Genomic DNA, 72,089 nt, shown 5'->3' on the forward strand with positions numbered 1-72,089 from the left:
AAAATTATTAAATTAAATCTTGTTGATGATTTAACACTTTTTTGTTATCTTTGTTTGCAGAGGGGAACAGTCGCTAAATAGATAAACCAATTCCAGAACGAGGGAAACGTGGTTACTAAAGAGCGCCCACCTAGACCTAAGGCTATCAACGAAGTCGGCATGCACGAAATGAGGGAAACCTACGCGCGTAACCCGTTCACCCCTACGCGACAATTTGCAAACCAATTCGACTGCTCCCCGTGAACCGTCCAACGTGCTCTTCATAGAGCCGGAATACACCATCGCATTCCGGCCAAAAAAATCCATCTTACAGATGCTCACAAGACAGCACGTTTCAATTTTGCTACTCAATATGAAAACTTTGTTTTTCACACGTCATATTTAGCGACGAAAAAACATTTAAGTCTAGCCAACACGGCCGGCAGAGTTTATGGCGTGTGGATAATTCAAGGTATATCTGAAAACGTGCTGAAATAGAGAGTCTGGAAGAGTGACGGTCAACATGTAGATGTGGATGAGTGCCGATGGTCCTGCCGAGCTGGTATTTTTACCAGAAAGGGCCACTGGGGAAAATTAATATTAAAGTATTGAAAGACGTAATGCTGCAATCAGTAAGAGCTGTCTATGCGGCGGCAGAAATGCCGGAAATAACGTTTGTTCCGGACAACTGTCTTATCCATAAGTGTAGCCAGTGTAGGTTAGCCATGGACTGGATCTAACGGAAACCTGGGCTAACAGCATTACAGTGGCCCTCCCGCTCCCCGGACCTCAATCTCATCGAAAATTTATGGGGTATAATGGTGCAGTGGTGGGATATGAGAGCCGAAAGGACCAAGGAGGCTCTCGTCCATCATGTCGAAGAGATTTGGGAGTCGCTTAGGGGCTCTAATATCTGTGCAGACAGTAGGTTCAATGAACAGGCCGGTGTACAGTAGTGAAGAATTCCTTTGGGGCGATGACGAAATATTAGCTTAAAACATTGTGAGAAATGCATTCATCTGCGAAGAGATTTAAAGGTGTCTATAATCCGCTAGCCTTAGTTTGTATTCCTTTATCTAGTGTTATCTATTTTGTATTGTACTTTTATCTATTTTGTGTTGTTGTTAGTGGTATAACATTTTATTATTAAAATTTAGTCTTAGTTTATTATTTTGTTTTATTTTATGCTCAAAATGAAGTTTTCTAGTATATGACTCAGAAATACTCAGAATTCAATTTTCTAATTCATTTTGTTTTGATATAGCGCTTATTGGCTTAGCAGAGCAGAATTGCACTTCATTAATTTGGAGTTAAAATGCCTTATTTGGCGAAAAGTATTTGGTTATAATGGTAGTCTATGTAGATCTGGACAAAGTTTTATAAAAAATAAATTAAATTAAATTAAAATTTATCCAAGTGATCTTTTGTTAATTCGAGACAAAGGAACTGGCCGTGATGTGATGGCCCAGTGCATTTTTTATTAAATCTTGTACCTATATGATTGTGGGCATGTAGTGACAAACTCGCCATCACGGCCGGATCATTATATTATAGATTTAAGTGATAGACAATGTAATTGGTTTAATCAACAATAACATAATTATTATTACCGCGTATGACGTATTATTACGTCTACGTGATAAGACCGTTTTATCAAACTTTACAGTTTTATGCACTCGTAATACCGCCGCTGTAACATATAATTTTTTCATAGTAAGCTGTTCACCAATTTTATGTGGTTAAAGATTTTTATTGATCTCAAAATTTTTTTACATTTCACTTAATGAGATACATGCACTAATTAATTATGTTCAATGTTAATTTGGTTTACGCCCGTGAGCAATAGTTTGTTTCTATTTACAATTACAATTTTTAATTTTATAACACTAGACATATAAGTACAATATCAAAATATCAAAAGCTTAAGTCACAGTATAGTGGGTAGAAGTAACTTAAAATACATTCTTAAGGTAAATTCATACGCGCAGCGCGGCACCGCTGTACAACTGCACTAAGTAGTTGGTCAGCGGTAACACGCTAGGGCCGGATTTAGGTTTGGATTATAGGGATATTATTTACAATATAAGTTTTTAGGTTGGTTTTGAAAATGTTCATGGTGTGAGATTCCTTTATATGTTTCGGTATTTTATTATACATCCGTGCCCCTTCAAATTTTATATTTTTGGTGCCAAAATTTTTCGTGCGGGGAAATTTTTATTTGTAACAATCCCAACACCTTAGTATGCACACCAAACCCCGACTACCAAACATATTTTACTGGAACTTGATTTTGGACCATAGTTGTAAGTTGTGGCCTAGAGTTACCTGATTTTGCGGTATATGACTTTTTTTGTGAAAACGCATATCAAAACCCCGTAAGTCGCATATCAAAGACATATTTAAAATTAAATTTGTGTTATCATTTTATACTATTTTATTATTTTTCATGTTGTACCTATATAAAATACATGAACAACTGCAGATATGCGATTTATTTGAAATACTTCTATTTAAAATGCAAATACAAAATGCAAAATACCTATTTTGTATTTTATTTGAAAAATAACTTTCGAGATGTATTTTGCGTTTTTAATATTCATTTCAAAATGCAAAATACTTTGTGATTAAGTTTAGCCAACATTACCAGTCAAACAAAATGAAATGAACGAATGAAGCTTGTATTGCCGAATTTGACCGATAGAGGCGCCTGCTAGCCATGCGCGACCTTTTTTTCTTCTTTGGTCAGAGTGCGTGCCGCGCCTTATGTCTGACTAGTGTCAATGTTGAACAAAAACGACGAACATTATTTTATCTATGGCTATGAACGCAACGCCGCTGACGCCGACGATTCGATTTCACGGATTTATTGTTTGCTGGTGTGCTGGTGAGTCAGGGATGTATGAGACCTCACAGAAGAAAAATGAGTGATGATGTATTCGAACAACTGGTATTGTTAAAAAGCGTAATAAATAAAAAAATATGTTAATTTTTTTCACTTTTTAACAATACCAGTCCAGTTGTTATTAATAAAAGAAAAGTGTAATAATAATAAAATAACAACTAGATGCACAATCAACCGAAATAAATGGCCACACAATTCACAAAATGGAGCCATGGCTCTCTTTTCGTTAGTCTAGTTTTTTACATTATTTTAAGTGACTATTATTATGTTTGTCCTTTACATAATCTCGGGACCATGGGGTCCCGGACATTTGGAAGGCGTGCGTGGGGCCGAAGCCAACACGCAGAGGCCCCTTGTAAAAAGACAATTTACTCTAAAAGGTGATGTGACACCAACCGGCGATTATCCCTGTATGCACTATAGTAGTGCACCCAAGGACAAGCCCAGGTTAGTGCAGGACTATTGCAATGATAAGAAACAAAATAAACTAGGCTATTGTGTTGAGATGTTAGTGTACTGGTTACCGGGTCTATGGAAATACTATGGCACCTACCCCAATCTATGTTTAAAAACACGAAAAAAATGGACAGGTGATGACTCGCCAACTCACAATATGGGTCCCCGAAAACGGCCGCTCGCACGGAGCGACAAGGGGACAACATCGCGTGAGTGGCTCAGGGTGTGGAGAGGTGTGCACCGCTTTCTACCCAGTGGCTGTAAACACTCACAGCCACTGTGCCAACTCGCGTCTTATGCATATTTCACTTCCACCCTGCGAACTAGCTCTGACACCCCACTCTGGACGGCCGATAAAGGCAAGCCAGAGGTGAGCGTCCTGCGGCCCCTGCTCAGTGTTCACTCCAGCCGGCCAATGAAGGCAAGCCGGAGGGAGGGGCCTGACCGACTCTCGGGGGTATGGGACCCAAGGGACGTCACTTCCCATTCAGCTCGCCACAAGCTGCCCCGGGGGCCTATTATTATTATTATTAATAATAACAACAGATTTTTTTTGTTGCGGACACCCAGCAAAGGTTTCTTTTACGTTGCACAGTTGATGCCCACATATGATTTAATGTTAAAAACAATCCTGTAACAATCTTACGTACCTGAATGTAAACTGCTTGATTTTATATGTAAGATTTAAAATTTTATACTTGTACCTACTAGATAATTGTTAAGTTCAGTTTTATACAGAAATAATTAATTAGCATTGTGACTGATAATTTTGCTCAACCTTATGTCTGTGTAGTAAGGTAGAAAATGTTAGTACTGTTAGTAGTTAAAAAAAAAAAGGCTTGTGTACTTGTCCGATGTAGTTTCCAGAACCTTCTTCTAAGGCATGAAAGGGACGGGAGTTCATTAAAAATAAGGGTTGGCTAAAATTCGTCTCTAGTATATAAATTCACCTTAATTAGTGCATGCACCTTAAACATGGGTAGGTATTGGACTTTGGAGGCGAGACCCCTTCCCCTTGAGAGTTTAGAAAACTTAGTTTTGTTAATTTTCTCATTTACCCCCCAAGTGTCCCCTATGTTTAAAATTTATTTGTTGACGTTACATGGCCGTCTTTGGGTCACAGAATTAGATATGTGCCAAATTTAAACTTAATTGGTCCAGTAGTTTCGGAGCAAATAGGCGTGACAGACGGACGGACAGGCAGATGCATTAGTGATCCTATAAGGGTTCCGTTTTTTTCCTTTTGAAGTACGGAACCCTAAAAACGAGGTATACCTGTAAAATTGTCATGATGGGCGTTTAGTAATTCAACACTTGGGAATAAGTTTAAGTATAATTATCATAAAAAATATTAGGCGAAATTAGGGACTGGTAAGTAGGGATATATATATACTGGATCATTGTATTTTAAAACTATTTTTAGGCGACTCTGTTCATTGTAACATATTTCTTATATTAGTATTTTACCAGGACGACTTTGGGCACATTGGTGAAGTTGAGTTCCCTATAGATTTGCCAACCATTATTTTCAATGAAATGCAACACTGAGGGTTTGCAAATAAATAGTACCTACTTAATTATAGAAAATTACCTTTAAAAATTATACTTTAGGATGCCACGAAAACCATCAGTGCCACACCAGGCAATGACCGATGCCATAATACTGGCAAAAGAAGATCTCATAGAACCACGAAGTCCATTTTGGGGCCGACTAGCGAGATTTGGAAGCAGTTAGCCTTGAAACTGAACAACATGGTGTCCCCCAGATATGTCTACCAGTATGTCAAGCAGAACCGGCACGAAATTCAAGACGTTCTCGGGCTGAACCAAACTTGCGGGACTTCCTCACCTACTTACACTACGAGTACATCTTCATTTTCAGACACAGATATGGTAGACGTAGAGGAAGTAACCCAAATGGTGCGGCCCAAAAAGACGTTCCTAATAACCTTCTCCCCAGAAGATTGGCGCACTATCCAGCCCGTCGAAACTAAATATAAAAGAAAAGACCGTCCGGGTACACGGGTCCGAATGGTGTTACCACCTAACAGCTGGTCAAATAAAAAAGTTTAAAAACTTTGGGAAGGGCATAAATTGCCATGTCCTTATACAATTAATCGTGGAAACGTGACTTCTGGTGGTGCGCGTGCCACGGGGGTGATACTATTTAAACCTATTGAAGGTATCATTCACGTGGCGTGCACCCGACACGCGTTAAGTGCCGTCAGCCGTAGGGGAGGTCCGGGCAAAACGCATATGCTAAGGGAAAATGGAAAAATAAAATACAAGTATGTAATAAATATTACTCTTTTTACTTTTAATTTGTACGCTGTTTCATAAACTTTTGAAACAGCTATAAAAAAATTAAAACTTAAATCTACTTAACTTCTATTAAAATCACTTAAATCAAAAAGTGTCCCCGCCCGCAGGGGTCGGGCAAAACGGATATGCCACTAGGGCAAAAAGGATAACTCAAAAATAACACAGTCAGTCTTGCCATTCGTCACAAAAGTAGCTACCTACAACTGCTTATGATGTCCAATTTTCATACGCCCAATTTTGGGATTCGAGACACTTCCTGATTTAAAATGTGCCCCGGGCGCCATCCAAGGGGGGCGCCAAAATGGGCAAAAGGCAGTAGCAGGGAAACTTGTCAGTCTTCAGGGGGCGCAAATTTGGCGACTTCCCCGGGCGCCAAATCCTCTAGCTACGCCCCTGTACGAGACTCAGTGCAATCTTACCATGAGAACAGCGAACAAGCTACAATTTTAACGTCTGTATAACTACTACAGGGATGGAAATCAAACAAAACACGAACGTATTGTTATGATAACTTGTCTACACTACGAGACGGCTACATTTTATAGTTTTCAGACAAAATAACACTAACATCTAACTTCTTTCTATTCTTCTAGAATTCTAGATAAAGGATTATCAGTTAAAAATATAATATATAGTACCGATGGAGCATAGTAATTTTCAAAAAACGTTTAAACTTTATAAATCTATGTCACCATAAAGAAGATATTGACGCCGATACTGAAATACATTTTTATGCAACTGCTCATGGAAAAGGACCATGTGATGGTCTTGGTGGAAACCCAAAAATAAAAAGATTTGTAACCCAAATAAGCTTTCATTCGCCATTGAACAGGGCAATTACAACTGAAAGATTTTATGAATGGGCAAAATCCGCTATAACGGCCAGCGGCCTGGAGCCCGTTTATCAAAAGCTTGCATTAGATATTTAAATTCTTACTCGAGAATAAGTAACCAAATTTCGCCAGATCATCTAAATGATATAATGGCGCAGTTGGAAAACAGTCGCTTACTAGCAGGGAGAGGTACCCGGTTCGATACTCAGTAAATGCTACTTTTTGTATTTTTGTTGCACAAACATCGTATTACTGATTGACCATTATGGTGAATGGTTCCGTTGGCACTGTTACCGATTTGGTGTATCTACCTAATCGTGTACCACCCGTTGATCCGCGCTTTGGTAGTAATAGTCCGATTTGACAACTACAGCGGCCCTATAATGGGATCAGTGCCGGTCGCCGCCGTCACAAAAACTTGGCGTTCTAAAGAACTTACATGTTCCAGGAGTCAATTTCCACTTACGTTAGCATGGGCGGTCACCATCCATAAATCGCAGGGGTTAACATTGCCTAGGGTAGTGGTCGACCTCGGACTCGGGGAACTAGCTGTGCCTGTAGGTTGCTCGTACGTTTGCGCTTTCCCGGGCTCAAAGTCTAACTAACATTATCCTAGAGCCTTTTTTAATTTGGATCGCCTCGCTAAAATTAAAACCATGAAACTCCTTTTATCCTTTGGCAAATCCAAGGCAGGCAAGGCAAAATATGGATGTTCCAGTGCAACATTGGGATTTGCTAATTTTGACTGTCTTACAGCGAAAACTTGATCAGTACACTCTTACGGCATTCCATTTAGAAAAACAAGCCTTGGATTTGCCAAAGGATTAAGGAATTGACATTTTTCGGCACCACAATAAGTAGGGAGAACAAAAGGCAGAGAAGTAACTTTTTCACCGAATTTTTTTTAGACAGATAGACAGACCTGCGCCCAACATTGGTCCTTCGAATCATTGCTCCTTCAAGGAGAAGAAGAAAGAATAATTGGACTTATGGGCCTGATGGTTACAGTGCAGTGCATTGACGCGGTTAGCAACGCTACGTGGACACAGTGTGTTTCGCGGTCGGCAAATCGTCGACGTCCGTGGACGTTAAACCCTAGTGACTTTAATTTTGCCATTACATTATTGGCGAAAAATCGCACAGTGTGTGTGGCCGGTGCGGCTGTTCGCGCAGGCCAAGCTGTTCTTCTGCGAGTGGAAGCTGTTGCAGCATCCACGCAAGTCGCAACGTCACCGTGTGGCGGAGCATCGGTGTGCGGTGCACCCGATTCTTTGTACCCCATCGTCTAAAAAGTCAGGCGAGCCTAGTTATAATTATTTATTTTAGGCCAATGTGCAGTGCTCATTGTGGAAAGGTCAGACATTTTGCTGGTAGTTGTCTACCTACGGTGTGTGGAGCTCATATACTTTAAAGTGTGCTTTGCTGTGCAAAGCAAGTGTTTATACGCTACAGTGTGGTGTACAGAATACAGAACATTCGCCGAGCTACACATTCGACATTGATTCGGAATTTCTATAAAATTTGCTATGGGATTGGGATGGGATTTGCTAATTTTGACTGTCTTACAGCGAAAACTTGATCAGTACACTCTTAGGGCATTCCATTTAGAAAAACAAGCCTTGGATTTGCCAAAGGATTAAGGATTTGAAATTTTTCGGCACCACAATAAGTAGGGAGAACAAAAGGCAGAGAAGTAACTTTTTCACCGATTTTTTTTAGACCGATAGACAGACCTGCGCCCAACATTGGTCCTTCGAATCATTGCTCCTTCGAGGAGAAGAAGAAATAATAATTGGACTTATGGGCCTGATGGTTACAGTACAGTGCATTGACGCGGTTAGCAACGCTACGTGGACACAGTGTGTTGTGTATTGTTTTTGTATAATTATAATCAATTGTTATTTTCCACTTGACGATCATAATATAAATTCGTATAGATTAGTGTAAAAATAATTTATATTGTAATTTAATATTATGAAATAAATAAATCTAAATCTTTCGCGGTCGGCAAATCGTCGACGTCCGTGGACGTTAAACTCCAGTGACTTTAATTTTGCCATTACATTATTGGCGAAAAATCGCACAGTGTGTGTGGCCGAAGCGGCTGTTCGCGCGGGCCAAGCTGTTCTTCTGCGAGTGGAAGCTGTTGCAGCATCCACGCAAGTCGCAACGTCACCGTGTGGCGGAGCATCGGTGTGCGGTGCACCCGATTTTTTGTACCCCATCGTCTAAAAAGTCAGGTGAGCCTAGTTACAATTATTTATTTTAGGCCAATGTGCAGTGCTCATTGTTGAAAGGTCAGACTTTTTGCTGGTAGTTGTCTACCTACGGTGTGTGGAGCTCATATACTTTAAAGTGTGCTTTGCTGTGCAAAGCAAGTGTTTATACGCTACAGTGTGGTGTACAGAATACAGAACATTCGCCGAGCTAAACATTGATTCGGAATTTCTATAAAATTTGCTATGGGATTGGGATGGGATTTGCTAATTTTGACTGTCTTACAGCGAAAACTTGATCAGTACACTCTTAGGGCATTCCATTTAGAAAAACAAGCCTTGGATTTGCCAAAGGATTAAGGATTTGACATTTTTCGGCACCACAATAAGTAGGGAGAACAAAAGGCAGAGAAGTAACTTTTTCAACGAATTTTTTTAAACAGATAGACAGACCTGCGCCCAACATTGGTCCTTCGAATCATTGCTCCTTCAAGGAGAAGAAGAAAGAATAATTGGACTTATGGGCCTGATGTTTACAGTGCAGTGCATTGACGCGGTTAGCAACGCTACGTGGACACAGTGTGTTTCGCGGTCGGCAAATCGTCGACGTCCGTGGACGTTAAACTCCAGTGACTTTAATTTTGCCATTACATTATTGGCGAAAAATCGCACAGTGTGTAAGCTGTTGCAGCATCCACGCAAGTCGCAAGTCGCAACGTCACCGTGTGGCGGAGCATCGGTGTGCGGTGCACCCGATTTTTTGTACCCCATCGTCTAAAAAGTCAGGCTTCAGTCAGTTGTGCTTAAAAATAAAACATTTCAGGTGGCTTTACCGCTAAAGCAAGATGTTAAAGAGATAAAATTGGGGATTCACTCACATGCGCCTTAAAAAGGTTTAAAAATTTGGAAATTAGGCTTGCCAAAGATCCTCTTTTATATAGAGGCTATAAGGCCTTTATTGATGAGTATTTAGAGTTAGGCCATGCGATTTGCATTCCAATTTCACAATATGATTTGGACAAACAAGCCACATATTTTCTGGCCCATCACCCTGTGATTAATATTAAAAGTGCAAGTACACCTCTTAGAATTGTTTTCGACGGAGGAATGCAAAGCCTAAGCAAAGTTTCATTAAATGACGTACTTCTAAATGGCCCTGTTGTGCAAAATGATTTATTCAGCATTCTAATTCTATTTAGATTGTTCAAATATGTTTTAAACTGCGACATACGTAAAATGTTTAGACAAGTTTTAGTCGATCCATCACATCGTCCGTTACAAAATATTTTATAGAGGGACACCCCCGATAAAGAAATACAATGCTTGCAGCTTCAGACCGTGACCTATGGTCTCAAAAGTAGTAGCTTTCTAGACTGCAGATGCTTACTCGAACTGGTCTATAGATATAAGGAGCGTTTTCCCCTGGCTGCAGACGTGTTGCTTCACAACACATATGTTGATGATGCTAATATAGCTTGTAACGACAAGGAACTTGTAATGAAAACTCGTGATGAGTTAATAGAATTGTTAAAATTAGGCGGCTTTAGCCTACATAAATGGAGTGCAAATGATAGTTCGCTCTTGTACGGCCTTCCATCAAATTGTAAAATGAAGAGTAAAGAGGTCAATTTTTCTGAAAATAAGGAAACTGATTTTGTACGCACATTAGGTCTTAAGTGCAACCTATCTGAAGATACACTTATAATAAGTTCTCCCAAGCAGGGGATGCTTGAACATTATACAAAGCGAAAGGCATTGAGCTTTATAAGCAAAATGTTTGATCCGCTGGGCTTGGCCGGACCCATTGTGTTAAAGGCAAAGCTCTTGATGCAGCAAATTTGGCTTGACGTCCCAACTTGGGACTCCACATTACCAACCAGGCTCAACGAAGAGTTTAGAGCTTTCGCTAACAACTTAATACAAATGCCAGATATTGTAATAAATCGAAATATGGATACACAAAATGCAAAATCTATCGACATTTTTGGATTTGCCGATGGTTCTAATCTTGCTTATGGATGTTGCATTTATTTGAGAGTTATTGAACTTATTGATAATAACCACAAGGTTACAGTGAACTTGCTTTGCTCAAGGTCACGCGTGAACCCAATTAAGAAACTAACCACGCCACGCGCAGAGCTAAATAGCGCTTTGCTATTAGCAATACTAGCGCACAAGGTGTATGATATTATAAAATTAAAATTTAATGCAAGTGTGTATCTATATTTGGATTCTCAAATAGTGCTTTCTTGGCTAAAAATCGATCCAGTAAAACTTAACGTGTATGTAGCTAATAGGATCAAAACTATTAATGACCATACCAAGGATTTTTCATGGCATTACATAAATACTTCTGTCAACCCGGCAGATTGCCTGTCAAGAGGATTGGAGCCTCACCTTATTATATATTGAAATAAGAGTCTAAATTAATTAACTAGCTTTTATTCAGTATATATACTTTTACAGTTCGGTAGCCATGACAGTCGGCGCTAGAGATGTGTCAGAGAGGAAGAACGTTCCGTTTCTCACACTCTCCTCCACTTATTTTTTGTGTTGTCTTATATTATATCCTTAATTAAAGAAACTTAAAACTAACATAACTCTTCGAGTTCATCAGCACAACTTAACATCTGATTTATGTGGCGCTTCCACTTAAACCCTTCTACATCTACCACGTAGGTAGTTCCTGGTATTGACTCCTCTATAACTACACGCACTCAAACCACACACATCAAGACCAAAAAGAGCGTAGTCTTTGACTATGTGATTCCCAGTCTTGAATTTCAATATCCATCCGCTTGGTTCGAGAACAATAAAGGGAAGAAACCCACTGCAGCAATAAAGAAGAGCCTTGTAACAGGGGGTGAACTAAGGAAAGTAATATGGCAAGGACTAAAAGATATGACTTTGTCATTAGATGCGGCTCTCTCTTTTCTGTATGAAGTGGGGTTAAATACCTATATAAAGGCGAAGCCGTCGGCTGAGTGGGCGTCCTTTGGTATTGTCTTGGGTACTCCTGACCGGGAAATATGCCCCTGGGATCTTATAACTATAGATCTTGGGGCAGATTACACCCCTGCCGATAAGTCAGCAACAGGGGACATGAGTAAAGTCACCGATATAGCACTAGCTATTTGTATCGTCTCTGTATATAGACTATCCAAGACAATGACTAATGAGTATCGCTTAATCGTAGAAGGTAGGATTGACATGCAAGTTGTTGCAGCAGGCTTAAAGGAGTTGCCATGCTCTGGATGGGGGGGTTCTTTTTCGTCCTGGACTAAAGATCCTAATTATCTAAAGCTAATTGCAGCTTTAGACATGTACTTTTATTACTTTAAATCCCACCCAGCTGGAGTCCTCAAAATTGGTACTATGGGTAGCCGCCACAAAGACTGTGTCGCGCTAACCACTTTTGGCTTTGCAATGAAGATATTATCCTCTAATCCATATGACTTTATGGACTGGGTGTTTTATGAACCGATAGCTGACGAAGTCCTTCGCATAACTCATCCTGGGCAAGAATCTGTGGAAGTTAACTCTTATTTTCCTTACCAATCAGATCTGGGTCTCGTAGAAAGAACAGCGTACTCCTCTGTGGTGAACCCAAACTTCTTCCACTGGGTTCATATCTTTGGGTCCCTACTGGGTCATAAACGATCTCAAAATGCCCGATTCACCCTGGAGAGTAGTCTCAGTGATGTCGGGTTAAATGCTGTGATGGTCGCTTGGGTCTTCGGAACAGGCAACACACTAACACCCCAATTCTCCATCAGTGGGGACGATTATGCCAAGGATGTCGAGGCCACACCTGTAGAAGACGAGCAATCTGGCTCAGAAGATGAAGAAAGAGCTAAAGAGACCCTAAAATGGACTGAAGTGAGCGGGAGAAAGGCGGAGACCTGGTTTTGCCTCTTGAAGTCATCTAATTACAAGCTCCCTGATATAGTCAAAAGAAGAGTAAAAGAACAAGTTGGGAAAGTGACCAATGTGAGAGAAGGAACAGTTGGACAATTTGTAAAGCACAACTTAACATCTGATTTATGTGGCGCTTCCACTTAAACCCTTCTACACACTACACTTTACAGCATAATGCATTATGGTTTCACGGGCCCTCAGTTTTAATAGACCGCGGGCCAGGAACAGATTCCCATGACCAATCGCCTCCCTGGCGAAAACTCGTATAGTGGTTAACGGCTATGTATGATGAACCCTCGTGAACGTCAGCTACCGCTCCGTTGGTGGGTTGAGGAATGGCAGCAAATAGTCTATAAAAAAAATTTAGTCATCGCCTCCCGCTTGATACTTTGTCAGATGATAGTTTAGATGCTATTGTGAATAAAGAAAATCGTCAGCCGATTGTATCGCTGTGGAAAGACCGTCAGCTGGTCACATGAACATGTAAAAAAGAAAATTATTTTTAGGCATCGGCGTCATCTCCTCCCGTTTGATACTTTGTCAGATGATAGTTTAGATGCTATTGTTAATAAAACAAATCGTCAGCCGGTTGTATCGCGGTGGAAAGACCGTGTTACGCGTTTCGGAAGCTGCCATTTCTCAACCCACCAACGGAGCGGCAGCTGACGTTCACGAGGGTTCATCATACATAGCCGTTAACCGCTATACGAGTTTTCGCCCGGGAGGCGATGACTAACGAAATTTGCGCCTGGCTCGCGGTCCATAATAAACGCAGATTATAAGCCTGCTGTTGACGAAAAAATAATGCCAGGAGAAATACCAGAATTAAAGGTTAGTCTAGTGACTGTTTCTCAGGATGACGATATAACGTTGTTCAAAACTTGTTCTAACATAACAAAAATGAAAAGAATTATAGCATGGTGCTATAGATTCATAGATAATTGTAAAGCTTGCTTTACAAAAAAATATTCAGACAAGAAAACGGATTGTCTAACGCCTCGTGAATTGAAAAAGTCTTTATTGGCAATCATTAGGTATGAGCAGCATAAGCATTTTAATGAAAAGATAAATGCCTTAAAGGCTAATAAGCCTTTTAAATCAAAACTCGATGCGTTGCATCCATTCCTGTGTTCAATGAACCTTCTCCGCGTTGGTGGAAGGCTCCAGCGTGCAAATTTGCCTTACTCACAAAGGCACCCAATTATATTGGCAAAAGGCTCAAATATTACCCATTACATTATTGAGAATGAGCATAGGGTATTGTTGCATTCTGGAGCAAAGCTTGTGCTAAATAGCTTAAGCTTGACATATCATATAATAAGCGGAATAAGAGAAGTAACACATGTACTTTACAAATGTATAACTTGTTTCAAACTAAAAGCGAAGCAAGCCCAACAACTGATGGGTTCTCTTCCTTATGATAGGGTAAACCCTTGTAGAGCATTCAAGAAAGTGGGTATAGATTATGGTGGCCCATTCACTATAAAAATGTATCGTGTAAGAAAACCTATATTGTATAAGGCGTACATTGCATTGTTTGTATGTTTTACAACAAAGGCTATCCATATTAAATTGGTATCGGATTTGACTACAGAGGCGTTTTTAAACGCATTTAAAAGATTTATTTTGCGTAGAAATAAGCCTTCAGTTGTGTATTGTGACAATGCAAGCACGTTCAAAGGCGCCAGCAACCAGTTGGTTGAATTGTATAAATTGCAGTCTACTGTAGACCACCAGCAAGCAGTTTTAAACTATACAGCGGAACTGGGAATATAATTTAAGTTTATACCGAGTTACAGCCCTGTTTTCGGTGGACTCTGGGAGGCTGGAATCAAAAGCGTCAAGCATCACTTGAAGCGAGTTGTTGGCACAACCGTTTTGACATATGAATGTTTGAATACTGTGGTCATTCAAATTGAAGGACTTCTAAATTCAAGACCCTTAACGGCTTCGCCTACAACTGACCCAACTGAAATGCCTTATTTAAGCCCGGGCCATTTTTTGACTGGTGACTCATTGCTTTCATACTCAGAGTGATTGCACTCATGTACCAACTAATCGTTTGAAATTCTGGCAACAATGCACTCAAATGGTGCAAAACTTCTGGAAACAATGGCACAAGCAATACCTTGTACAGTTACAGAATCGTCCGAAATGGCGTACTGAAAGTAATAATATAAAAATAGGTGCGCTAGTGCTGTTCAGGGATGATAATATTGCGCTCTTGAAATGGCCGATGGCCAGGGTAGTTGAAACTTTCCCTGGTCCGGATGGGAAAGTAAGAGCGCTTTCCATCAGAACCAGTAAAGGTTCTATAATCAGAACTAGCATTCATAAGATATCTGTACTCCCAATTGAGACTGATTAAATCTATACAATATTAAAAATTAAAATTTCAACATGTAGTTAACAAAGGGTATTAATCAGAGCTCTATTGTCAGTCCATAATATAGCTTAGTTTTAATATAAAAATAAAAATGTTTGCATAAGTATAAATAAAGACATTGTATAATTGCTTAGCTCCTGATGCATGTAATGGACGTTAAGCACTTAGAAAGTTGTCAATAAGAGCAACAATTTATTAGTATGTTTTTTTTATTCTTTTTCATGTAACCTTTTGCGCTGGCAGTATGTACGATACAAAGCGTACATTTAGATTTTTGAACATGTAGGTAGATTAAGAAAAGTCAGTTTAACGGTAACCTTTGGCACATAATCAAGGAAGTGGAAATATAGTAATTAAAATTTATGTTTGGCGTTTCCTTTTAAAGACCTGCGCCCAACAGCGACTCGACTCGAGGAGGATAAAAGATTGAAAAAAAACTGGCAAACCCAGCACACTGAGAATATAGAGCGCCCAATGCTACTCGGTTGCAGCTTACAGGCTAATTCGAAGGTACACTGACATCAGAATGATATTTTAACCATGTTATTTAATAGGCATCGTGCGTCTCGCTTGCGCCAATACATGTACGGACAATAACGAGCGAAATTCACGATAACTAAATGACATCAGTTAGATGTTATTCTGATATCAGTGTACGTTTGAATTGGCCTGTTAGCGAAAAATTGTATCGTATGTTCTATTCTACAGGTCGCATTTCTAAACCGATTCCCGAATTTTATAAGCAGGTTCGATAGTTGTTTTTTTGTCAAATTTGATTCTCTAAATTCTTCTAAACGACGGAGCCATACATTTATTCAGTTTTTAGCTCTTGCTCGCGAGGTCTACAGCTCACAGAGCCACTAGTATTAATATTATGAGGTAAACAGAGGACGACAAATTTGCAGCGAAATTAGTGGTTTATACAGTTGTAGTGTGTAGATGCTTATGTAAGTGTTTCCAATGATATATAATCGATGGCCTTATGAAGAGTAGTCTTATTTAGAATCTGGTTGTATCAATACGTCTCCCGACTTCCATCCTCATATGGCGATCCTGCCATCGCAGCGCTTTGCGCGCTGCCTACCGCGACCGTGACTACCGCGCGCGAAAGTGTAAATTAATATTATCAAGGAATAAATCTTTCGCGGTGACAAACAAATTATATACTGTGCTTATAATGGGACTCATTAAAAATATGAAATTATAAGTGCGGAACGAAAATGGGGTCAACGCAAACAAAAGAAGAGGTCGTCTTAGCCCAGAATGCTGCCGGGGGCTCCAGCAACAGCGCCGAGGTGGTTAAGAGTATAAATACCACAAACACTCTGCTCGTCGTGGTGGTATGCATCTTAGGTGTCATATGCTTGGGTGCTGCATACTACTTTTATAGAAAAGGCCACAAAAGGTGGATACGCGAGGAGATACGCGGGCACGCATTGAGGAGCTCAATTTTTCGCCGGACGCCGAAATCGGAAAACGAGGTTTAACTACGTAATACGTGTTTGAACTTTAGCGGAATACGAACTATATACAGTTCAATGAACAATAGCGTCGTAAAAGAAAGTGCAATGAAGTGTTGTGCGCGTTTTAACCGTCTGTGCCATGTGTAGCCGTCTGTACCTACTCACCGGACAATGAGTAAGATAAGAACTTAATTGGTTTATAATTAGCATATCACGTAGCATAGCTTAAGGCGAATATATCTTTTAATTTTAATTATGAATTAGTATGGCAGATAAATTATTAGATTTAATTGAGCAGTTAACTGTTATAAGAAAATATTTAATTAAAATCGGTCCTAAGAGAAGGGTAGGACAAATTGTTAAAAATAAGTTGATTGAAGCACAAGCTGTGCATGCTGATTATTCTAGTATTTTGGATAGTTTAGAAGAAAGTAAAGAGAGTATAAAAGAAGAAGATCTTATATCTATAAATAATTTTTGTAGTCAGTTTGACGCATTGTAAGCAGAAATTTTAGAATTGTGTAGTGAAACAAATATGTCCGAAATGGAGAAATTTAACCTAAAAACGGCTTTGAGTTTATTGCCAGTAATGACAGATGATATCAACGACATAAAGAGTTTAATTGACGGTATTGAATATTATCAATCACTTTTCGATAATGATTCAAAAATTAAACTAATAACATTCGTCATAAAAAGTAGCCCAAACCGGCCAGCGTGTATGAGGAATGTTATGAAATATAAAAAGTAGGCTTTCTCAGTCAGCTAAACTAAAGTTGCTGCCGCAATATGCTACCGTTGAGGCTTTAATCACAGACATGAAAAGTTAGTTTTTACCAAAAAAGTCTGTGCCAAGTTTACAGAAACAACTTTTAAGTTTAAGACAAAACGAAATGTCTATCGATGACTATGGTACACAACTAGCAGAAATGTTTGTCGATCTTACTTTGTCGCAGGCGGGCGATAATGTCGATAATTATAAGGTAAATGAACGCCAGGCTATACAGAGTTTTGCTGATGGGCTGCGAAATCGCAGACTCAGCACCATAATTGCTGCGCGGAATTTTACCACCCTAAAAGATGCAGTTCAAGCTGCCATCGATTACGACCGGCCCGCTCCAAGTACGTCTGAAGGAGTTTTGACAATGGAACGTCATCATAATTATAATTCGAGATATTTCAGGGGTCCATCATCCTCATACTCTAGGGGACACCGTGGCAGATCGGCCAGCAACCGGCAAGGTACGGGTCCAGCAGCCGACAGCGAGGCACGGGACGTGGCTTCCAACCTGCGTCTGCCCGAGGAGCAACGAGGCCTTACCAGCAGAATAGAGGTAGGTCCCAATTCTATTCTAACGGAGCTAGAAACAATGGGATACGCAATCAACAGCAAGTACATGTCATGACAGATAGTAACGTGTCGAATAATAACGGGAATCAGTTTTTTCGTGACTGAAGAATATATTTTAATTAACAGCAATAAGAAACATAGTTATGTAGAATTATCTTTTGGTAACGGTATTACGACTCAATATTTAATTGACACGGGTTCTACCATAAGTGCTATAAAATATAAGTATATACATAATCATAACATTCCAATCCATAACGATAATGTAGTAGTCAGCGCATTGGGCGGCAAAGGGAGTACCTATTTAAAGCACCCAGTAAAATTTCACGAGTAGGTACACAAGAATGATACGTGAAAGTGCATATACCAAAAGCAACTCTCGACTCATTAAAGGTTGTCCAATCCTGAAAAGCTGTTTCTTACGTTAAGGTACCTAAGCAAAATAAAGATTAGAGACAGAACCAGTATAATTTGCGGATATCTAACCTATATTGATTATCATACGTATAGTCCGACATCACTCCGACAAGATAGCATAGTTTTATATTATTATATGTAATATAACTTACTAATGGTTTATTTTTATTTTCAGATAAGCTTCAAACTGGTTCAGACTCAAATGACACCATGGAAGCTACAGCTGAAACTATCGAATTTTTCGACACCCTATTCGACAGTGTCATCGGCTCCCCTGGCGGCACCACAAAAGGGAAGCTGAGAAAAGCAGTTAAAAAAAACTCAGCACATCATTGTTTCTGGTTAGAAGCAATAGACAAATTAAAAAAGTTACAATATGAAGATACAAGTAGCAAATTGGCTGTAAGGCAAAGAAATCCACGATTGGTTCGAGGACCTTCACTGGAAGGATTGATTGTAACATTAGCAAGCTTCAGTAGGTTATCGAAGATATTGCTTGACGAATATGCCTTGCCGCGTATAGCTCCGATGAAAGGATTGTGGACTCTGGGTGTTCGAACTCAATGTGTAAGCATGAACATGTGGCGAATCGCCACGCATCCAAACACACCTCTTGTCGAGGGAAAAGTAAATTACGTGTTGTTGGCAACACTGAGGGACAGAATCTAGACAGATACTAACTTGTGGATTGTAAGACTATCTTAAGTTAGATTATACTATAATGTAGTTCTCCTTATGGAAATTTGGGAGTCGCTTAGGGGCTCTAATATCTGTGTAGACAGTAGGTTCAATGAACAGGCCGGTGTACAGTAGTGAAGAATTCCTTTGGGGCGATGACGAAATATTAGCTTAAAACATTGTGAGAAATGCATTCATTTTAAAGGTGTCTATTATCCGCTAGCCTTAGTTTGTATTCCTTTATCTAGTGTTATCTATTTTGTGTTGTACTTTTATCTATTTTGTGTTGTGTTTAGTTTACTGGTATAACATTTTATTATTAAAATTTAGTCTTAGTTTATTATTTTGTTTTATTTTATGCTCAAAATGAAGTTTTCTAGTATATGACTCAGAAATACTCAGAATTCAATTTTCTAATTCATTTTGTTTTGATATAGCGCTTATTGGCTTAGCAGAGCAGAATTGCACTTCATTAATTTGGAGTTAAAATGCCTTATTTGGCCCAAACGCCAAAGCCCACCCATACTCCCAAAAACTCTTGTAAAACGCGCTAATTCGTAGCCTATTAGATTTCGGCACTTTTATTTTCGAACCGTGTAATAAGACAGCGCTTACCGCATTAGAACGCATTCAAATGAGGGCTCTTAGAATTGTTACAGGCGCTATGAGACCATCCCCAAACAGAGCCGTTCAGGTTGAATGTGTGGACCCCCCACTAGATTTAAGACGACAACTCCTAGCAGACCGCTTTTTATTTGGGATCTCTGCCCTCTCTTCTCATCCTCTCCTCCCAAAACTCCGACTTCTTCAATTATACGGATCCACCAAAGCATACTGGCGCAATAAAGAAAAACCTAAATTAGTCAGCAGCCTGGAGAGACTAGCTGCCCTCAGACGCCTGCCCTATTATGAAATCTTCTTCTTTACCGATTTACTCCGTTCCTTACGAGGCTCTCACTCATTCTCCCAAGGTGATAACTAATATTGGTATCGAAAAAGGATCCCCGTTGGCTAACTCAATTTTTTCTAAATTCGTAATCAATCACTTCCCCGCTTACCGGCTCTTTTTTACTGATGCGTCCAAATTAACGGATCAAGGATGCGTGGGAGCGGCCTTTCTCCTTGCTAACTCTCATATCATGGCTAAATTTAAGCTTCCTCCCGAAGCGTCTGTATTCTCTGGAGAATGCTTGGCCCTCTTAAAAACCTTAGAATACATCTAGTACACTCACAAAATCTCCAATTCTGTCATTTTCTCAGACTGTCTCAGTGCACTCCAGTCCATTTCTTTACGCCCTTTTAAAAATTTTGCATGATGCAACTACCTTACCTGCCAACTAAAGAACATGACGTATAAATGCCATTCAGCAGGGTTAGGGCTTTTGTTTGGATCCCTAGCCACTCTGGCATAGTAGGTAATGAGAAGGTGGACAAAGCAGCCAAAGGCTGTCCTTGATGGCGATGACTCTTTCTATAAAATATATCCACCAGATGTCCTGAGCCTTCCTTCCAATTTTATGAGAAAAAAGTGGTCTGTCCGATGGTCCCGTGCGAAGAAATGTTTCTTTTCAGAAATCCAGCCATCTATTCCTATTCGTCCATGGTTTTTCAAAAACAGATCCCTCTCCAAAATACACACTAGTATTATCATTAGACTTAGATTAGGCCGTGTCTGTACGCCCGAGCAATTACATGAATTTAAAAAGAAAGATTCTCCCATCTGCGATTGTGGGAACGAAGTGGGTAATATTGACCATATTTTCTTTAATTGTCCATTAAATAATAAACCCCCTGACCTATATTCTTCCCTGCCAAGACTTAACATACCGTTACCCACTAATATGGCCTCACTTTTATATCTAACTGATAATGTGACACTGCATATTGTATAGATATTCAGTTTAACAGTTTTGCTTGCGTCTCAAATAGTACGTAGTATTTTTTCATGTGGCAAGTAAGTCTTCAGTGTAGCAACATTTGTATGTGTTGCCACTACAAATTAAATTCACATTTATGGAATAATAAAGAATATACATTTAATTATAACAACTTAATTAGTATTGCAAAAAAAAAGAGTTTAAATATGTTTAGAAAATTAAATATGACTTATTTAACTATTAAGAATTTATATACAAAATTATTCCATAAACTCCTGATCTGTTGGGATTTTTAGAGAGGTTATCACAGGATCTAGCTTGGAAGCCATTTCCTGGTTTGTGCTCGCCCTGATCGGGCAGGTTTCTTGAGACAAAGAGAAGCTGCTTACATCATGCTATAGTAGTGTATAACAAATAGCGGTATATGCAACAACCGTTGCGCTCAGAAGCTAGACGCTCCTGCAACATTTATTTTGGCACCAATAATAGTAAGTAGAATATAGTAGTGTCTCCAGGTTTGATTCCTTTGTCTCTGCATATATTGACCAGGCGTTTGTTTCCAGTCTGCTGGTGGAATCATGTGGTGGGAAGGGGTGTCACAGCTGTGAAATAAGTCTAACACAAGGATTTCAAGCTGGTAAGAAACTCATAAGATATATTTAAGGGATCTAGAAAGGTTAGGATTGCACATGGTCCTAGTTGTTAACAAAATCATATTTCTTTCAGCTGACTGGGTGTTTTATCGTGCTTCATGGTATTTTCATCGTGTTCCATCGGTTTCTACAGTGAACTATTCTAGTTCGTTCCTGAACTAGCCGACTAGGATGGAGATCTGTCCATGAGGCTCGCGGAAGATCGCCGCCGAGTTGAAGCTTAGTCCGTCTGCATCTGATCCGTGGCCTGGGGCAAATTCCGTGCTACTGCATTGGCTCCGGCGCGGCCGAGGATAGTGCAACGGGCATGATCGGGTGGTAATCCCTGGCAGGAGGTTGGTGGACAAATTTCTTTCTCATTCTGAAGAATAGGATATTAAAGAGTAAAATTTAAAGTGGTAAATTTCACATGTACTGGACATATGTGGTCGCAATCGATAGAATAGGTACTAACAAATTTGGATAGGGCTGTTTGCGAATCATCATGGAACCATTTGTAACACGACCCAGGCTCTACCGATTGTAAAATTTCGTAAGATAAAGTGTAAAATGACAACCGAATGATTTGCTAGCAGTTAACTTCACGTTTATTAAATAGCAAATAAAAAAATTGTGTGTCGCAAATACCAACTCGTTTTACTACTTATCCCATTTTTTTGCCCTGAAAGGTTGATGGAAGCGGAGTAATTTAGTTTGTTGAGTTTAATTTTCGATAGAGTGTGTTAACTCTATTGTCCGGAGTTTCCTCAGGTGAAAGCCCCAGCCGGGCAAGGAAAACTCACGTGACAATAATCAAAAAATGTTGTGTGCCCTAAGCAAACTCATGACGAAAAACAACATAAAACTATAAATATATTATGTGCTATTAATCCTTTATGTGCTTTTAATGTCTCATGTTTGGAACAAATGGTTCAAAATTGGTGGTGGTTGACGTTATATTGTGTCCGTCTTATTTCTACACACACACATTTTAATGTCATCTCTCGATCGGATTATTTATGATATTCCCGTATATCAGCAGTGTGAAGCTCGATACTAGTTTTTGGCAGAATTGCGCTTAACTGCGCGGTAGCCACAAAGAATAGAGTGAAGTGAAGTGAACGCAACGCCGCTGATGACGCCGACGATTCGATTTCACGGATTTATTGTTTGCTGGTGTGCTGGTGAAGTCAGGGATGATTATAAGACCTCACAGAAGAAAAATGAGTGATGATGTATTCGAACAACTTGTATTGTTAAAACACGTAATAAATAAAAAAATATGTTAATTTTTTTCACTTTCTAACAATACCAGTCCAGCTGTTATTAAATAAAAGCTTTTGTAAATAAAAGAAAAGTGTAATAATAATAAAATAAGAACTAGATGCACAATCAACCGAAATAAATGGCCACACAATTCACAAAATGGAGCCATGGCTCTCTTTTCGTTAGTCTAGTTTTTTACATTATTTTAAGTTACTATTATTATTATTAATAATAACAACAGATTTTTTTGTTGCGGACACCCAGCAAAGGTTTCTTTTACGTTGCACAGTTGATGCCCACATATTTTATTTATTATTTTATTTTATTTATTCTATATTAAAGTCTTACATTACATCAGACAAAAAAGTGCCGTGAAACCCTATCGGGTTTGTATCGACACTGCATTCGTGGATACATTTTACATTTAAACATTGTTGTAGTACATAGAAAAAACAAAAATTATATAAAGTTAAAAATGAGATTACCTAATTACAATAAGAATTATCGGCGGGTAAAACAAGATATCTCCCACTCAAGTACACAACCGGCCGTGCCGTGAATTCCTTATCGCTGGGCGATTTACGTGTCAAGAAAGTCGTAAGCGGCTCACTGATTGCTCATATGATGCTCATATGATTTACTGTTAAAAACAATCCTGTAACAATCTTACGTACCTGAATGTAAACTGCTTGATTTTATATGTAAGATTTAATACTTGTACCTACTAGAAAATTGTTAAGTTCAGTTTTATACAGAAATAATTAATTAGCATTGTGACTGATAATTTTGCTCAACCTTATGTCTGTGTAGTAAGGTAGAAAATGTTAGTACTGTTAGTAGTTAAAGAAAGGCTTGTGTACTTGTCCGATGTAGTTTCCAGAACCTTCTTCTAAGGCATGAAAGGGACGGGAGTTCATTGAAAATAAGGGTTGGCAAAAATTCGTACCCTTAATTCGCCTCTAGTATATAAATTCACCTTAATTAGTGCATGCACCTTAAATATGGGTAGGTATTGGACTTTGGAGGCGAGACCCCTTCCCCTTGAGAGTTTAGAAAACTTAGTTTTGTTAATTCTCTCATTTACCCCCCAAGTGTCCATGTTTAAAATTTATTTGTTGACGTTATATGGCCGTCTTTGGGTCACAGAATTAGATATATGTGCCAAATTTAAACTTAATTAGTCCAGTAGTTTCGGAGCAAATAGGCTGTGACAGACGGACGGACAGGCAGATGCATTAGTGATCCTATAAGGGTTCCGTTTTTTTCCTTTTGAAGTACGGAACCCTAAAAACGAGGTATACCTGTAAAATTGTCATGATGGGCGTTTAGTAATTCAACACTTGGGAATAAGTTTAAGTATAATTATCATAAAAAATATTAGGCGAAATTAGGGACTGGTACCTATGGCAAAGTTAAGATATTTTAGAATTAGATCATTGTATTTTAAAACTATTTTTAGGCGACTCTGTTCATTGTAACTTATATTTCTTGATTAATTTATTATATTAGTATTTTACCAGGACGACTTTGGGCACATTGGTAAAGTCAATGAGTTCCCTATAGATTTGCCAACCATTATTTTCAATGAAATGCAACACAAATAAATAGTACCTACTTAATTATAAAAAATTACCTTTAAAAATTATATTTTAGGATGCCACGAAAACCATCAGTGCCACACCAGGCAATGACCGATGCCATAATACTGGCAGAAGAAGATCTCATAGAACCACGAAGTCCATTTTGGGGCGACTAGCGAGATTTGGAAGCAGTTAGCCTTGAAACTGAACAACATGGTGTCCCCCAGATATGTCTACCAGTATGTCAAGCAGAACCGGCACGAAATTCAAGACGTTCTCGGGCTGAACCAAACTTGCGGGACTTCCTCACCTAATTACACTACGAGTACATTTTCATTTTCAGACACAGATATGGTAGACGTAGAGGAAGTAACCCAAATGGTGCAGCCCAAAAAGACGTTCCTAATAACCTTCTCCCCAGAAGATTGGCGCACTATCCAGCCCGTAGAAACTAAATATAAAAGAAAAGAACGTCCGGGTACACGGGTCCGAATGGTGTTACCACCTAACAGCTGGTCAGATAAAATTGTTGAAAAACTTTGGGAAGGGCATAAATTGCCATGTCCTTATACAATTAATCGTGGAAACGTGACGTCTGGTGGTGCGCGTGCCACGGGGGTGATACTATTTAAACCTATTGAAGGTATCATTCACGTGGTGTGCACCCGACACGCGTAAAGTGCCGTCAGCCGTAGGGGAGGTCCGGGCAAAACGCATATGTTAAGGGAAAATGACAAAATAAAATACAAGTATGTATTAAATATTACTCTTTTCCCCTCACTAGCTCGGAAAGCCGTCTTTTATCCTTTAAAACAAGCGGGGAAAAATGCATTTTATCCACTAGTGGGGAAAGTAATTTGACCTTGGATGGAGCGTGTTTAAGTAGCTTGACAGATAACAATACGTAAAACGCTCATAATAATGGTTCGTTCCATATTAATTATCATTGAAAAAATGGTTTGAGAATCTAATAAAAAAGACCAAATTTAGCTTTATTTAATAATTTTAAGTCATAAACCTTAAATTTCCATAAGAAACGTTAGATTTTTTATTTATATAAATATAATCCTGAACGCACAAGTTGAGTCGATGCAATTTCAAAACGCATCGTTGACATTTCATACGTCAGAACAGAAATGTCAACATTGTCAACAAATTTTTTACTTAAAAACACTTCTCACCAACTCACGTAAAAATCAGAATTTCCAGTGTTTTCTGTTATAATATCGTAAAAAAATAAGTGATTCCCTCGCTTCGCTCGTGGTTCAACTATAGAATCCTTTCGCTAACTCGTGTTTCAATTCCACACTCGCGGGTAAAATACAACTTTGCACCCTTGTATAACAAATAACTATTTTACTTCTAATTTGTACGCTGTTTCATAAACTTTTGAAACAGCTATAAAAAAATTAAAACTTAAACAATATCTTCTATTAAAATCACCTTAATCAAAAAGTGTCTATTATCCTTTTTGCCCGCAGGGGTCGGGCACTACGAGTACATCTTCATTTTCAGACACAGATATGGTAGACGTAGAGGAAGTAACCCAAATGGTGCAGCCCAAAAGGACGTTCCTAATAACCTTCTCCCCAGAAGATTGGCGCACTATCCAGCCCGTCGAAACTAAATATAAAAGAAAAGACCATCCGGGTACACGGGTCCGAATGGTGTTACCACCTAACAGCTGGTCAAATAAAATTGTTGAAAAACTTTGGGAAGAGCATAAATTGCCATGTCCTTATACAATTAATCGTGGAAACGTGACTTCTGGTGGTGCGCGTGCCACGTGGGTGATACTATTTAAACCTATTGAAGGTATCATTCACGTGGCGTGCACCCGACACGCGTAAAGTGCCGTCAGCCGTAGGGGAGGTCCGGGCAAAACGCATATTTTACGGGAAAATGGCAAAATAAAATACAAGTATGTATTAAACATTACTCTTTTTACTTTTAATTTGTACGCTGTTTCATAAACTTTTGAAACAGCTATAAAAAAATTAAAACTTAAACAATATCTTCTATTAAAATCACTTAAATCGTCGTCGTTTTTATAAGAATAATTTTTTAAAGAATAAGAGTTTTTATAAGAATCTTATGGTGTAACAAACCCAAGAAGATGAGTCGTGAATTCCAAACACGTGGCAGAGGCCAAGCCAGTTCCGGCGGTAGCCGCCGAGAGGCTAGGACCAGATGCGAGGTTACCAAAACCAGCAGCGTCGCGAGATGAGGGAACATGATCAGCGGCAGCAAGCCGACTGGGCGCTACCCGACTACCAACAGCGGGAGTACGAAGTCCGCCCCCCTCAAGCTCAGAAACCCCGGAATCCCAATCGTTCCGCGGGCTTCAAGGGCCGTCGTCCCCAGGCGCAGCGCGCCGACGGTCCAGTCCCTGTACTGACAAAATCCAGTACTGAAACTCCACCGACAGACGCCCCTTTATATGATGTGGGACCTGCTTCTAGCATGATCCCCATCCAAGGGAAATATTGTCAAAATTTTGACTACGGTGGATTCATTCCGGTCGTGGAAGCCACGTACCGTGACTTGTGGGCTATTGACCCACGTTTACATGAACGCCTGCCGCAGAGCGCGTTCACACACGTAATGTGTAACCACTTGAATGTGGAAGTACTACAACAAGCACGCGAAGCGGGACAGGACGTGCTGCCTCAGTATTCAGATTTTCATGAGGCTCTTCCAGATTACCAGTGCATACCCAAAAGTGTCAATGATTACCTTACACATATAGGCACTATCTTAACCGCAAGTGGTGAGGTGGTAAAGGTAAACCTACCCCCCGCAGCCGTACCACAAGGACCAATGGAGGTCGATGGAGTTCACATCCCATCTGGTACTTACGGCGTATTGAATGCCGGGAACCACAATGCGTATGAGTGCTACATCAGTCCGCTGACTACATCACGAAGACTGGAAGCGTCGCTAGCACAAGAGGCCGGATACCAACCGGTTCCGCCGCAATTAATACCCCCAGGGTTAGTACCGAACGCCAATTGGCTGGGGTATCTGCCAATCGATGGCATGAACTTTAATGCGCAACAGAGGCTGCTCAATGCCCCATTCCCTGATGATGACACAGTTAAGGGAAGACTCAGAATAAGTCATACATTGTGTGACCGAGTTTATATCGTGCTCGCCGAGCTTAAATCAAAAAGTGTCTATTATCCTTTTTGCCCGCAGGGGTCGGGCACTACGAGTACATCTTCATTTTCAGACACAGATATGGTAGACGTAGAGGAAGTAACCCAAATGGTGCAGCCCAAAAAGACGTTCCTACTAACCTTCTCCCCAGAAGATTGGCGCACTATCCAGCCCGGCGAAACTTAATATAAAAGAAAAGACCGTCCGGGTACACGGGTCCGAATGGTGTTACCACCTAACATCTGGTCAAATAAAATTGTTGAAAAACTTTGGGAAGGGCATAAATTGCCATGTCCTTATACAATTAATCGTGGAAACGTGACTTCTGGTGGTGCGCGTGCCACGGGGCTGATACTATTTAAACCTATTGAAGGTATCATTCACGTGGCGTGCACCAGACACGCGTAAAGTGCCGTCAGCCGTAGGGGAGGTCCGGGCATAACGCATATGTTAAGGGAAAATGGCAAAATATAATAAAAGTATGTATTAAATATTACTCTTTTTACTTTTAATTTGTACGCTGTTTCATAAACTTTTGAAATAGCTATAAAAAATTTAAAACAAACAATATTTTCTATTAAAATCACTTAAATCAAAAAGTGTCTATTATCCTTTTTGCCCGCATGGGTCAGGCACTACGAGTACATCTCCATTTTCAGACACAGATATGGTAGACGTAGAGGAAGTAACCCAAATGGTGCAGCCCAAAAAGACGATCCTAATAACCTTCTCCCCAGAAGATTGGCGCACTATCCAGCCCGGCGAAACTAAATATAAAAGAAAAGACCGTCCGGGTACACGGGTCCGAATGGTGTTACCACCTAACATCTGGTCAAATAAAATTGTTGAAAAACTTTGGGAAGGGCATAAATTGCCATGTCCGTATACAATTAATCGTGGAAACGTGACTTCCGGTGGTGCGCGTGCCACGGGGGTGATACTATTTAAACCTATTGAAGGTATCATTCACGTGGCGTGCACCTGACACGCGTAAAGTGCCGTCAGCCGTCGGGGAAACCCGGGCAAAACGCATATGTTAAGGGAAAATGACAAAATAAAATACAAGTATGTAATAAATATTACTCTTTTTACTTTTAATTTGTACGCTGTTTCATAAACTTTAGAAACAGCTATAAAAAAATTAAAACAAACAATATCTTCTATTAAAATCACTTAAATCAAAAAGTGTCTATTATCCTTTTTGCCCGCAGGGGTCGGGCACTACGAGTACATCTCCATTTTCAGACACAGATATGGTAGACGTAGAGGAAGTAACCCAAATGGTGCAGCCCAAAAAGACGTTCCTAATATCCTTCTCCCCAGAAGATTGGCGCACTATCCAGCCCGTCGAAACTAAATATAAAAGAAAAGACCGTCCGGGTACACGGGTCCGAAACACAACACTTCCATTTGATATTGAAGATATTCATACGGTTGGTGATTTTTGGAGACATGTCTCCAATATAAAAACTGGAGATGGGACGAGTCTTTCCACTATTGGGTCAGTTCACCAAAAACCTCCTTTCACTGCCACATAGCGCTTGTTCTCCGCCATTACTTTAATGAAAACCAACATAAGGAATAAATTAAATACAACATCTATAAAAGGCTTATTGCATGCGAAAGCTGCAATTATAACTACCTGCTTCGAGGTGGAGGCTACGGAGGAGCATTTCAAACTATTCAATGCAGCAAACATGTACCAATGCAAAAAAGACGGAGAAGACGAAAGTGATAGTGACTAAATAAATAAATAATAAATAATTAAAAAAAAAAAATTTAAAAAAAAAATGTGCAAATTAACTATATGAGTTTTTTTTTGTGAAAACGCATATCAAAACCCCGTAATTAAGTCAATCTAGTTGAAAGTTAAGTAATGATTTCTTGCAAGTGGTCGAAAAACCGTTTTGATATGCGTTGACATCGACACATTTTATCTTCATGTATCATGTACATGTTTTACTGTATGTAGTTTTAACTTTCTCTTAAAGGGATCTCTTTCCTTCACAAGGCAAATGAAAGCCGCGAATACCTATAATGTGGCGATGTGAAGTGTAGGCATTACTCATTATGCTTCACTAAATAACATTATAATGATTATACTTTACGAATATTTGGGCAAATACGGCGAAGTTAAGTGCCACCTTATGTTTAGGTCAGTCATTAAAACTAAAAAAAAAGTGTTTTACTACGGATTTTTTAAATAACATTCTACGGATTTTCTAGCCTCAGCCTACAGATTTACAAAATTCTAATCTGGCAACACTGCTCCAACTTTCCTTGTGCGACCATAGCATCAAAACTTGATCAAATGCTATTTGCCGCGTGTTGGTTTGAGGGTGATTAGGTAAATCGCGTAAACCTCCTTATCTCATCTGTGTTAAATAAATGATCTAAGTTGTAACTGAGATCCGGAATTTCCATTTTGAGGTACACCAGACAGCAGCAGAGTTACAAGTTGCATTATGACGACTAAGGTTTTTTTGTAATAGTAACAAGAGGTTTTGGCCTGCATTTAGCGGAGTTGTGACAGATTTCAGCTTCGCCCTGATTAACGCCACATGCTCGGCGTTTAATAAAATGTCATTACTGCAATATTTAAACTATTGCTTTATGCATAAAGAAGACGGTGATCAAAACTCTTTAACTTTGAGCCGGTCCCATTGTACGTTTTTTCTACCTACGCACACTTCAAAGAATTATGACAACGTGACACCACAGAGACCAGTGAAAAAATTAAAAACGAATTCGAATGGAGTTGGCCGAAATAATATTAAGACATTTTTTGCCGAACATTCCACTGTGGAGTAATTTATTAAAATGTGACAGGATGAGTAACGCGCCGGTTAAAATTATTTTGGTCAGCTTAAACAACACACACTTAATGGGCGTACAAAGTTAAAGTGTACCCAACTTCTTCGCACGTTGCGGTCGGAAGCATTATCATTACAAAAGGAGCAAATGATAGTAAGGAAAAAGAATAGATTGTGTAAACATAAACAATCATTGCAGAGCTCCGCATTCGAGGAGGAACATGCAGTGGTGTAAAAAAAGAAAACGGCCTTTTAGCCACTTTAAAGGCCGCTTTTTTAAAGAATTTGTGTCCTCCTGCAGGTGTAATTCCAAATGATGATACAATAGTAAACTGTCTATATTGTGGGCGTGGATCATGAAGTCATGATCAACAGGCTTAACAAATTGTGACACATGTAATTTATGGGTACACCAACTATGTGCAAAAGAAGTGGACGGGTGTAGCAAGGATTTTATAAGTAAGCACTGCGCTTGTGCTGTGTGTGTTGTTGTGAAAGTGAGTGGAATCCTGTGTATGGAATCTTCAATAAAGTCGCTTACAAAAAAAATTAATATGTTCGAGAACGGTTTCGTTACGAAGGTACACCGACAGAAATGAAGGGCACTACCGTTTGATAAAAGTATCTAAGATACAGATAAGCTAGATACAAAATTGTATCTGTATCTTAGATACTTTTAAGAAAGTTATATTGTATCTTGTATTTAGATACTTTCCGTTGGTAAAAAGTATTTTGTAAATACTTTTTATAATTAATTTCGCAGTTTTATTTTCAAAACGCACGCAGCGTGTTGTAACTAAACGCAGCTTTACTTTTCTATCAACTTTGAATATTGTAAGTAATTGTAACGGTCTTTTAGGGTGGTTACAATTTTCGCGGTTCATCGCGAAAAAAGTCTCACAAGTTCGTATGTGCCCGACTCGCTCAACAGAAATCTGAGGCCTTGAACTCTAATGTAGAAGACAATGAAAAAAAGATAAAAGATGAATCCTATTACATGTTTTTTAGGATTCTGATTCTTCTGTAACAAGCATCGAACGGCGGACTTGGAAGCGTTACAGTATCTTAATAATAAAGACATATTCCTCAAATATAACACCTGCTTGCCGAGTTCCGCCCCTGTAGGTGTAGAGCGACTCTTCTCATTTGGAGGCATGATAATGCGACCTCATCGACGAAAGATGAGTGATAAAATGTTGGAAGAATTGGTGTTACTTAAGTCCCAATTTGGGCAATTTGATAGTTAGATAGTAATAGTTAAGTTACTACTAAATTAAACTAAGCCAAAATCAGTGTTTTGCAATAAATAATACAATACACTACTTTCATTTAAATAAACCTTAAAACAAAAAAAAATATTTTAAAAAGTATTTTATCTTTAAAAAAAAGTATCTTGAAAATACGTATCTTGTATTTCAAATACCATTTCCAGAAGTATCTTGTATCTGATACCTTACATACTTGACTTCCTAATATCTTGTATTTTAGATACTATTTATAGGGTATCTTGTACATCTCTGTGTGTGTTGTTGTGATAGTGAGGAGGATGTGTATGGAATCTTCAATAAAGTCGCTTACAAAGAAATGTAATATGTTCGAGAATGGTTTCGTTACGAAGGTACACCGACACGAAAAAATGAAGGGCACTACCGTTTGATATTGAAACATGGAATCGTTATTCCTCATTGCTGTTTTTATATTAGATTTTAATTACAACATTTGATTGATTGATAATTACCCTTTTGCATACCAAATGAGGTTAAACATGTAAACCTACCACTATATGTATTATTAAGACCTTGTACCTGGTAATGTTTAATGCAAATAAATGATCTTTATCTTTATGACTAATTACACTAGCTTCGCCTTGGGTCATATATTTTAAAGTTATTATCTAATTTCGAGACATAAGACATTTCACCAATATTCTCCCAAATTACACCATGGTTAAATATCATCGACATGTGGCCGGGCAGGCCCCCGAGGGCAACCCCAGGACAAAAACGACAGCTAAAGCAGTGTGCCTTCTGCGGGTACGCAACTGACGGCGGCTACTTAATGGGGCACCTGCGCAACCAGCACTAAGGACTTGGTGTCAGGGATGAGCAGATAGCTTTTGAGAACTATGGCCAGAGGTACTGCCCCCAAGCATCGATCCCGCCGCTATGTTACAGGAAATTGTATACCGTTAGAGAATATATCAATTTTAAATTGTTCTTCACTTGATCGAATTAATATGACGGTGGAACGAAAGAAAAATAATACAAAGTTTAATATCAATGATGTAGATGATGAGGATGAGTTGGCGATTGCAGTTCAAGAAGCATCGTTGTCCATGTTTGCTGAAAACATAATAGAATATATTGCAGGATTTGTGGCGCGTTCGTTATGTAAAAGAATAAAATGCAGGAAATGTGTTCAAGGTAATATCATTAAAAGCAAAAAGAAATTCCCTCATATTTGCAAGAGATGCAGGTGGATTAATATATCCATCTGAAATGGTAATAGCAATCTGTCGACGATGTGAGGTCTTAATAAAAAGTAATGATAATTATAAAACTATCAAACCCGATCGAAGAGCCCCATTCCTTGTAACGAAAACCTTGCACTCATTTGCTAATGAAGATTTGTTTCCCGATTTATCGAGCCACCAATTCGATTACGAAAGTACGAACCACGTAGTCGACTTAACTAAATTGGTTATAGAAAAATATATAAACGTGCGATTGGCTTATTTAACAAAAAAAAAGCAAACAAGTCAGAATCAAATTAAGACGAGTTTTTACCAAGCTCATACATTTGCGCAGTGTAATTATACGCAGCAGCGGCATGGGGACCAGCCGCAGACAAATTAGGAACACGAAAACTACTGAATGCGGTCCAAAGAGGCTTTGTGCAGAAAATGTGCAAAGCGTATCGGACGGTGTCACTAAACTGCACTCTTGCTCACAGGAGTGCTCCCTCTCGACCTCAGAGTTCGTGAGGCGGCCCTATTATATATGGCCAAGAAGGGGGCGCCCAGCAAGCATTGGGAAATAGGGAAGTCGAGAAGATGACCCCGAAGATACAAGCCCGACATCCCGCAAACCGGATGGGACTGGAGTAACATTCTCAATCTTAAAAGGTAAAGTCGGAGCAGCTGTGTCTGTATGGAACAGTACTGCGGAGACCAAGTGTCAGATATGCTATCTGTGGATATACACTCTAATAGATTGTATGCTAAGTATGGTCTTATTTCTAATATTTCTATTACAGGTGTCAGGCTGGTTTAGGCGCCGCCGCTTAAGGGCCCGGCTTGAGGCGGCGGCGCCGGCGGAGGCGGCAGCGCCGGCGGCGGAGACGGGGGCGGCGGCGGCGGCGGCGCCGGCGGCAGTCACAATACATAACCACAATGTTATATATTTTATATTTTAAATAAAACAGTTCTTGATAGTAAACACGTTTGTATTAATTATTAAAGATATAATTAAGTACAAGCTTAGCCGCCATGACTTAGCTGTCAAAGAGTATATATCCACAGATAGCATATCTGACACCAAGGTCCACAAACTTGCACTGTCGCCGTATTGTACTGTGTACCAAGCCGAACTCCTGGCCTTGCAACTAAATTTACCAACAACAGAAATTAGTGTAAGCAACAGAAATTGCATTGAAACACAAGGAGACCACATTCGGAATATATAGTGACTCCAGAGCGGCCCTGGAAACGATGACAAACCCAAACTCTCCCCACCCGCTAGCAGTAGACATAAGAATAAACCTCCAGAATTGTAAACTTCAGAACAAGGAAGTATCCTTGTTCTGGATCTATTAAGCACATATAGGGCTGGAAGGGAATGAGAGAGCAGATTGCCTTGCGAAGGAGGCGGCACTAAAGTCCAAAAAGAGGGCGGACTATGATCAATGCCCGGTTTCATTTATGAAACGTACCATCCGGACAGATACCCTCCAGAAATGGGACAAGAGGTATAAACAAGAGAAAACGGTCTCGGTAACCAAACTCTTCCTCCCTGACGCGATCATGGCACGTAAAGTAACGCGAAAACTGGCCATGGATAGTACACTTACACAGCTTCACTTCACTTCACGGGGCACGGGGGATTCTCCTCATATTTGAATCGTTTCAAGTGCAAGGAGAGTCCTTCATGCGCATGTTAGCCCAACTCCAATGCAACCGTAGACCATCTTATCCTAGAGTGCCCCATCTTCGACCGACAAAGATTCGATTTAGAACAGGAAATAATTTGCACTGTATAGGGTAAACATACCGGTTTCCCGGCCACTACCTCTTTTCGGCCGCTTTGCACATTTTTTTGAATAATAGCTTTATAAAACGTCGATGCGTTTCAAATTTCGCGCCATTTCAATCGATCGAACTTCACGATTCATAAGTAGCAAGTTTGACCTTGTCAACTGCGAATCAAAGCCTCAGTCGCCATTCCAAAATTTGCTGTGCGGACGCGTGCCAAAATTTACCAAAAATAAATCAAGTGGAGTGACTCAAAGGTAAGTTTTATAATGTTTTTGTTGGTTGTTTGGTGTTTATTTTTGGTTGGTGTGTATATAACATTTAAAATTTTAATATTTAATTGCTATACCCCTTCAAAATCACATAATTTACGATATTTTTGGTGGCCGGTGAACACGTTGACGATTTACATCAAAATCTAGTTTACGGCCGGGTGGCCGAAAACCAATTTTATATGTGTGCATTACTTTTGGTTATATTGCGAAAACCTTATTATCATTAGCATAGAGAGCATTATATTTGTAAATAACATGATCTTTGTGAATTTGTAACTAGATTTCGGCCGTCAGAATACCATAAATTTTTAAAAATACGAGCATTTGAAACATCTTCTTTTTAGCGGCCGAAAATTAGTTAAAATTTAACCTTTTTTCGGCCATAGGTATAAAATTACGGCCGACCACGGGTAATTATGGAACCTGTACCCGGCCGTAGGATATTTTAGACGGCCGATAACAAGTAAAAAATAATCCTGTTTACGGCCGTAGGTAATCAAATGCGGCCGATAACTAGTAAAAGTCAAACCTGTTTACAGCCACCAAATAAAAGTCTGCCGATAATTGGTAAAAATATAACCTATTTCCGGCAATAGGTGTTGATGGAGATCTATCTGGTTTAAATTAATGCTATTTTTATTATTGCTGTTTTTTCTTCATATTTACTGAAGGAGAAGGGTATTTCATTCTCATGATAAGAAAAAGGCTAACACCTTAATTAAGAAATCTAATTACCTATACTACTTTATTACCATTGGCACATTATTAAAATTATGGTTTGGATGCATGGTGTTGGAAGTTAGCTTGTATTTTTTTTCAGATGGCACCGATTACGACAGGAAAAAAAAGAAAAAAAGAAAGAACGATTTCGAAGGTTTAAATATACCGAGGAGTCTCTTACTAAGGCTCTTTCAGATATTCGTGGTGATATCAGGAGTATCAGAGAAGCATGCCGAGAATATGGGGTTCCAAGAGCCACTGTACAAGATAGGCTTGCTGGTCGTGTTGCCGAACATAATGTAAAAGTCGGTCCAGACCCTATATTTGGCTTCGAAGGCGAGAAAAAAATAGTTGACTGGATAATCAAGATGGCTAAATGTGGAATTCCAGTTAATAAATGCGACCTCCTGGACACAGTGGCTGACCTAGTCAAAGATCTCGGCATAAGCAATCGATTTCCCGGAGGTAAACCAGGCATTCGGTGGTACCTAAATTTTTTGAAACGCCATCCTAGCATAGCTATTCGAGAGCCTGAAGCAATAAATAAGGCGAGAGAAGCAATTAAAGAATGCTCTATTCAGAAATGGTTCGCTGATTTACATGATTTCTTGGCAGAAAAAAGTGCTTTAGACATTTTAAATGATCCGAAGCGTATTCTGAACGCCGATGAAACTGGGGTGGCTCTGGCTCCAAAATCGAGGAAAGTTCTTGCCCCGAAAGGCCATAAAAACGTATACGTAGTAAAGAAGGGAAACGAGAAAGAAAATCTAACTGTGCTTATGGTCATTTCTGCCTCTGGGGAAATCTGCCCACCATTAGTTGTGTTTCCTTACGTAAAACCACCACCGAAGATATCCAGAAACATGCCACCTGATTGGATCTTAGGGAAATCGGATTCTGGGTGGATGAAGGCAGATGTATTTTATGAATACATTTCAAACGGATTCAACGACTGGCTCATTAAAAAAAACATTAAAAAGCCGGTATTGTTCATCGTGGACGGTCATAAGTCACACATGTCTATGCCCCTAAGCCAGTTCTGCGAAGACAATGGAATCATCTTGTACGCTTTGCCGCCGAACACAACTCACATCTTGCAGCCAGCGGATGTAAGTGTTTTCAAGCCACTGAAACAAGAATGGAAGCGTACCGTAAGGAAATGGCAGAGTCGGTCCGAGAACGTTAACAAATGTATCACCAAAATCAACTTCTGCAGCGTTTTTAATGAGACGCTGAACATGGATATGGCTCAGTCAATCAAGAATGGGTTCCGTAAATGCGGTTTGTACCCTTTTGATGTCGAACAGGTCGACTTCTCGAAATGTGTAAGGGACGCGCAGATGCGAATTGCTGCTGCTGATAACACCAAAGCAGAAAAACGTCTTACTGAAAGGCATTTCGACATAGCAAAACAAGTTTTTTACTTATGGAACAGAACCTTACTAAGATGGGAATAAACCCAAACCTTATTTTACGAGAACTTGAGCGCACAAAGGAGACATATTTGCAGAAACGGAGATCAAAGACACCAAGAACATCCTTGTCAAATTCTTCCAGGCGGTCTAAATCTAAGACACCGAGAACATCACTGTCCAGTTCTACAGCACGACAGTCGAAGTCTTTCGAACTGAGCAAGAGTTTTAACTCCACCCTGAAGACTCCTCGAAATTCAACCTCCGCCCAACCCTGTCAAGAGTCCAAAAATGGTTGAAGTTGTGAAACCCACCGACGATACATCGTTGAACCGACCGACTCTGGAATCTGCATCAACCCCGATGCAGATTCCAGACATTGGTTCTTATGTTTCCCTAAACGACATATCGATAACACCTTTCAACGAACTGAATTTGTCTGATATACATAGAGATATTATTGATATTCCGATTGAAATCGCCTCGGACATTGACAATCAAGTTGACACTCCGGCTCCAATACCAATTGAAAATTACGATACGGATGGAATCCAAATCCAAATACCCTCAATTCATATTCCGATTGATATTCCGAATGAAATCGCCTCGGACATTGACAATCAAGTTGACACTCCGGCTCCAATACCAATTGAAAATTACGATACGGATGGAATCCAAATCCAAACATCCTCAATTCAAATATTAGAAAATATATTAATCGTCCCAGCCACGGATTCAAAAGAAACATTAACCAACAATGAAGTAGAGGATCCATTTGAAAAACACCTGAAATTCCCTGTTGTTCTTACCAAAGCCAAAGCTTGTCGTACATCGGACCATCTCCCTAGTGCCATATCGTCGAAAGCCTGGCAACAACACTATGAAAAAAAAGAAAAAGAAAAGCAAGATAAAGAGAACCAAGTTAAAAAACGAAAACTTGAACGGGAGCAAAAAAGAAAAAAACAATCACAAAAAAAAAAAGAAGAGAAATCTTACGAAAAAAAAGAAAGAAGAAACGCAATCCCATATCAAGTGTGGATCTTATGATTGTGACCTCATAAGTGAGACTGAGGAAGAGGGAGAGAAAAATATAGGCTGTGATCATTGCATTCGGTGGTATCACCTAAAATGTACAAATCTTAATCATTTATCATATAGCCAAGCATCTATTCAACCGTACCAGTGCCTACTATGCGAAACTGCTGACAGTGTCAGGAAAGAAGTCTTAGGAACTTATAATAAGTAACAAACGGAAATACTATTTAAGTAGGTATGACCATTTTTAATTAATGTTTATTGTTGATTTTATGAGAAAATTTTTTTTGTTACTTTTTTTTAAGCAAATAAACCGCTTTTAGTGAATTAATCAATTGTTTTTCTTTCAAACAACAATCAACCCTAAATCCTCAGTGATACGAGCCATTTTTCTGCCCTAAATTAGGCGGCCGATAGTTGGTGCTCAGAAGGCCGAAATCTGAACCATATGGCCGATAACCGGTGTTTTTGCTAGTTTTGGAAATTATATTTTTTTATAAATTATCAACAAGGTATTTGTCCACATACATGTCATTTTAATAAACTAGACTATCATAGGATGCTATAATAAAAAAATGAACACTGTAGGTGCACAACATTAGGATGAAATTTAAGGCGTAAGTCAGCAAGTCGGATAAATGGCCGTAAACTGGTAAGTTTACCCTAGTTGAGAATGGACACACTAGCTAGGGATGTATTCTTAAGTTACTGCCAGAAAATTGTAAAAAGCGTAAGAATTAAAAACAAAACTGAATGAGAAATGGTATATTACAAAATATATAATAGGTATATATTAAGTAAGTATACAAATATAAAAAGTAGCAATAAACATATAGTTTAAGAATTGTCAAAGTACTTAAGAATCTAAAATGTAAAAATAATATGAAACCTGGACTGTGACATTGTAAATATGAAATATTAAAAAATGTGTGGCTGAGGGACAGGGGTCCTGGTCCTGTACCTGGACCTGGTCGGCCTGGGCCAACAGATCTCGTTGGCCATTCAGCGCGGTAACGCTGCCAGCGTAATGGGGACATTTGAGCCAGGTGCGATTCGTGACGGTTATTTTATTTAAACAAAAAAAAAGTGACGAAGTATTGTACGTAGTTGGTATTTTTGGGACGAAGCATGTTGCTGATTTGTATTTGTGGCCACCTGACGAAGCCTGCGTTGCAGATTTTCTACATGTAATCCTATATTATTTTTTAAGATTTTCTCAAATTCTGTATTTTATTTTTACAGGAGTGTGCAAATTAAATAAACAAATAATTAATTTTTTTTTTTTAAATGTGTAAATTTCATTTCCCCATGTTGAAATAAAATGTAAAAATAAAATGAAACCTGGATTGTTACATTGTAAATTTGAAATATTAAAACAACAACAAGTCCTTCGCAGTGCGTTCAGTGAAGCTGTGGAATGAGCTGCCAGTTTCGCTCAGACAGGCGCAATCGCTTGCGTCGTTCAAGGAGAGGTTAAAGAAGCTGTGGTTATCTGATTGACTAATGTGCCTATATTTGTATTGTATGTTGCTTTATATTTTTCTACTTTTTTCCAATTTTTAGTGTATTTTCCCCATTCCTTTTTGTGTAATATATTATATGTTTATCCTATTAATTTTGTATGTATTTATATCCTTTATCTTTCTGGTACCTTGTTGTACATTTTGCTACATTTGTCACCCTCTTTTCACTTTCTCCTCTCATCTACTCAAAGGTTAACTGGAAGAGATCCCTCATAGGGATAAGTTCGCCTTTGTACATCTTATTATTTGTACCATGTAATTTTTAATGTGTATATTTGTACAATAAAGAGTTTACTACTACTACTACTACAAAATGTGTAAATTTCATTTCCCCGTGTTGAAATAAAAAACAAATAAAAGTAACTAAGTAGCTCATGTAAAACAAATAGGTGGTAGTCCCAACCACAAAGAGTGAAAGATGATGAATGTGAAAAAGAATAGTATGTAGCATGAGTGCGAAAAGCAAAAATGCGAGAACTGGTATGCAAGAGAAACCCGCTCACAGTAGGCTCCGATCATGTTGGAGGTAGATCGTAAAAAAAACCATTTAAGACTGCAAATTCAAGTATTTATTCATTATAAATAGGTAAATGTTAAAATCAAGAAATAAATCATTTAATTTTGTAGATAATAAACATGTTTTATTTTATTTAGCTTGAAGCAAACCTAAATAAGCTAAGAACACTCATCAAGAGAAAACAACTTTGCTAGAGCATGCTTCCGGTAATGACTTTGTATGAAAGAATCGTAATCTCTTGGTTCCGGCCATACAAAATCTGTACTGGGAGCATGCCTTAGACTTGGCCCATAATTTTCATCTTTCAATTAGAGATTTATTAAATTATTTAATGCCACAAAGCAGGCTCAAAAGCTACTACAAAATATGTCATTACAATGTCCCCCAGATCCCCATCAACCAGTATTAACAAATGGTTTGTGTAAGTATACATAGTGTATTTTACTCCCAGTTGAAAAAAAAAACAAAAACATGATCATTATTTTTATCCATTGACAATAACCCATCTCATTCTGATATTGAGAATTTGACTAAAAAAAAATTGATTTTTACCAGCAAAAAGAACATCAGTGATTCAACAGACTTTTCGAGGGATAATTAAGTAATTATCCAAAGAACACAAAAACACACACAGAAAATGATGGGACAACTTTAAAACAGGACCGATTATTTAGATGCCATTGAATGTATGCTATGGTGTGGGCTCAGGTCACTCCGAGTACCATCAAAAATATTTTCTACATGCTAGGTGCATCAAGCCATAAAATCTCAGGTTTTTGTAATGATAAGAAGCCTGCCTCAGTTTAGAAAAAAATATACAATGATGTAACTAACTACCAAGCAAATAGGTACACCACCAAAACCAAATGTCATTTAATTTTAATATTTTGTTTTCAAACAATGTAATTTATTATTATTAGGTACTTAATATTATAAGTAACCATAAGCAATCTTGTTTATACCTAAATCACTAAAGAAACATATGATGCAAAAAATAGTACAGTTGGAATTGCAATACTGCTCAATTTGCTTGAAACTAAGGAAATACCAATTTACAACACATTTTCAAAGGCTGAGAAGGATACGTTCATGTAATTCCATAAACATTATATCAGAGAAATCCTGCTAGGGCCTTTGACAGTCAGTTAGAGGTAGAGAATATCAACAAATTAATTAATTATACTTTGTTAGCGAGAAACAACAATGTTCTCCCACCAAGATGGCGGCAGGAGCCCCTAAACAATGTGTCGGTCATTCATAAAAAAACGAGAAACTATTGACACCACAACACAATTATCATTCTTTTCGGCAAGAAAAAAACTGCTGACGCAATAGCACGCTATTCCAGATTTGATACAACAAAGATGAAACTGATGAAAGACTACCAACGCCGAACCACGGCACAGCGCTCACGAGTTGAAAGAAATATCGACCCCGGTTGACCAGCGGTTTGATTGTTTTAAATTATAGTTTCTTAAGTAATGAAACAAAACCAAAACTAAACCAGAATAACACATAAACACAATAAAGAAGAATAAACAACTAAAATTAGCGAGTGAATTCCAAGAGTGGAGTGGCGAATCATTAGTGTTGCCAACTCGGAATTTGAAAAAATGCCAAACTTATGTCTAAATTATGCCAGAAATATGCTAAATAACTTTGAAATGTGCTAAAAAAGATGCTAAAATATTATAGGTAACAAAAAACCGGCCATTATGACATATAGACCTGTACCGCTGGCTATATTTTGACCCCTAGGTTATAAAAATATTAAAGTCAATTCTGTTTTCGCTTATGAATACTTTGTTAAGATGTAAATCTTACATTTTGTTTTGTGTCATATATATAATTTGCTTTTCTAGTAATTTGTTATTTTGTGGTAATTATTTTTTATTTTGAATTATTTTGGAGAAAAAAATATTCGAGAGAAAACATGTAACTGTGTTGCATTTAGGATAGTGTTTTTAGTGTGAAAACATAGTTTGTGTCAATTACGTCCACTGCAATCTGATACTATGTCATAATATTCTAAATGACACAAAAAAAAATTAGAGTTAAAAAAAATTACTTAGGTCGAATTTAATCGTTTAAATAGGTCCATTAAATGATTTTGTGTCTTATTAAGGCATAGCTTCATAAGATATTTGATGATTTTTATGTAACAGGCTGTCACCGTTACAAAAGAATATTAAAGATATTAGAGTTTACATCTTATTAATTTGAAATGCGGGATAAATAAGATGTATGAATTTGTGTCACTTGCATCCACTGCTTAAACAAATATTACAAAAATATTATTTGCGTTCGAACGAAGCTAGCGGGCGGTCTGAATGGGCAACGGAGGCCGTGCAGGGTGGGGCCGCGGCGTGACCTTGCCGTACGCAACGCATGTTTACTTCGCCTGTGCGCCAAATTAACGCAACTTATTCAAAGAAGTTACGCAAACAACACAACAACAAGCAACAAGCAAGCAAAGAATGCGTCGAATTATCTTTTACCTATTTAAAACTTATAGATATTGTACAATGTCACCATTATGCAAAAGAACTGTAAGTACATGTTTGATTTGCGAGCGAGCTGGCAACATTGCGCAGGGAAATCTTAAAAATATCGCGTTTACGTGAACGCCACATACATTTGTGACAGTGATAGGGAAAAGGTACCACTAAAGTAAAATTTGGTTATTAATACCGTGACTTTCTTTCATTCTTTGATAAAAAAAAATTGCTATTTATGCAACAAGTGCGGAAATCATCTTTACGCACGTGTATCATACAATGTTTTACTATGCATTGTGCGAGTAAATAAAAAAACATATCATGGCAAATAAGTTTAATTATTAAAAGGAGTGTTTTAAATCGACACGAGTTGCGAATTACCTATTCGCACGTGTATCGTACGTTTTACAGTACATATGGCCCTTTAAACTTTCGACATATGCACGGTAAGTGCTCTTTTCCGCACTAGTGCGAGAAAGTAGCACCATATGTACTGTAAAAAAAATTGAAAACAAAAAGCACTAGTGCGGAAAAGCAGTACTTTCCGCAAGATATGGCTCCGTAGGAAACGCACTTTTCGAGCACATGCATTGTAAAAAAAAATATAGGACTGTGTCTCCTAAACCATGCGTCGTAGCGCAAAAATAATTAAAAATTTCGCTCCCCTTTAAGAAGCCCCTAATTAAGATTTAAAAACGCAAAAAAGAAAAAAAGAGGAAAAAATCTTTATAGGGCTGTATCTCCTAAACCGTGCGTCGTAGCGCAAAAATAAACGTTTCGGTCCCGTTTATGTAACCATTAATTTATATTTAAAAACAACGCAACAAAAAAAAAACAAAAAAAAAACTTTATAGGGCTGTATCTCCTAAACCATCGTAGCGCAAAAATAATCAAATTTTCGTTCCCCTTTATGGAACCCCAAACTAATATACAAAAAACACAATGAAAAAAAAAACAAAAAAAAATCTTTATAGGGCTACATCTAAATCGTGCATCGTAGCGCAAAAATAATCAATTTTTCGTTCCCCTTTAAGAAACCCTTAATTAATACTAAAAAAAAAAACAGGAAAAAATCTTTATAGAGCTATATCTCCTAAACCGTGCGTGGTAGCGCAAAAATAACAAAACTTTCGTTCCCCTATACGGAACCCCAAAGTAATATACAAAAAACACAATGAAAAAAAAAACAACAAAAAAATCTTTATAGGGCTGCATCTCCTAAACCGTGCATCGTAGCACAAAAATAATCAAATTTTCGTTCCCCTTAAGAAACCCTTAATTGAAACTTTAAAAAAAACCAGGAAAAAAACTTTATAGAGCTATTATAGCTATATATATAGATATAATATCTCCTAAACCGTGCGTGGTGGCGCAAAAATAATACAAGTTTCGTTCCCCTTTATGCAACCCATAATTTATATTTAAAAAAAAAACGCAAAAAAAAATCATTATAGGGCTGTATCTCTTAAACCATGCGTCGTAGCGCAAAAATAATAAAAATTTCGTTCCCCTTTATGAAGCCCCAAAGTAATATACTAAAAACACAATGAAAAAAAAGAAAAAAATAAAAAAACTTTATAGGGCTGTATCTCCTACACCGTGCATCGTAGCGCAAAAATAAATAAATAAAAACCCCTTTAAGAAACCCCTAATTAAGATTGAAAAACGCAAAAAAGAAAAAGAGGGAAAAAATCATTTTAGGGCTGTATCTCCTAAACCGTGCGTCGTAGCGCAAAAATAATAAAATTTTCGTTCCCCTTTACGGAACCCCAAAGTAATATACAAAAAACACAATGAAAAAAAAAAAAAAATTTTATAGGGCTGCATCTCCTAAATCGTGCATCGTAGCGCAAAAATAATCAATTTTTCGTTCCCCTTTAAGAAACCCTTAATTAATACTTAAAAAAAAACAAAAAAAAACAGGAAAAAATCTTTATAGAGCTATATCTCCTAAACCGTGCGTGGTAGCGCAAAAATAACAAAATTTTCGTTCCCCTTTACGGAACCCCAAAATAATATACAAAAAACACAATGAAAAAAAAAAAAACAACAAAAAAAATCTTTATAGGGTTGCATCTCCTAAACCGTGCATCGTAGCGCAAAAATAATAAAAAAAAAACCCTTTAAGAAACCCGTAATTAATACTTAAAAAAAAAAAAAAAAAAACCAGGAAAAAAAACTTTATAGAGCTGTATCTCCTAAACCGTGCGTGGTACCGCAAAAACAATAAAATTTTCGTTCTCCTTTATGCAACCCATAATTTATATTTAAAAAAAAACGCAAAATTTAAAAACAAAATCTTTATAGGGCTGTATCTCCTAAACCATGCGTCGTAGCGCAAAAATAATAAAATTTTTGTTCCCCTTTATGCAACCCATAATTTATATTTAAAAAAAAAAACGCAAAATTTAAAAAAAAAAAACATTATAGGGCTGTATCTCTTAAACCCTAAATCGTGCATCGTAGCGCAAAAATAATCAATTTTTCGTTCCCCTTTAAGAAACCCTTAATTAATACTTTAAAAAAAAAACAAAAAAAAAAAACAGGAAAAAATCTTTATAGAGCTATATCTCCTAAACCGTGCGTGGTAGCGCAAAAATAACAAAATTTTCGTTCCCCTTTACGGAACCCCAAAATAATATACAAAAAACACAATGAAAAAAAAAACAACAAAAATAATCTTTATAGGGTTGCATCTCCTAAACCGTGCATCGTAGCGCAATAATAATAAAAAAAACCCTTTAAGAAACCCGTAATTATATAATATATAATAATACTTAAAAAAAACAAAAAAAAACAGGAAAAAAAACTTTATAGAGCTGTATCTCCTAAACCGTGCGTGGTACCGCAAAAACAATAAAATTTTCGTTCCCCTTTATGCAACCCATAATTTATATTTAAAAAAACGCAAAATTTAAAAAAAAAATCTTTATAGGGCTGTATCTCCTAAACCATGCGTCGTAGCGCAAAAATAATAAAATTTTCTTTCCCCTTTATGAAGCCCCAAAATAATATACAAAAACACAAGAAAAAAAAAGAAAAAAATAATAACAAAAAAACTTTATAGGGCTGTATCTCCTAAACCGTGCATCGTAGCGCAAAAATAATCAAATTTTCGTTCCCCTTAAGAAGCCCTTAATTAAGATTTAAAAACCTAAAAAAGAAAAAGAAAAAAATCTATATAGGGCTGTATCTCCTAAACCGTGCGTCGTAGCGCAAAAATAATCAACTTTTCGGTCCCCTTTATATAACCATTAATTTATACACAAAAAAACGCAAAAAAAAGAGATTTTTTTTATAGGGCTTGATCTCCTAAACCATGCGTCGTAGGGCAAAAATAATTAAATTTTCGTTCCCCTTTATAAAACCCCAAAGTAATATACAAAAAACACAATGTAAAAAAGAAAAAAAAAACAATAAAAAAAACTTTATAGGGCTGTATCTACTAAACCGTACGTCGTAGCGCAAAAATAATCAAATTTTCTTTCCTCTTTATTCAACCCTTAATTTATATTAAAAAAAAAACGCTTTCACTAAACTGCTGTAACTCGGAAACTTAGAATCCACAAAGGGGACTACTAAATTATGACACATATTAAAGCCTGACCAGTAATATATGATCATTGTCAAGAGGGCGCTGTTCATTCTCATGTATAGGGTGACAGTTCAGTATAGTATGAAAAAATATTGTATTTAATGAACATCATCATCATTGTAATTAATGTTGCTTGCCACGCTTAAACATAACAAAAATCGCAATAAATTGCGTCTTAAAATATACTTAAAAAGTCTACTAAAAATCGAAACAAAAGTATTTTTTAAGTCGCTGATTTGACATTCTCAATCAAAAGGTAGGTACCACTTTGTCGTTTACCATAAAGACGAAATTTGATTATATCTTTATACAAATAACCTGTCAGAGAAATTGGTACCTTTTGATTAGGAACGTCACAAATGTTGGTCAGTATGAGGAGTGCAGCCTACAGTTTATTTTTAATTATATTTATATACCTACTACGGTAAGATTGATAAGACAATGTAATTATGCCTCCGAATGAAATAAATACACTGTATCGCAAAACTAAGTGGCGAGACAGCTCATAATGCCATCTCTTTCACTCTTGGTTGGTCTTAACAAGGGTAAAGGAGATAGTATTAAGATCTCAGTCGCCAGCTGATATTGCGGCAAGTATAATGAGCACCCCACCCGCGTAGGTGCCCTTCCCCGCGCACGCCCTTCTTGCTCAATTGAGTTTTATTTTGCCAGATAGTAAAAAAACCGTGGATCAAAATGACCCAAATTATGAATGATGTCTCAATGTGGTATTATAATATTGTAGACGTAAACTTAATAATATGAATTTTTTTTTGTGGCAGATACAGGGTGTTAATTAGAAAAAAAATTTTTTTAAATAAAAGCGGTGGATGAATTTGACACAGATTTGTTTGAATAACATATAACAATGTTCTGTAAAGTACAACACTTCACTTATCGACTCTAATATTTTTTTAGGCGTTTTAGGATCAATATTAGGTATTTATTAAATGCCATTATAGCCGTGGATGAAAATGACACAAAATGCGTGTGTACGTCGGAAGCCACTTTGCCTTTACAGGGAAACAAAGAATTTCGTCTCGAATATTTTTTTTACAGAATGCTGATTGAAAAAAGAAATACCTAAATTTCTACCTAAGCAAATACCTAGGATGACACAAAATATAATTTTTAGGTTTAGTATATGGTCTGGAAACTATATATAAAAAATAAGCAACATTAATATTCTTATAACCTCAGAAGTTATTGGTACAGGTCTAATATGACATGACATTGACATTGACTATACCATAGATAACACAAAAAGATTAGTCGGTGTAGACGAGACAATTTTTCGCACAATCTGATTGACAATTTAATTGGAACGCGTATGAAAAAAAGGTCGCGGTGCGGTGCGGTAGTCTGTTACGGCTTATTATAATTCCTCGTATGTATAAAATTTCCTTTGACGGTTGAGCCATGGATTGTCTATCACTGCCAAGTAGGTTTCAAACTTGGCTTAGGGATATAATCACTTGATTCACTAAATTATGCTAAAAAAGATGCCAGATGCTAAATGGAAATTTTCGATGCCAGAGAGTGTGAAATTATGCCATATCTGGCACCAATTATGCCAAGTTGGCAACACTGCGAATCAAGCGAAAGCACAAACAAAGCAGGCAAAAGCATGAAGTTATACCCTAAACAGGAGCGAGCTGTCACTTTTTTTGCCATACTAAATTGAACCTTATCACCGAGCCAGAAAGGTGTTCGTACCAAACTAGAGAAAACGGTCCACATGAGATAGCAAAAGTGGGTCGCGGTGTCCCACTCGCACATGTTGCCAATGTTAAAAAAATACCATTTTGGTAGTATTTATATCAATAACTACTAAAATTAAATACCTTCTTATATTATTTAAGTGCTATATTCAGAGTGCGGTTCTGATATCTTTTACGTAATTTGTAAATAGTTATAATGTCAATATTATTAACTTATTTAACCAAGCATGTGCACAACAAAAAATACATTAATTTTAATATGGTAGACATTGTAGTAACTTTAAATATTAATTGGTATCCCCAACTTGATAAAGATCAAAATACATGAATGGCGGCGCTCAAGATTTATTTGCGAAATAAAGTATAAAATGGGTAAAAGATGTTGTGTGAAAGGTAGCAGAAGTGAAAGTTTTGTTGATTGTGGTATATATTTTCACAGGTAAGCCTCAACTATTAAAGTTTACGATAAAAATACAAGAAAACATTGTCAAACTCATTAGGGTGACTATGATGTCGGCACGATGTGAATCGGCCTTACAGAGTTCTTATTACCTACGTACTTACTTAATGTATTACCTAAGTAAGTATATCTTTATTTCGGCATGTTTAATTATTTAGTTGATAGATAGATAGATAAATGATTTATTTGTGCACGTAATGAGAGCTATATAATTGCCAAAATTTAAATCCAAAATCCTTAAATATTACAGACACATTTATACATAATATTCTATATAAGTTGAACACACATTTCCGTCAGTACACGAAGGCGGCAAATTAAAAAAAAAATGCTGCAATTAACTACGATGACGCTTAAAGAATAGCTGAAGTGTGCAAAAGAGAAGCCATTACGTATATGAACATACCATGAGTGCGAAAGAGGCAGACTACAAATGTAAAAAAGTGACCATTTTAGGGTTCCGTACCCAAAGGGTAAAAACAGGACCCTATCACTAAGACTCCGCTGTCCGTCTGTCAGTCTGTCTGTCATCAGTAACAGCTTTTATAACGACTAAATTAAGTAAGGTTTTGTGAAGCGTTTTACAGAGGAGAAAAAAACTATATCCATTCTCTCTGACTTCCTATGCATGAATGAAAAAAGATCTTGGCCAAACTATACATTCCAACTTATCCTAATATCCCACATACATATGACTTATGGTCACCCTAATTAGAAAAAGATGCAACCGCCCACTTTGACTTCTCATGTGAACACACTTTTTGGCCCGTGTACTCCATCCGGTTTATTAAAATCTAAATCCGTGGGCAAAAGCGAATTGATTTGACATTATGGCGATGAGTCCAAAGAATAATATAGATGAGTCGATGACATTTGTTTGACGTTTTGCTTTTTTTTAAACAATTTGACGTTTTGCTTTTCGTTCAGTGAATGCTCGGCCCAATAATGCGCGACCAACCACTTTTTAGGACACGGACACGGATTACCCCGGACGGAGTTTGTTTGGAGCTCCGGAACGATAATGTGCTCCAGAAGAATATTTTTCGCACAATCTGATTAAATTTTAAAATTGTGACGATCAAATCAGGAATTGCGGACGCAAAAATAGCAAGTTTCAACGCAAGTATGCGCGCTTTGGGGCATTTTTTTTACTTTAAACGCTCGACTGACACCATAAACCTTAAATTAGTACGTCCGTCTGTTTCTGTTTAAGGCCAGTTCAGACGGGAACGGGATGATCAAATCGACCAATATTTTGCGTCGATTTCCAATTTTATGTTTGTAGTGTGTTATGGCTTTTAGATTTACGGTGATATTTGAGCTCTCTAACTATAAAAAAAAATGCCACCAACCGCGAATACTAGCGCCACAAATTGGTATTCTTGCGACCGCAACTCAATTTTATAGGTGTGAGTGAGACTCAGTAAGAGTGAGAAAGATTTTTTCTTTTAAGAGAAAGATCTATGGCCTTAAAAAGCGTTGCGTGTGTGATGCACTCATAAGTAAGAGCAAGAAAGAGATATCGCTTTCTCGCTCTTACTTATGGGTGCGTCCCACACGCAACGCTTTTTAAGCTCTCTTGCGCAGGGCCGGATCTAGGGTAGAGCGAGAGGAACGGCCGCTCTAGGCGCCGGATGGCAAGGGCCGGGGCGCCAAAATGGCAAATGAAAAAAAAAAAGTTTTAAAAGACGCGTGTGTGTCGCGGGCCCAAAATACGGTTCGTTTTGCCAAAGGTTTTGCTTTTGGGTAAAGAGCTTCAAAGAAAGGCGCCAAATCCCGATTTCGCTCTACCCTGATCAAGGACTCGAGCCGGCACTGCAGTCGTGCGAATAGGGCCTCAAGGTGTAGCGATTTTTCGATAAATCTGACTAAATTGTCGATTTAATCAGGTGGTGTGCATGCAAAACTGAAATTGGCTCATAATTATGTTTTCTATCAACGAAGTAAATATTATTGCAGTAGAATAAAAGTTACTTTATTATAAACATAGAAACTTAAGTTTAAATATCTCAAACGCTGCAATAGTTATTTTTAACACACTTGCTCAAGACGTTTTTATTCCACTGATTTTTGGCTCATAATCCTAAGGGCCCTCTAGATATTAAACACGCGTGCTTTTTCTTTTTCAATATATTATAAATGACCCTCCACACTCATGCGCGAATCACGGCAAGAAGCCGCGAACGCGAGTGTGGGGTCTAGTTCGCTAATCAGCGAAATCGACTCCACACTCGCGTTCGGGGCTTCGCGCCACGTAGTCTGGAGCGAGCTTAACACTCGTGCTTTTCCATTATATTATCCGACGGAGTTAAGAAGGTAACTGATTGCTAATAATATGCATGGAAACGGAGTCTTCTTTAATTGGTCGGACTGGTGGGCACCGGCGCGCCCGACCGCCTGCCGTGGCTCGGCCGGCCCGCCCGCGGCTGGGGCGAGGGGCGGTCGCAAAGAGTAGTATAATGGCGGCAGAGATGGGCAAAATGTAATCGACTAACGATTAACGATTAAGATTACAAGAATTAATTGCGACTGACGATTGAAAACGACGATTGATCAATCTTAGTTGTATAGAGTGCAACTAATTTAGTTGCAACTAAATTAGTTGCCGATTGATTTCGGACAACTAAATTTTGTAATCGACTAATTAGTTAGACTATTTTCTCGCGACTAATGTTAGAAGCAAATTGAATAGAATACCTCGGTATGGCTATGTTGACATACTGATTAGGACATCTTAACGGATGTTTAAAAATAAAATAGTCATGTATTACTTACGATATTTTGACCGTTTCTAAGGAGTGAGATCTGTTCTCACTATTATTTTGCTACTAAAGTAGTGCATCTCTCTGAAATTGGATTAAATTTCTCTTATCTAAGGGTAAATAAGAACCGGGTACTTTGTGCATTAGTAAAATAACACTTAAAAAAACACAATTATATAAATCAAACTTTGCATATTAAATATAAAAGCAACCATGATATGTATTTAGTTAAACTATATGAGGTTAGTCTTGCAATCGTAAAAATAATAATTAAAAGCAAAAATTATCAACAAATCAACGTTGTTTATACAATAACATGTTCATATGTGATAAGATAAAACATTAAAAAACACAGTTATAATAAATCAAACTTTGTAGGTATATGAAACATTCAAAGCAAAAAGTATCAAAAAAATCAACGCTGTTTATACAGTAAGATGTGTGATAAGATAAAACATTAAAAAACACAGTTATAATAAATCAAACTTTGTATATGAAACATTCAAAGCAAAAAGTATCAAAAAATCAACGCTGTTTATACAGTAACATGTTTATATGTGATAAGATTTATAAAAATACAGTTATAATATGGTCAATGCTGACTTATTTCTTTCTTCAGAAACACTAAATTGATCTGAGGAATTTGAAGAGCTCTTCCCACTAGACTCCTCATCGTCACTGATGGAACTCATTTTAAAACAGTTTTATACACAAGTTTTTTGTCGCGAAAGGGTTTGAACGTTGCATTCGGTTCGAGTAAAGTTTAGTGACTAATTAGAAATTATTGCATTTTCAACTAAAACTTAACTAGTAAACAACTGATAAGACGGATGAGTAAAGTAGCTGTCTCGCTCTTTCATACATTGTTCTCTTTCTATTTTTTTACCTGCACTCCTTTTTCTTAACCCCATATAAGTAATAACCATCCAGTATTTATTTTTTATTATTTCAGTATTATATTTCCGTAATAAGTAATAAGCACCTAGAATCTAAAATGATTCATGACAACATGTTCAATACGAGTATGTAATATAATATGACCTAGAAACCTCAAACCATCTATGAGTATGAATTTATGAAGTATGAGCCTTACATCGAATAGCGGCTGATCGACCAATTCGCTACCGGTCCAATATATTGGCAATAGCGGTAATAAATAAAATATGTATGATGATTGATATATTTGAATATAGAATGACGCAAGGAAAATGTACAATAGTTAACGCTGAGAGTTCTTTACAAAGAGGTTTAAATATTTTTAATGACCACACGTTGATAACAAAATAGACCGCGTAGATAATAAACAACATGCAGATGTGTCATTCAATAGAACGTGTTATTTTTAGAAGATGCGTCGGCACTTGCACCAAAATGCAACAAACAACTTCCAGGTAAGTAGGATTATCCCATTGTTTTGTCACCGCGTGACACTAAAAAGAGTTTTACTATTGTCAGAGACAGCAAAATATTGATAGTTTCTATGTCTAAGATTTACTCAGTATCGTATAATTCAAAGTATTAATAATGCACCAACCTACTTTATTGTTTGCGATTTGTAAACAATGCAGTTTTTCGCTATTTGTCGTTATTACCAATATATCGTTATAATAATATTATGGCATTATTTGCATTGTCATTCAAGCATTTCAAATTAAACGTGTATACATAATTTTAGCTCAATCGGATGAAGATATCTGCTTCAAAATAAGTCGCAAAATTCTACCCAAACTAACATAGTTATAACATACGAGTACCTCCGTATGTTACATACATACGTACTTGTAGTTACATATTGCAAGATAAAAAATTCAAAAACAAGCGACTACGTAGTTTTAATATAAATTTAATCGTGAAATTTAGTCGATTGAAACTAAAACTAATTTAGTTGTTAGTCGAACATTCTCACAACTAATTTTATCGCAACTAAATTAATCGGGATTAAAAAATGACGATTGATATTTTTAATCGATTGATTAGTTAACTAAAAGATTAATCGATTAATGCCCATCTCTGAATGGCGGTCGGCAGTATGACAGATTTTAGACTTTTACTAACTGTTTGAACAATTAAAATTTGATTAATATGAAAGTTTCTTTTTTTCCTCGCAAGTGTGTTGAAAAACGTCGTATGAAACGCGTGTGCATTGGTAATTACACACATCGGCTTTCTTATTGCGCGCTGGCCTCGTGTGTGATGACCAACTTAGCACACTTGTGTCAGAATGTACTATTGTTATACAAGGGTGCAAAGTTGTATTTTACCCGCGAGTGTGGAATTAAAATACATTTGCACCCGTGTGTAACACAAAACTTTTCACCTCACTATAGCGAGGAAAGTGCAACATGCAAAAAAACAGCTCATAACAAAATAAGTCTTTATTTGTACACAATCATCATCAGGTTAATTATATTATATTACCATCAATTTTATACCTTTAAATGAGCAATTCTTGTATATATATATTTATTCATATATTTCGGGAATTTCGGAAACGGCTAACGATTTCGATGAAATTTGCTATATGGGGGTTTTCGGGGACAAAATATCGATCTAGCTGCTGACATTGTTGACATTTCTGACGATGCGTTTTGAAATGAGAGCTATCGTTTTTTCGCTCACCAGTTGGCGCCTCTGTTGATGGTGGTCCAAAAGACCAAAGATAGATATAACTCCGTAATAAATGGATACAGTCTAAGGAAAAAACGTGCCTCGAAAATCAAGAAAATTTGATTCTCGATCAGATGGCGCCACTAGTTTTGGCCTACACTCGTATAGAGGGCGTTGACTGTTTCGTTTGTTATTTATAATTTTAACGCATACCAGTGAAAGAACATGGGTCAAAATCATATAAAAATAATTAATGCAAATAAAAAAATCATTTATCCATATTTAAATACATTTTATCGTATTTTTATAAATATTCATTTTTAGTTTTAAAGTGTGTCGACAGATGGCAGTGAATTTACTGGGGTTACAAAATTTACTATGACAGTACCGCTCTAGTATAAGTTACTCTATGAAAAGACTAAAGAACAGCTGTCAGTCATTGAAGTGACAAGTGACATTTGACATTTGGAACTATGGAAAAGACCACCATCTACACTAGCGCCCCTAGCGGCGAATTCATACGCGTTAGCCCTCATTGCATCGATTCAACTTGTGCGTTCAGAATTATACTCAACATCATTATAAAAAAATAAATGTTTCTTATAGAATTTTAAGATTTATGACTTAAAATCATTAAACAAAGCTCTATTTGGTATTTTTAATTAAATTCTCAAACCATTTATTTAATGTTAATTATAATATCGAACGAACCATTATTATGAGCGTTTTATGTTTTGCTGTCTGTCAAAAGCTACTTCAACACGCTCCAAGGTCAAATTACTTTCCCCACTAATGGATAAAATGCGCTTTTACCCGCTTATATTAAAGGATAAAAGACGGCTTTCCGAGCTGGTGCGGGGAAAAAGTTTTTTTAACCGGCCACACCTTTGTTTACATTTTATATATTCCGCGGGAACAAATCTTAGACTATAGACATTGCCCTTTATCTTGTCTTGGACTAAAATTAAATATTTTAATTTCCATTTCCATGAGGGTTTTTAAAGAACGCTGTCGCAGGTAGAACTTTAGCAGCCGCCCTGATGTTGTGAACGACAGTGACGTACGCTTTCTCTACTATTTTGCAGAAATTCGTTTTCCACAACTGTTTTATCCCCTCTGGACAAAATGCATCTGCAAACAAAAAAATACACACTTCAGTCTATATGTCGTCATTAGATAAATAGGAGCGGCCAAGGGGTTCACAAATATCTTAACAAAGCCTCTATTATCAAGTCCTTGAAGTGCATGTACAGATATTTTTGAGCATCTGGCCAATTCGATATATCTGTTGGCGATTGTACATCCAAGAATAATAATTACATATATATATGTATTTGAATACTAGCCACACTCGGTTTGATATGAGTAGTAATTCATTTTATAATAGGTACCAGAGATGGGCAAAATGTAATCGACTAACGATTAACGATTAAGATTACAAGAATTAATTGCGACTGACGATTGAAAACGACGATTGATCAATCTTAGTTGTATAGAGTGCAACTAATTTAGTTGCAACTAAATTAGTTGCCGATTGATTTCGGACAACTAAATTTTGTAATCGACTAATTAGTTAGACTATTTTCTCGCGACTAATGTTAGAAGCAAATTGAATAGAATACCTCGGTATGGCTATGTTGACAGACTGATTAGGACATCTTAACGGATGTTTAAAAATAAAATAGTCATGTATTACTTACGATATTTTGACCGTTTCTAAGGAGTGAGATCTGTTCTCACTATTATTTTGCTACTAAAGTAGTGCATCTCTCTGAAATTGGATTAAATTTCTCTTATCTAAGGGTAAATAAGAACTGGGTACTTTGTGCATTAGTAAAATAACACTTAAAAAAACACAATTATATAAATCAAACTTTGTATCTATACATCTATACATATAATAAAGCGGAAGAGGGTCGAAAGTCTGTACATGGAAGATATTCGAAAAAAAATTGGCTGGGGATACTTAGAATCGATAACAGAACACATTCCAACAGTTTTTAGAATTTTTGTCTGTTTATCTGTTTGTCTGTTTATCCGTTTATCTGTTTATCTGTTTGTCTGTTTATTTGACCGCACAACTAACGAAAACGGCTGAACGGATTTTGATGCAAACTTTACTAATCTGTCGAAAAAATCCACGGCCAGGTTATAGGCTATAAAAATTTGAGAAATTTTTATAGCCTATAACCTGGCCTGGGATTAAAAAGGGGATGAAAGTTTGTATGGGGTTCAAGATTTATTTTAAGCTAGCAATTTGAAACTTCGTAAGAAGATATATTATTGAAATACAAGAAAACTAATTTCAGCGTTTTTGAAAATTCATCCCCTAAGGAGGTGAAATAGAGGTTGAAAGTTTGTATGGAGATCAATTTTTTTTGAGTGCGTTACTTGAAACTTTGTATAATGGGCATATTATTATAACTAAGGAAAAGTAATTTTAGCGTTTTCAAGAATTCGTCCCCTAACAGGGTTAAAAGGGGGTTGAAAGTTTGAATCCATTACAAATGCTTTGAAACTTCTTATTCTTAGAAAGGTATGATAGACGATTACAAAAAAACTAATTTTGACGTTTTTGGAAATTTAACCCCTCAGGGGGTGGAAAAGGGGATGTTTGTCTTGGGGTGCAAATTTTATTTTAAGCTAGGAACTTAAAACTTTGCAAATCATTATTATATTAAAAAGCAAGAAAATTACTTTCAGCGTTTTTAAAAATTCATCCCCCATGGTGGTGAAAAAGGGGTTAAAAACTTTATCTTGATAACTATATCATTTTAGCTACTAGGCTAAGTTAGGTATCGTTTTTGTATAAATCGGGTATGCCGAATTCATTTATGATATCTAAATGACACCATTCCCGAGTGAAAACACAAAAAATATGAAAAAAACTTTTTTAATTTCTCTTCACGCTTAAACCGCTAAACCGATTTAGATAAAATTTTGTATAGAGATAGTTTGAGTCCCGTGGAAGAACATAGGGTAGTTTTTAACAAAAAAAAATGAAGACTGCGTTTGCATGGAGAAGCGGCCGTGCTCTTTCCTCTTAATAATGGTCACGAAGGTGGGTACTTAAAAAAAAACTTTTTTCAGTAAATGTCAAACTATTTGGGACTTATACGCGTTACCATGCCTTCCCGAAAAAAATCGAATCTTTCTCGAGTCTCGCAATGTATTGCGGCCACAAGGGGCACGGTCTCAGGAGTCTGAGAAAAACCACGGTGAGAGACTCAGTGGCGCTCTAGCCAGGCAGGTCGCTTCGCTTTCGGCTGAAACGGCAAGCCAGCGCGAGTCTCGATTGTGATCCCAAATACAGCGTACGCAATACATATGTGTGCGCAGATCCTGACAGAGTGTGGCGACGGAGAAGCCGTGTTCATCCTGCGTATCCCTCTCATTCTGAGCAACTTCCCGTTCCGCTTCAAGCGCCTACAGGTCCCCGTGAGAGTTCGATTCGCTATGACCATCAACAAGTCGTAGGGGCAGACGCTACGCAGATGCATTTCCCACTCCGAAAACAAAAAAAAATGGCCGCCGGCATCATGCTTAGACTGATTTCACTGGAGGACCGATTTGGATGACATGATTTTGATGGGAACACCCAAATATTCCGAAATACGTTTTTCCGATTTTTATAACCACGACTTTCATAATCCCGATTATTTATAAGTCCGAAATATCAAAATTACGATTTTTAAAAACACGATGGAATAAAATCACGAATGTGCTATTTCCGAAAACTTTAAATCCGATTGTCACTTGACAGAAAGCTTAGAGTTCCGATTTTACACTTTTCCGAAAAAAAATTTTTTCCGAATTTTTAAATTCCGAAAAATCATTGTCCGATCGGAAATAAAATAATTCGGTATTCAGAAATTCGGTTTTTTACAAGATCGGAAAAATGAAATCCGTGATATTCAAATGAAGACTCACGTTTTAGTAATTATTACGGGTACCTGTCGTGCCGCGTCATGTTAAATTCGGCATAAAATATTTTTGGCATAAAAATTCGGCATAAATAAATTAGACAGAACTGCGAACCTACGAACCCGAACTGTTGCTAGAAGTGGGTTAGGTTAGGTTAGAACTGCGACACCCAAGAAAACGAACTGTTGCCAGAAGTGGATTAGGTTAGGTTAGAATTGCGACCCCCAAGAAAACGAACTGTTGCCACAAAAAACGGCTTTTTGGGTTTTCGGAAATATAAATCTTCGTGATTTTCATCATTCGTAATTATGACAGTCGGAATTTTGATGGGTCGAGCATTTAAAAATCGGAATGATAAAATTCGACATTCTAAAATTCGGAATAATTTTTTTCGGAATTATGTAGTCGATTTGGCTAGGTACAGTCAAGGACGTAAAAATACAAAAATGGTACTGTATCGTTCGATATACACACCTACTACTCTATGCCGTTTAAATCACGTCAAAAATTTGAATAAGGGCAAAAAAATATTGATTTTGGAGTGTAATTTTATTTAGAGGTAGCAAAGAGGATATAATATTATAGAGCGGTACTGTCATAGTAATATTTGTAACCACAGTAAATTCACTGCTATCTATCGACACACTTTAAAACTAAAAATGAAGATTTATAAAAATACGATAAAATGTATTTAAATATGGATAAATGATTTTTTTTATTTGCGGTAATTATTTTTTATTATTTTGACCCATGTTCTTTCACTGATATGCGTTAAAATTGTTAAATAATAACAAACAAAACCGTCAACGCCCTCTATACGAGAGTAGGCAAAAGGTAGTAGCGACATCTGATCGGGAATCAAATATTCGTGATTTTCGAGGCACGTTTTTTCCTTAGACTGTATCCATCTATTACGGAGTAATATCTGTCTTTGGCGGTAGGTACCTAATTGTAAAATATTTTATCTGGACTACAGTCCTCTAGCGTATCCATCTGTCAACTTTACTTTAAGTTCCGTCTCCAGGGGACATTGAGATAAATTAGGGGTGAATTAGCCGCTTACTGACACAGACCGAATTCCACGCAGGCGAAGCCGCGGGCACAGCTAGTATTAAATATAAAAGCAACCATGATATGTATTTAGTTAAACTATAATTTTAGCTCAATCGGATGAAGATATCTGCTTCAAAATAAGTCGCAAAATTCTACCCAAACTAACATAGTTACAACATACGAGTACCTCCGTATGTTACATACATACGTACTTGTAGTTACATATTGCAAGATAAAAAATGCAAAAACCGGCGACTACGTAGTTTTAATATAGATTTAATCGTGAAATTTAGTCGATTGAAACTAAAACTAATTTAGTTGTTAGTCGAACATTCTCACAACTAATTTAATCGCAACTAAATTAATCGCGATTAAAAAATGACGATTGATATTTTTAATCGATTGATTAGTTAACTAAAATATTAATCGATTAATGCCCATCTCTGATAGGTACCTACTAAAAATTACTATAAAGCACGAATAAGATGGCTACGCTTTTATCGCTTATCGTGTTATGCGTTACTCTCGCACTTACGTTTAGAATGTGGCAGAAGATAGATTGGGACCATCTTAGGGGCTCTACAAACCCCACCGGTATCGCATGCGATTATTGATCTATCGATTTCGTTGCACTAAATATATACTATCGTCGACAATAGGGATGATGACACATGTTGAATTTAATAGCACAATCTAGTAACATGGATAGCAAATGAGCAATTTATCACGATAATGTAGATATTAAAATAATATATGGAAATAATACAAAAATACATGACTTGAAAGTTTCAAAATTTAAGTAATTTTTCAACTTTAAAAAAAGGAAAAAAGTAAGGGTACCATTCGATTCCTTACATGTTGTCCAAAAAAATATTGTACAGCAACTATAAACATAAACGCAATATTTTACGGATAAAAACGCAATTTTCTTATTTTGTCCATATACATTCAAAATGGGCTCTCAGTGAACTTGACGTCACGTTCACTTATCTTTTTGTTAGAAGCGTTTCGCGAGTGAAGTACGACTGTCGGGGTTTGACTATCATTTCTGACTTTTGTATTGCTTTAATGCAATGGGTCCCATATACACATCTGATCCTAAAAATAAACCTGATTGATTGATACCATTAATAAAAATTAGTCATCTAGCCTATGTATCGCAAATCGCATGCAATTATCGGTGATGTCTGTGGAGCCCATCAGCATCAGCCCCCGAGTTATTATGAGTCTGGTGTAAAAATATTTATACCGTTACTTACCATTGCAAGTTTCCGCCAACTGAGAACTGAATGAAACTACCGGCGTGTCGACAAGTTCGCAGGAGGTAGTTTCGGGACCGACTACATAATGTTCAACTCCCATGCCGTCTCTTTGTAGATTGTAACTGTATGAAGCTGTGCATAACACACCTGCAAATTAAACATAACCTAACAGTTCATGATATAAATAATTGTTACGTGGTCGAAGTTATCCCAATGCACCCTATTGGAGTAATTTCGGCAACAAGGCAATTTTGAAAACCGCTAATAGGTAGGTGTCTCTACACCTACACACAACACTAATCACTAATTCACAATCTGAATTAGTGATGGAACATCACTAATTCAGATCTGTCACTTTGACAGCTAGAGATAGATTGCATCAGAAATGGAAAACAGCCATAGATCTAGTATATTTCTACAGATGCGGCCTACCGCGTGCGCCCGTAAGGGATAGACATAGATGACGTCATAAACGTGGGGATACCATATTGGTAAAAATTACCAGAATATTTGATATTACGTTGGGGCGATTACCCTGGAGGCACAGTTAGCTTGTTTGACGGTATTAAAAAATTGTTAAATAAAATGTCAATGGGCCGTTCTTTTTAGGCGTATGAACAATGAAATACCTAATAATATAATAAAATAATTCGCGCAGGTGGTACAAAACTAAACATGTTTAGTAAATAAAACGTAAAATAAAATGTATTATGGGTTTTAATTTAAAGAAATCACAAATCGCAATCACACCAATTAATGTACACCACATTTAATCTTCACAACATTTGTTTTTTTTTTTTTGGAATTAGAAGTACGAAAAAACTTCGAGGTCAAAATTACCCATAAAATTATGATATTTTCATCTGGTATCCCTAACATGATTGTTATGCAGCTAAATTAAGAAGAAGTTTAAAAATGGCTGACCTCAGACTCCTACGTAATTTGGGCGGATAATTTTAGAAATAATGTTTTATTTATTTATTTTATTATTTTATTTTATTACAAGGAGATAAAACAGAAGCATACAAGTGAACAATATAGACAGAGTATACATAACTATTATAGATTATGTTGTTTCCTTAAGCATATCTCACCGAGAACATAAGTGGTATTAGAATGTAAACCTAGCAACATGCAACACTTAACTATTTTAACTACAACAACTACATTAAATTCATATTTATGATTTATGAATGTTATGATCTAAAACTACTTATCTATTTTTTATATAATTTTGTGACAGCAGCCTTGAATGAGGCACGGGAGCATGAGAATAAATCTACATTACAAAGTAGCTGGTTGTGGTGGTCGCAAATTCTATGTAAAGGAGCCCGTTTGCCTGCGTTAGAACGCGTAAGCGGTAAACTAAATAAGTGTTTGGACCTGGTCAACTTCTGCGGAGTGCGAAACTGTAGGGCCGCGAGAAGCTGCGAGCAGTCTACATCGGCTACGCAGATATTGCGCAGCATCACTGCGTCAGCAACGGCTCGTCGGTTCTCCAGAGACAGCATGTTAAACTTGATCAAAAGATCAGCGTATGAACAACGCGGACTCTTATTTTAAAATTCAGAAAGCGAAGAAATTTCTTCTGCACCATTTCTATTTTATCTACGTAAATTTGGTAGTATGGGTTCCACGCTACTGAAGCATACTCAAGATATGATCTTACCAGTGATTGATACAGTAGAATGAGAGTGTCCTGCTTTTTGAACGGTTTAGATGTACGTATTATGAAGCCGAGCATTTGGTACGCTTTTTTTACAACGCTGTCTACGTGAACATCAAGAGTTAATTTAGAGTCTAAGTGCATACCTAAATCACGTATACTTTCAGTAGTTTCCAGGCGGTGTTCATTTATGTGATATGAGTTATGAATTATGTATTTCTTTTTTGTGAATATCATATGTTGACATTTGTTGAAAGCTAGAAATAATTTATTCCTTTTGCAATAGTCATAAAGCTTATTTAAATCAACTTGTAGTAAGATGGTGTCTTCATGACATTGCACCCTTTTATAGATTTTGAGATCGTCAGCATATAACAAGATGTGACTATGTTCGAAGCAGGATGAGATATCATTAATAAATACAACAAATAACAGGGGCCCCAAAATTGACCCCTGGGGCACGCCAGACGTTACGGCTGTAGGTGACGATGTGAACCCATTCACTACAACAAATTGGGTGCGATTCTGTAAGTATGAGGCAAACCACCTAAGAAGATTCCCTTTTATACCGTTGTAGGATAGCTTGTTCAAAAGTATCAGATGATCCACTTTATCAAAAGCTTTCTGGAAGTCTGTATATATTGTATCAACTTGCTGTGTCTCATCTAAAGATCGAAAGAGGTAATCGGTAAAAAGAATGAGATTAGTAGATGTGGATTTACCTGTAACAAAACCATGCTGCTCAACCAGTATCAAGTTTTTAACAGACTCATAAACCCGGGAGTGAACTAATTTTTCAAATACTTTTGGGATACACGACAAGATTGATATAGGGCGATAATTTTGAATATTTTCTTTCGGGCCAGACTTGTGGATAGGGGTCACGTTTGCTACTTTCCATCTCTGGGGGAATACTCCATCTTTCAAACATTTATTAAATATGAGCTGTAGCGGCAGAGCCAGAGCAGGACTAGTTCTTTTTACGAAAACTGGGCTGAGTAAGTCGGGGCCTGGACCTTTATTAGCATCAATTTTATTAAGGGCTGAACGTACTTCGTCGATTGATAATGTAATACTAGACAACACATTAATAGAGTTACTGTCATGACACTGCTCAAGAAAGTCTAAGTTATAACTATTTGGTGAATTTGCCTCAAACACAGATCGAAAGTAGGTCGCGAACATGTTACATATCTGTTCTGGACAGTTCGAAGTTGTGTTTTCTAACTTCATTACTTGTGGAAAACCTGCGTTTGTTTGTCTTAAATTCGCAGAATATTTCCAGAACTGTTTAATGTTATTACTAAGTGAACTTTCTACGCTATGTGTGTAGTTATTAAAGCAGCTTTGAATCTGAATTTTAGCTCTGGCACGCAAGAGTGAGAACTCCTGATAGTCTCGTTGAGACCCGTATATAGTCCAACGGCGGTGAACTTTACACTTGCGTCTCAGTGTACCAATCAGACTTTTTGAGAACCAGCAGGGGTAGCGCGCACTTTTAGGTTTATGTAAGGGAACAAAAGCGTCGATGATTTTATATATTTGTGTATAAAATTTAGAGACACAGGTTTCAGGATCCGGAGTGAGCTCTGACACCCAGTCGATAGAGTTCAATTCGAATATTATTTTATTATAGTCAGCTTTATAGAAGTTGTGTTTAGGTCTAGTAGCCATACCCAACGTTTTCGGTTGCGATAGGTCAAATATTATGGTCAGCGAAGGATGATGTGGTACATTGTGAAGCAAGTGATCCATGGGTTTTGACAAACTACATTCTTGTACATTGCTAAGCACTAAGTCTAAAGTTCTGTTGTTTTCGTTCGTGACGTGATTGAACTGCTTGAGATTGGTGAAAGCCATTGTATAGGAGAGCAATTTAATTGTTTCGCTGTCGCTATTAAGAGGTGAACTAGCAGGCATATTATCAATAAATGACCAAGCGACGCCAGGTAAGTTATAATCGCCTATTAACAGTAATTTGCAGGGACACATACTGGAAAAAATATCTTGTACTTTCAAGAAGTGTTTTTCATAGATTTCTTTTTTGGATGAAGGCGGTAAATAACAGGCACACATTATTAAGTTATCTGCAATTAATGGAATCTGCAGATATATTTCCTCAAGATCGTTCGCCAAGAATGTTTTGTTAATTTGCGTAAATAATTGTGATATTTTTATTAAAATCGTTTGATTCTACATTGCTTTGAGTGTAACGTAATTTTACGATGTTATTCTCACATATTGCGTTAAGAGGAAGGTGTAAAATACCGTACTTACGTGTGAAAGGTTATGATCTCATATTTTTGCTCAGAGCGGCTATTACAGCCGATTACAGAACAATTCACCATTATTTTATCAAAGTTCAAGCATTCAAAACGCTAACCATCACTATATTTCATAAGAGAAAGCACAATTTCATACAAAACAACAATAATTAAACAAGCAACGAACAAACATGACATGTCACGTACTTATTTGCTTGCCACAACCTCGGTTGTGGCAGCGGTGGAAAAGTGAAACTATGACAAGGACAAACAATAACAGCGCTTTCTCTGCTACTCCTACTGAAAGATACATAAGACTATCCCGTTCGGTCATTTTCCCCCACCCCTCATGACCGACCCAGTTATACTAGATTCATGAAAACAGCATTAGATTGTTAGTTAAATCTGATTATAAGTAAAAGTTGATAAATAAAGACAACTGTGGTTTTAAACATCAAGTGTTTTTAATTGAGAACTCGTACAACGATTTTGGCGACGAGAATGTTACGTTGTGTCGGTGATTAAAGCGGATAAGAAAGACATAACCTATCATCGCACGCACTTCGAAGACACGCGGTGAATAATATGTTTCAAGATTATGCTGCAGGGTCCTCGGGACCGAAATTTGACCCATATGAAGAAGCAAGCACACTTCCAGAAAGATGGCGTTTGTGGAAGAGGAATTTTCAATATTACATAGAGAGCCAGGTTGGATTAAACGACAAACAGAAAGTAGCGAGATTACTGCATCAAGCAGGGACAGAAGTCCAAGAAATATATGAAAACATAAAAGACGAACAGGTCGTCGGCACTACAGACTACGAAAAATGTATAAAAAGACTAGACTCATATTTTGAACCAGACGTAAATATTAATTATGAACGACAGAAGTTTCGTAATATTAAAAAGGAAGAAGAAGAGACAATGGAGCAATTTATAGTTAAGTTAAGAAAACAAGCCATATTTTGCGATTTTAAGGAAAAAGAGGATGCTATAAAAGATCAAGTTATTGAAAAATATACTGACATAACCCTAAAACTCAAGTTTTTAAAAAAAGGAAAGGACCTGACACTTAATAAAATCATGGAAATATCAAGACTCTACGAGATGGAAAAGGTGGTTAGCAACCAAAATTTAAAGAAAGAAGAATAAGACAAAGAACAAGAGAGTGTTAACAGGATCAGCAATGTGGAATGTTACCGATGTGGACGGAGAGGACATTTTGCTAAAAGTGCAGAGTGCAATGCAGCAAATGAGATATGTAACAAATGCGGGTTAAAAGGTCATTTTGCTAAGTGCTGCAAGACAAAAATAAAGAAAGACATAAAGAAAAAGAAGAAGATGGTTAAATATGTAATAGAATCCTGTTCAGAGGATTCGGACAGTTTCGACGATGAAAGTGATAATAAAAGTGTGTCAAAAAGTATAAATTCAGTGTTCACAGTGATAAATTCTAAGGACAGTAAGTTCGAGATTATAGTAGGTGATCATGTAAGTTCTCCTTTTATTTTAGACTCGGGTACGCCAATAAATATTATAGACAAACACATGTTCAAAAAGTTTTTGAGATCGGGCTTAGATTGTCAACTCTTTGATAAAACAGCTGAAAAATATTACGCCTATGGAGGCCAGGAGGTCCGAAGATTAGGATTTTTAAAAACAGTATTGTACTCTCCTGACAGTAAAATTAAAGTAGATGCAGAGATTCTTGTTTTTAATGGATGTGGGCCTTCTCTGTTAAGTAAAAAGACTTTAGCCAGCTGGGATTGTTAAGAGTAGGACCAGAAGTTAATTGTGTCAATAATATTCTAAATGAGGATGATATTTCGAACCAGTATCCTAACATTTTCAGGGGGAATAGGGAAGCTTAAAGATTTCAAATTGTCAATACCGATTCATCATAGTGTAAAATTAGTAGCCCCGACTATTAGAAGACAACCTTTTCATGTTAGGAACATAGAAAAAGACTTTATTAGAGAGTTAGTAGACAATGACATTATAGAACCAGTAACTGGACCTACCCCCTGTGTTTCTCCTTCACACATAGTAAAGAAAAAAGAAGAAGGTCAATATAGACTTGTTGTTGATATGAGAAAGGCTAATGAAGCAGTAATGAGGGAACGTGTTCCATTACCAACATTTGAAGAACTATTAGCAGATTTAAACGGATGTAAGTTCTTTTCAACACTTGACCTGAAATCTGGGTACCATCAGCTGAAGCTTGATGATGAGTCTAAAAAGATAACAGTCTTCAGCTGCAGTCTTGGTCTGTTTAGATACAAGCGTCTATTTTTCGGAATAAGATATGCATCTGAAATGTTCCAACGAGTCATTGCACATCTCTTACAGGATATAGAGGGTGTTGCCAACAGTCAAGACGACATTCGTGTAGGTGGCCGAACAAGGGAAGAGCATGATACTTAGACGTCTTAGCGACAGTGGTTTAACTCTAAATGAAAAGAAATGCTCATTTGGTGTCACCGAAATTAACTTCTTAGGACATCACATTTCTGCTGAAGGAATAAGACCCACTGTGACAAATCAACAAGTTGTACAGGATTTCAGAGAACCGCAGAATAAAGCAGAAGTAAGGAGCTTTTTAGGGCTTGTCAACTTCTCTGCTAGATTTATTCCCAACTTTAGCACAATTACTGGACCATTACGAGAACTTACCAAAAAGGACTCGGACTTTGCTTGGAACAGAGAACATGAAAATGCTTTTACAAAACTGAAAACACTTATACCATCGGCTCCTGCACTGGGCTTTTATGATAAAGATGCAGAAACAATTTTAGTGACCGATGCTAGTCCAATAGGCATAGCCGCAGTACTAATTCAAAGTCAGAGAATAAAAGTGAGAAACAGCCAATTATAATAAAATATATAAGCAAGGCTCTATCCCCAACTGAACAAAGATATTCACAAACTGAAAAGGAAGCCCTCGCCATCGTATGGGCTTGTGAAAACTTATACATGTATCTAATAGGTAAAGACTTTAAAATTATATCAGATCATAAGCCGTTGGAGATAATTTATTCTACAAATTCAAAGCCAAGTGCCCGTATACAGCGTTGGGTATTAAGACTTCAACCTTTTACATTTAAAGTCATATATAAACTTGGGAAGAGTAATATTGCAGATGCACCTTCAAGACTGATTAGCACCAGCAGCAAGTCTCCACCACCAAGAACAGAAGATGAAGAAGATAAGTTAGTACTGGCATTAGCTGAAACTTCCATAAAAGCTGTTACTATAGAAAAAGTAAGAGAGGCAACTTTACAAGATGAAGAGTTGACGCAGCTAAAAGATGCCAAGAAAGAGATGTTTGGACCAAAGAACTGAGAGCATACGAACTTATAAAGGCAGAGCTATGTACAATGGATGACGTTATTCTCAGAGGTACTAGACTAATCATACCCAAAGCTAAACTAATATGCAAAGTATGGTGGAAAGGCATGGATGGCGATATAGAATACTGGTGTGACACATGTGAAGGTTGCCGCTTGGTAGGACGAGGAGCTGCCCCAGAACCTATAATGCGCACAGAATTACCTACTAAAGTGTGGCAACTAGTTGGAATTGACTATCTTGGGCCACTGCCCTCGGGACATTACCTTCTACAGCTGAAGTAACAATATAGACTTTAGAAAAAGTTATATATCGGGAAGGAATAATGGATGAAATAGTCTGTGATAATGGTCCTGCTTTCATAGACCAAAGGTTCAAGGAATTCCTTTACATCAATGGAATTCGGGTAAGACATACTACCCCGTTGTGGCCCCAAGCCAACGGAGAAGTTGAAAGACAGAATAAAAATATCTTGAGAAGACTGCGAATTGCACAGGGACTGAAACAAGACTGGAAAAGAGAGCTGCTCATTTATCTATCTGCTTACCGATCAACTCCACACAGTACCACTGGGCTTCCTCCTGGAAACGTATTTCGAGGAAGGAGCATAAGAACTAAATTACCGGAAATAGAACAAAGTAATTGCCTTGGAGATGAAGCAATGCGTGACATGGACAGATTAAAGAAAGATAAATTCAAGCAGTATGCTGACAAAAGAAGACATGCAAAAGAATCTGAAATTCATCCTGGAGATAAAGTGTTGGTCAAGCAAAGAAAGGAGAACAAATTAAGTACTACATTTTCTCCAAGTGAACACACAGTTATATGGAAAAGTGGAAATTCTGTAGCAGCTAAATCACCAGAAGGAAAAATAGTCAAAAGGAATTCTTCACAATTCAAACCTATAAAGGATAGAGACCTGAGCAGATTTGGAATAGAGGAGACATTATCAGAATCTACAGAAAGAAAAATAGACAAGAAGAAAGAGGAACTACCGGACATGACCGAGACTATAACAGACATGACAAATGAGACAGACACTGTTACTGACTCTAATACTAGTACTGTACCGAAGCGACAGAGACATGCACCTGTTAAATATCGAGATTTTGTCCTTAGTCTCATCTTAGAGTATATTAACAAATAAAATGTACAATTTATAATTACCCGTAGGACGTGCTGATAAACTCAGCATGTATTGAAATGTAACAATGATGCCAAGGGTATTTAAACTGTATTTTAATTTCTTTCAATTTGTGTTATATTGTCTTTCATGTCTATGATAAAGCATACTTGTTTATTAGTTAATATGTTCCAATTCTTTTGTAACCACATCTAAAGTTATATTATGTGTTTGTATCTTTAGTGTATTAGTACTTCTTTTAGAATTATTTTGTTTTATTAAGAAAGAAAGAGATTGTAGAGTCCATCAGTGATGGAACATCACTAATTCAGATCTGTCTCTTTGACAGCTAGAGATAGATTGCATCAGAAATGGAAAACAGCATTAGATTGTTAGTTAAATCTGATTACAAGTAAAAGTTGATAAATAAAGACAACTGTGGTTTTAAACATCAAGTGTTTTTAATTGAGAACTCGTACAGTAGGTATCTGCTAAATCTAGCACTTCCTACTTTGGTAACTCTTGCGTACTGATGCTAGAATATTCAAAATTACCACGCTTTCGCAGTTAACCCAAAGCACCTTAAGCAAGAAAATGTGGATTACAATTGTGATACAGCGAACGAAACGCTATCTTTATTCTCTCTATCCCTCTTCCATATTAGTGCGATAGAGAGAAAACTACGGAACCCTAAACTGAGCATGACCGGTTTTAGTAGAAAGCCGACTGTAGGTATACCTATCACTGAAAAAAATCTATCTCCTTAGTATCACCCGTTATGCCTATTTAGCTATAAACCACTTCGTAATGCATTACTTTACGATCCGCGATTGGAATTAAAAAAAACAATGCGCTGTTGTTCCACTCAATGAAGCAATGTAAACACGAGCGCAGTGATAAGTTTCGCAACACGAGCGTAGTAATAAATATAGGCCGATAACATATCACACAATCAATAAATCATAATCCGTTCAACCTAAGCTAACCCTGAACCGATTTGGTAATGGCAAAGTGTAACAGCGCCACCATAGACGTACAATCCAATGGAAACAAGATGTTTAGGGTATCAACCTCCAGCACCATCCCACTAACCCGGAGTTAACCCGTTATCCTCGGGTTAGTGGGATGGCGCTAAGAGTATGAATATGCAAACTTACGTCCGTATGTCCAGAAATGTCCCGCCACGGTCCTTCCCAGATTGCGGAACACCTGATTGATGTCGCCGTGTATGTTCACATCGGCAGATGTCGTGAGCACTACCGAACCAGTTCTAAGATCCATTCTAAAATAAAAAAAGTGTTTTTCACCTCAGTAGCTTAACGCGGCGCCTTCCGTATTAAGCGAACAACTCGTGAACGCTAAGCGACGCAGCGGGCCCACGGCGCGGCGTTCGCAACAAGATCGCCCACGTAGGACTTCTATAGGTATCAGGTATCAAAGGATTGATGTTGATCTATTGTTTAACAATTGCTTTACGAGCTCTGCTCTTCAGTCAGCATGTGGTGGCATTACCTACAGTGAAGTAAAGTAGACGCCGCAAAAAAGGTTTTGCCGGGTGGGTATATTTTGTTGTCACTACTCGTATTGTTGACGCCTAATCTAATGACGGTCTCAAGTGGAATCAGGATATGGCATATGAAATGGGGTATATCTAAGTCTGGTAATAGTTTTCGTTGCTAGAAATTGTAATACAAAAAAATATAGCAATTAGAAGTTTTACATACAACAATTCTGCTCGCTCTGTTTATTTTGTATTTTAATTTTTAGCAAAGAAAACTAGTACTGGACATATGCCATGCCATGCCATGTCTATGCCCAGTTTCGTGTAATTTATGCATGCCATTAAAAAAAGTGAGTTAGACGGTATGGGAGTGGCTTTTTAGCGTGTATTTTTGTTCGCGCTGGCCAGGTCCGTACTTTTTAGTATTTGTTGTTATAGCGGCAACAGAAATACATCATCTGTGAAAATTTCAACTGTCTAGCTATCACGGTTCATAAGATACAGCCTGGTGACAGACAGACTGGCAGACGGGCGGACAGAAAAGTCTTAGTAATAGGGTCCCGTTTTTACCCTTTGGGTACGGAACCCTAATTATAGTTAAGACTGATATGAGGTAAAGAAATAAAGGTTTCGATCTCTCTTAATCAAAACCGATCACAAATGTATTAGCTGCAAAGCTGCAATATTCAATTCAATTCAATTCAAACCATACTGCGAAACTAAATCTGTCTGTTACCTCTCCACGCTTAAAACGCTGAGCTGAACCGATTTAGATGAAATTTGGAGATAGTTTGAAGCCCGGGAAAAGATATAGGGTAGTTTTTTTTATCAATCATCATCATTCCAGTTCGTAATAACTATGACTTACTTAAGCGCCTCCAATTTCTGAGGTCCCAACCCCGTCACAGTAATATTTTTATTCAGGTACACCAAATTATCACCCTGAAATGGAACGTCCAATGCAGGAATGGATAAAGGATCAATAGGCAATATGTTTAAGGCAGGTATTCCTTTATAGGTTTGCCTCAAAAATAATTCCGTGGATCTTTTCAGGCATTCAAGGTCTCCGACGTTACATGGCACGAGTAAGGGTTCTGAAATAGTGTAATCTGTTAAAAATCGGGTAAACTACATGACTTTGACTATGGGCTCTATTCTTCTGCGAAATGTGATGTTAGGTTTAAAATACATGTTACTATCTAATTTATGTACCACATTTCTTGTTAAATATTTCTATTTAAGAGACACGAACTCACGCGTTACGTTCTCATTTTAAAACGACATCATACTGTAAAATTACTGTAATATACTGCAATAACATGAGTAAACCCCGTTATCTAAAGCCCCTTCACACTCGTGCGCGAATCGCGGCGCGAAGCCGCGAACGCGAGTGTGGAGTCTAGGTCGCTAATCAGCGAAATCGACTCCACACTCGCGTTCGCGGCTTCGCGCCGCGTAGTCTGGAGGGCCCTTAACGCTCAGTTTGGGGGCAAGCTAAAATAGTGATGTTGTTTCACATATAATTAGTCGATTCATATTTACTTGTTAAGTGTTATTTGTCAAAATAAAATTCTTCTTTTGTGAAAATTGAAGTTATTACAATTCGACGTGGAGATGGTATGCTTTTATGCTATTATTAGTTAATTAATTAATTATGAAACATACAATAATAAATAATAAGAATCTTTCATTTCATAATGATTTAAAAAAATCTCTATAACAGAGCTCTGTTAAGTATGAATCAGATCTTTTGATATGTTATTGAGTGAGTATTGAAATCGACGTCATTATTTATCGATTCAGATTAGCGAAACTGCCCCCATCACTTGCCCCCAAACTGAGCGTTAGATAACGGAGTTAACATGAGACATAACTTTTCGGTATTCGGCATATTTTGCAATGTTCGTATTCGGCCGAATAGTTCGTTTCGAATTGATGAATATTTACCGAAAAAACTTTTTTTTTTTTAAGTTGAGCGATTGTTTTGGTTATTTATGGGATATATCCTAACATTAAATTAAGGCAGTTAAATTGTAAAAAGTTTGTGACTCTTGAACACTATCAAATCGAGTTTTTAGATCAGTTTGTAGCTTTTTCTTTGCGATAGAACAGTTGGAGTCATTATTTCGAGGTGTTGACAAATATTTGAGAAGTATCTACATTTACACGTGGATTACTTCAGAAATCGAAAACACGTGCGGAGTGCAGACTGTATAAACTTATATGGTGCGTTTTAGGCAGCTTTAGCCCAATCGAATATTCGGTTCGGTATGAGCTGAATCGAATATTCGGCCGTATTCGGCAAAGTCCATATTCGGCCCATCTC

At 37.5% G+C, this 72,089-nt stretch overlaps 1 protein-coding gene and 1 long non-coding RNA gene across 2 annotated transcripts in view; both read right to left on the bottom strand.

Moving 5' to 3' along the window:
* Positions 1 to 9,929: 9,929 nt before the first annotated feature.
* Positions 9,930 to 12,838, bottom strand: LOC134747211 (uncharacterized). The gene is made up of 2 exons (XR_010128303.1): positions 12,788 to 12,838; positions 9,930 to 11,105 (listed from the first exon to the last, which is right to left on the bottom strand). It is a non-coding gene; the product is annotated as an uncharacterized LOC134747211 (long non-coding RNA).
* Positions 12,839 to 54,583: 41,745 nt separating this feature from the next.
* LOC134747201 (juvenile hormone-binding protein-like) overlaps positions 54,584 to 72,089 on the bottom strand; it is an 18,900-nt gene continuing 1,394 nt past the window's right edge. The window contains exons 3-6 of the mRNA XM_063681800.1: positions 70,632 to 70,857; positions 69,420 to 69,544; positions 59,859 to 60,008; positions 54,584 to 54,753 (exon numbers count right to left, since the gene is read on the bottom strand). Coding sequence (XP_063537870.1) covers positions 54,596 to 54,753; positions 59,859 to 60,008; positions 69,420 to 69,544; positions 70,632 to 70,857 — 659 coding nt within the window. The 3' untranslated portion in view covers positions 54,584 to 54,595. The remainder of the gene's footprint in view (positions 54,754 to 59,858; positions 60,009 to 69,419; positions 69,545 to 70,631; positions 70,858 to 72,089) is intronic.

Source organism: Cydia strobilella, chromosome 14 (assembly GCF_947568885.1).
Source record: "Cydia strobilella chromosome 14, ilCydStro3.1, whole genome shotgun sequence".
Taxonomy (NCBI): domain Eukaryota; kingdom Metazoa; phylum Arthropoda; class Insecta; order Lepidoptera; family Tortricidae; genus Cydia; species Cydia strobilella.